General features: G+C 34.9%; 1 protein-coding gene across 6 annotated transcripts; it reads right to left on the bottom strand.

The window, feature by feature from the left end:
* Positions 1-38479: 38479 nt before the first annotated feature.
* LOC126970472 (trypsin 3A1-like) lies at positions 38480-70584 on the bottom strand. Of its 6 annotated transcripts, none has more exons than XM_050816401.1 (6): positions 70463-70584; positions 70194-70383; positions 68972-69026; positions 40484-40687; positions 39351-39482; positions 38480-38698 (listed from the first exon to the last, which is right to left on the bottom strand). In XM_050816401.1, exons 1-6 carry the CDS (start codon positions 70506-70508, stop codon positions 38540-38542), a joined length of 786 nt encoding a protein of 261 aa, XP_050672358.1. In that variant the 5' UTR covers positions 70509-70584; the 3' UTR covers positions 38480-38539. The 6 variants fall into 6 exon arrangements, with proteins under 6 accessions (XP_050672358.1, XP_050672360.1, XP_050672359.1 ...); XM_050816403.1 differs by lacking the exon at positions 68972-69026 and adding an exon at positions 45019-45073; XM_050816402.1 differs by lacking the exons at positions 68972-69026; positions 70194-70383 and adding exons at positions 45019-45073; positions 48827-49016 and having other exon boundaries at positions 70463-70548.
* Between the last annotated feature and the right edge of the window lie 1505 nt (positions 70585-72089).

Raw genomic sequence — 72089 nt, 5'->3', positions numbered from 1 at the left:
ATTTTTTTGTTGAATTATTTGTGGAAGTCGAAAGAAGGTTTAAAAGGTGGATAAATTTTAAAATGCTCGGAATTAAATAAAAACAAAAATTTTATTTTTCCTTTGATGTGTCCCCGTCGTTCAGAAATCAAATTGAAAGAATAGTTTAAAATTATTTACAAATTTATATTTATATTTATTACAAAACACCTGGCGGTGAACACACAAGGAGGTTTAATTCACCCAACATTGCCTGAAGTGGCTGTTGTCAATGTGGGAGTAAATTTACAATCTAAAGGAATAATTCTTATGTCCAATCCGAACAACGTCTGTCGGGTCAGCTAGTCAAGAATATATTGAGATGCAAAAGTTTAAATGTTTCTTTACTTCCTTAAATTTTTGTCTTAATGACTCCTTATGACCTAGACTTTATGACACAAAGTTTGTATTAATATCGGCTGCACTGCCCCATAACAATATACCAGAGGAATTTTTTTAGTCTTTTTAGTGGTAAACGCGCAAGCTTGAGTCTTCTGGGGGTCGATTTGGACAAGTTGTTTCATTTTCTCACATTCCGTGACCATCTGAACAGAGGACTCGATAGAAGACACAAGTTTTTTTCGGCACTGGCTGACGATTTCCCGAGAGAGTCCTGCACTAGTACTTAATTTGAACATAGAGATATATATTATCATGTAGAGATGATGAAAAGTATATTATGAAGATTTTCTGAACATTGCAGAAATTTATGAATGCTTACTTCATTATATTTTATGATAATTTTTCTTAGATTTTTTAAAGGAGCACTTTCTACTATTGGTTATAATATGACAGCAGTTCCCAAAGAGGTTTTACCCCGGGAGAGTACCGGCTCTACCAGAGTCGGAGAATCCCTCCCCGAGCCTTCTCGCTTACGGCTTAAAACTGCGCTTGTTCCAGGACAAACAGGTTATCTACGTCACGGCACCCTATGTAGAGTTGCATCATTAAGGGAATCCACTCCAATTTAAAAGTCATCCACCACCACCTTGTTTTATGGACTCATGGCGTTTAGAGCAAGCCGTACTCTTTAAAACTGACCATAAATCATAATGCAGCGCATTAAGATCGGAAAGAAACGACGGCCAGACTTCAGCTCTGATGAAGTCCGAAACGTTCGTTTCCAACCATGACTGCTTAGACCGAGCTTTTGGACCCGGCACCGAGTTTTGTTAGAAGGACCATTCTTGGTTATTGAACATGGTGTTGTTTTGGGGCTTCACTACCTTCTCAAGAATGGTATCTTGATACACTTGTGCCGATGTTTTGATACCTTTTTCACAAAAGTATGGGTCAGTCACTCCTTCATAGCTACCCCACCAAACCATCACTGAGGTCGAATAGTGCCCACGTTGCACTCTGTCGACTAATTGGGAAGCTTCCTTAGAGTTTTGAGCATAAATACGGTCATTTTGTTTGTTTAAATGTTGCTCAATTGTAAAAAAAATCTCATGCGCAAACAAAATTTTTCTTAGACCATGCGTACCGCTTCAGTAGTTGTTTCGATTTTAGCACACTATTCTTTTTCAAATTACCCGTGAGGAAATGATCAGTACTCTTATAGGCTACAAGTCCTAAGTCATCTTTTAAAATACGCGACATGGTTCTAGGTGCTATCTTCATCTCCCGACATAAAAGCTTTTGCTTTGGGACTGGATTTCTTCGAATTCTTTCCCATACTTCTTTGACCACCGTTTTCGTACGAACTACGTGAACGGCCAGATCTTTTTCTGTCACAAACAGAGGTCTCATTTTACTTATACATAGCCCGGTATATAAACATTTTACTAATACCAAACTAATGGAGAGTTTTAAAAATTGCATTTGGCTCCATACCTACTTTGTGTAGTGCAATCACAGCGATACGGTTCTCTTTTACCACCTTACTCCATTGTCTTACCTTACTCCAAATATTGTACAATGTATTAGCGCCAAAATTCATTGACCAATCACATAAAAAGACAAATTCCAAATTCAATTCACGGACGAGTAAAAGAATAAGGACTTCGTGTCACCTTACATAACACTGAGGCACTAAAACAAGCCGGTAAACGTGTAAATACATAGCCCCACGCACACACTTACACTAATACAAGCCGATCGGCCGCCATTATGAGATTTGCCATCGTCTGTGACAGATCAGTTTACGTCGCACTAATATATTTTAAAAAAACCGTCGTGCGTTGTGAAAAATTGTAAAAACAATAGTATAAAAGTATTTGTGGATATATGATTATTTAAGGGAGAAAAAATTGTGTAACTGGTTTACCCCGTAGCCGCACACACACTTGCATAAATGTGCTTCACTTGCTAATATCACGGCGCGGAGGCCTTCCTTTTTTACTAGTCCGTGATTCAAATGTAATATTTTGTTTATTTTTCATTGTAACAGTATTTATGGCCAGACTAAGTAACTATGCAGTAATTATAATAAACATGTAAGTTTTGGTTTGTGTTTGTAAAATCTATTAGTTTGTGCCTACACGATATTTATACTGAAATGAATTACGCTATCTCATATTTAATTAAATAAACCTTTCAAGTTTTGAAACAGGAAAAACTGTAGGTATATAAATTATGTGTCACGTAGTTTGTCCGCAATGGACTCCTAAACTAATGAACGAATTTTAATGAGGATTACTTCATGGAATACAGTTTAGTCCAATTTGAGAGAAAGGATAGTTTTTATTTAAATTTGGAACCCATGATTATTTTTATTTTCAATATTTATTTTGTATGTACATATTATGTCTAATGAAACAATTTAGTGACGCACGGTTTGACAGTTCAACCGTGAAACAAATTATTTCATTATAACAACAGGCAGCGTTTTTTTATGAAATAATTCTTGATGTTTTGAAATATTATTGGCAAATTCCTATAAAGCAGTATTTTTTTTATTATCTACAGAACAACGTCTGTCGGGTCAGCTAGTCAATAAATATACAATCGAGTGTGGCACAAAGTACTGATTGTCTCGGCAACTCTAGGGGTTAAGAGATGCATTACCGGCCCACTAAGTTAGGAGCTTACTCAAACCTTGAACATCCTTAAGTCGTATTGGCTTAAGGAGACGTTATGCAGATGATTCAGCAACTTTTTGGCTACTTGGACCATCGTCTTGACGCCGAAGATAGCCCCGTAGACGACATCGCTGCCTTCTCCGAAACATCGCCAGGACTGGCGAATCATTGCCGAATACATGGCCGCATATTATTCGCCGTCAAAAGTTAGTGTAGAGAGCCCTGCAGACATCGACCGACTCGCCACGGAGCTCAGCGCAACAGTATCCAATGCGCTTCGAGAGTTCAGACTCGACGCTGCATCTACTCTTAGACAACCCCAGCTCCCTGCCTACATACAAGCGATGATAGAGGACAAGAGGAAGCAGCGAAGGCAGTAGCAAAACTCATCAATTCTAGATACCCCTACTTAAAAGCTCTAAACGCAGGTATCCTGCAAGATTGCCTACTTTATCCATACACTCTTACCTAACCTAATGCCCATTAGAATGCAATGCAGTAATTTTTAGAGCAACGGCGCTATAAAAACTGAAATAAACGTATGATTGCACATGACTTCTTTATGATCATCATCATTTCAACTGGAAGACGTTCACTGATGGACAAAGGCCTCCCCCAAAGATTGCCATGATAATCGGTCCTGCGCTGCCCTCATCCAAACTTTTCCGGCGATTTCGAATAGATCGTTGGTCCATCTTGTCGGGACCTCCCAACACTACGTCTTCCAGGACGTGGTCGCCATTCGAGGATTTTACTGCCCCAACAGCCATCTCTCCTGTCGAGCTCATAGCCCTGCCCACTGCTAGTTTCGCAACCATCTGTGTTATATCGGTAACTTTGGCTTTCCTACGGATGTCCTCATTTCTGATTCGATCTCGCAGGGAAACTCCGAGCATTAATATTTAAATATTGCTACTTGACCGCAAAAAAAGTCATTGCCGCGGTCCGGTATGAAGCCTCCCACTGCTACTGGTAAGAACATCTATCTAGAAGATAGAAATGTACGGGTCGAGATAGAGAATAGCAGGTCGAACTGTAGAGCTGAACTGTCTGGATTCTCACTGTGGTTCACTCACATGACCAGCATAGCTACTACTTACTTGAGAGTTCTGTGACATTTGAAATCTGTGTTATACTATGTAATGGTAAAATACAAGGAAGTAGAAATCTTTCCCTTCAATCTAAATTGAGTTTGAATACAAAAAATGATGTATCAGGTCAATCATCAAAGCTTATATTATGCAATGCTTATATAGTTTAAATAAAAACAATGAAAGCGATACATAAATATATTTGTCCAGTTTCAAATGAAATCAAAAGTCGACATAACACTCTTTTCTCGTACTTGTGTTAATAAGCAATACAATTATATATTTAAACGCATGCTAATAAGCCTTATATATATATTTAAATGCCTGTTATTTTCTTTATAAACTGTCTTATTTCTTTATTTCCTATATTAGCAAATACGACGGGCTTAGTGCTGCATTGTTGAAACGCCCCATACGAGACAATTCCCATTTGTACTTTTGTTGCTGTATTCACAATTGCTCGTAGCGAACAAACGTAGTGATATTATGTATATCTATATTGCGACAGTCATTCCATAATAATTTGGACTTATTATTTCTTATTTAGATTTCAATAGAGTATATCTTCAACTGCCGCTTTTGTTGGAACGTTACACTGTATTCTTAAAAAAGCGGCATTGAGTGATACAACTTAATAAAGAATAAAATGTGAAAAGAGTTTAACCGCAATATAAGTGATTATCGACAAACATTGTAATGATTGAAAAATAATTGCGTCAACTCAAAAAAAAAAATTAAATTTTTGTAAATTAACTCGTAAATAATGCGTAAGCAGTATACCAAAATATAAAATGTTTTTTACATTGCAAGAATTATGTCCTTTTCCAGGCCTCTGAGCACAAAACATTCTTGGCGTGATGTTAAAAGGACACTTAGATGCAGATATTTTTAACACCCAAACCGCATTTAAAGTTTTACTTAGCGGCCCGGTTTCCTGCAAAATAACGATAATAAATTACAAAATAATAATTATTCACCTCAAAATATGATATTTTTACAAACATGTGTCTTATAAATAACATGTTATCTTTGATACTCTATTTTGTAAACAATTTGTTATATTTTTAAAGTGATAACCCTTACGTCTAGGATAGGACAAATAAATCTTGTTATCAAATTTGTATTGTGTAGTTTATTTACTGACATATTATTAACCTGGTATATGGTTAAACTGTTTGTCTATTTATGAGAAATACTAAGCAATATTACCTAATGGTGATTACTAATTACCATTTACATTGATCGAGATGAAGCTTTAGTTTTTTGTGAACGAGGAGAACATTTTACTATTTTACTATTGGGTCATGCTGCTGACATTGTTATAGTGTTTGCACTGCAAAAGAGAGCTGTTCGTGCTATATATCAGCTTGGTTATAGACAGTCTCTCAAAGAAAAATTTAAAGAAATAAATATTATGACTGTTCATTGTCAGTACATTTATGAAAATGTAATATACGTTCACAAAAATCGTCACCTTTTTCCTCTTAATAGTGATTTTCATTATTATAACACTAGAAATAAGGGATTGCTTGTGACTAATTCTAGTAGGCTTCATAAGGTACATAATAGCTTTAAGGGTAAATGTATACACTTCTATAATAAAGTCCCAGCCACTCTTCAGGCATTATCTATAAATAAATTTAAATGTTTTATAAAAAAATGGCTCTTCCGTAAATCCTATTACTCCACTGCTGAATATCTAAATGATCGGACATCCTGGGACTAGATTGTGATTATTTTATAGCGATAGAAATGATTGTACAATATTGTATATTTTTATTGAAAAAAGCGCAAAAAAAGAATGCTGGGAGAGTTTCTTTCGCCGCTTCTTCTCTCTCAGAGTGCCATTTGCTTCCGAAGCGGTAGTAGTATGTAGTATCTAGTAGTTATTAGAAATGACATCAAAAAGAATTCTAAAGGAATCAATTTTGAGAAAATAAATGCCTTTTATGCCTTTTAACAACAAGCACATTATGTCCTTTAAGAAAGGCACTTTATAAATGTGCGCGTCTTGGTAAAGTCGTAGAATGAGGCTCATGCCACAATTTTGTTGCATGAAGCACAACGTTCCTTGAAGAAAGTATAAGAAAGAATGAAAAAAAAGAACTCAAACAAATGGTGGGAATAAAATCCAAGTTTGTGAGGTGTGCATTGTTGATGTTTTGCATACAAAAATAATTATATGAAATAAAGATGCATTCGTCACTTAATTTAATGCCGACTAAAGAATAATTTCAAAAGCAACCACAATTGTTGAAATTATTCAAGTTAATATTCTCCTATTCAGTTCTGAGCGCACTCGGTATTATGACTATGAGTTCCGAAAAACTCATAGCGAATGAATTGTTGGGATTCCTTCAGCACGCAATTGGTAGTATGGACGAGATCAGCATCATCTAGATCTGTGCGTCAAATTTAAAGAGTGAGGAGATCATCAACGCCAAGATGCTCTTATTCCAGGTTTTGATGAAAACAGACCAGCTACCGTCCCGCAGGAGGGATGAAAGGGGAGAGAAAAGTCTTCAGGACATGATAAATCTCTTGAAAGTGACTGATCGTGACGACGTGCAAGGAACGTCTTTCGTGGCAAGGAACTTGAACAAGTTACCGCCTGTCACCTTCGAACATGTCTACGTCACCAGGTTGCTGAAGGACATCACATACCTCAAACCTCGTCTCCTCTCGAAGCTATCGCCTGCTGTCGCTACGTCAACACCTCAACGTGACATCCGCCAGCAACCCAGAAAGCGGACAGTGCTGAGGACAGAAAGTGGAAGCGGGCACGCCCACAATGAACCCGCTTTTAGAACTGTTTCAAAGGGTCAGACCGAGAAGGGTGGTTTCATTAAGGTGGAGCGGAAGAAGAGGAGGCCTCCTAGTCAACGATCAACGATATGACAATACCAGCTCCTACGTCCCGTAATCCCAGCGACGTATATCTACGTCTCTCGCTTTCACCACACCACCAAGGCCTCCGACATTGTTCAGTACTTGGTGGAGAAGACAAGGTTCCGGTTTAGGGTCGAAAAGTTGGTGACGCGTCACGCATTAGACTTTGACCCTTTGGAAGTTCGCGTCCCTACAGAAGATATATTGACCTTTCTGCACAAGAAGCTGTGGTTGAAGGGGGTCTGTTCTGCAAGTATCGCGGACGTCGCGGACCGCCGGAAGTTACCGAACCCGCGCCTCACATCCCCGCGAAGATATGACGTAGATTTAAGTTAAATCAATATGTATGTTAGACTATAAGGTATTTATTTTATGTGCCTTATAGCCTGAAATAAAATGATTTATTATTATTATAACTTATCGAACTGGAATTTAATATAAACACTTACGTGTATTAAACAAATCTAAATATTTCACTTACGGTTGTAATGCCCCATCCAGTTATAGTTAAATTAGTTCCAACAGGTATATCAGCTCCACTTTTCATGAGAGTAACAGCCTTTGTTGTTTTTCCATTAAGAGTTAAGTTTTTCGATAGTTGTAAAATGCAAACGTCATAGTCTAATGTGTTTTTGTTATATTTAGGATGACATTTATAATCTTTTACTGGTATAATAGGTGAAACCTGTAATTATTTGCAGAGAAAAGCAACGATTCAATGCGGCTGTTATTTTGATATGAAAAACTCACAAAACACAAGTATGAATAAGTAAGCAGTAAAAAATAAGTAGTCAATTAAATATAATTTAAAATTTACTTATTTAATTTAAATATACTCTTAACATTTACTGCTTTCTCAGCCATTTTAAACCCGTTGTGTATACGTCTTCTTGAGATTGCTGCATTTCAACCGTTTTTGCGTTACCTGCATCCAATTTGTTGCTGCAGTTTTTTTGACGTCTCTAGGTCTATTTTTGCCCCAAGGTCTCCAGTACCATTTTGCTTCACAAGACATGCTTTCGAACTATGTGTCCAGCATACTGTCACTTCAGCCTTGCCACTTTTTGTTTGATGGCATCGGTGACCTTATTTATAATTTAATGCCCACTGTTTGTCATGCGCTGATAGAGCGCAAGACAAAGTGTGGGCCTATGAATCTTTTTCTGTTTCTCTGGGCAACATGTATTAATTAAGAGAGTATTAAGCTCCTTTATCAGGACCTAGGTTTCCGCTCTATTGTTGAGACCGATAAAATATGTTGGTCTTCCAAACAAACCTTCTATTCAAATGTTTCATTATTTATTTTCATTTCATTATATTTTTTTTGAAAACAAGTTCAATTTTGACTAGGCAGCAAAGTTGAGACGTACGTCTATCTACCTCATTCACTGGATTCTCTTTACTCTTCTGTTTTGATTCCCGAACCTAGTACATTATATCTCTAGCTCATCTATGACGGTTTTATTTACTTTAGTCGTAATCAGTGTGGTATCATTTACGTTTCCTAATTAAGCCAATCAACAAACCAGAAAGATTCAACAAAATGCATCTCTTTTAAATTTTAGCCTGTAAATTGCCATAGATGGATTGAAGCAAAGGAAATTAAAACCTGCCTTAAGCTCGCATAACTTAATTAGCTTATTTAGAGCCTAACACATGCACAAGCGATAGTACAATCCGAAATAAAGTAATGCAATAAATTCTATTTTTAATGGATGTCTGTGCTCCAAAAACGATCTTTTTGGTGATCTGGTTATAAGTGAGCATCGCCGCCCAATTTTTCGTATTTAATAACCACTGCTTCTATTGAGCAGCGTACTAACTTAAGCAAAGATTTGGAATATTTTCCAAAAAATTAAGCAATAAGACAATAGATGACTCCTCTAGCAGTGTAAAAACACAATGTAATATAACAAGTACTAGAATAAGTAATAATTATAAAATTGCAAACCTGATGCACCAAAACATACAAGGATTATAAGGTAAAGAACTTGAACTGGAGTTATTTATGAATCATCAAGATATACATATTTTATGTTTAACAGAGCACTGGCTCAGAAAATATCATCAGGTGGCAAGTGTGTTTAGCAGAGAAAAAGCTACACGTGGCCGCTCTCTTATTCTTGTAAGTAAATTATTTAAATTCAAAGAACGAGAAGATATTGTGGGCCTCTCTGTTGAACGTATAATTGAAATAGCCTGTACAGAGCTCGAGCGCGCCATTGTTGTTAGTATATACAGACCCCCAGATGCAGTATATGAATTATTTGAAAGTGTATTGGAGGAGGTTTTATTAAAATTATCTGAGTCTAAGAAGTATAACATGATATGTGGTGATTTTAATATTAATTTATTAGAAAAATCCACGACCAGTATTAGATTCAGATCTTTATTCAAATCATATGATTTAACCAATATTTTCTTACAGCCTACTAGAGTAACTGGCACCTCCAAAAGCTGTATTGATAACATATTTACCAATTAAAAACCCATTTCTCAGGCAATGATTAACAAACTGAGTTCAGACCACTTTGATCAGTTAGCCTCTTTTAATATTGAGGCAATGTGTTTTATTCAAATATAATATTAATTCCAATGAAATGTATGATATGTTATTTAAAATAATTAAAACAGAGTTTGCTTCTATATTTACTTGTAAGACAGTCAAATCAGGTGGTCTCCTGCCAAAGCAGGCAGACAGCAGACAAAGGCTATATGAACTATATAGTGAGAGATCATTGTACTTTGCCCATTTGCCCTGTACTTTCCCCGGGGCGTAAAAAGAATAGGGGAGTCCCAGGCCCATGGGTGTCATAAGAGGCGACTAAGGGCTTTTTAGTAGTGGGAGATATGTTTCGCACAGGTTAGTGTCGAGGACCGGAGGACATACCCCCCCCACCCCTGCACCGCTCCGCGTAGATTTAGAGGACCGCGTCCGCATCTATGCGTGTGTCTTCAGGTCCCATAGTGGTAACGCAGAAACCGATCATCTCATGGGCTGCGTTCAAGCGGCAATTGACGAAGTGCTTGCACAGATCCCTTCCGCTGAAATCGTAGTCTTGGGTGATTTCAACGGGCACAATGCAGAATGGCTTGGATCACGTACCACAGACTACGCAGGGCGTTCTGTGCATAATTTTGCATTGGCGTATGGTCTGTCCCAATTGGTTGAGTCGCCAATGCGGCTCCCGGATGTGGATAGCCACATGCCGTCCTTATTGGATCTTCTGCTGACTACACATCCCGATGGTTACCAGGTCTTTGTCGACGCCCCTCTCGGGACGTCCGACCATTGCCTGATCAGGAGTGTAGTGCCTATCTGACGCCAACGTCACAGACCACCAGTGACCCGCCGCGTTTGGCACTACAAGTCAGCAGATTGGGATAGGATGAGTTCCTTTTTTTGCATCCTATCCTTGGGGCAGGGTTTGTTTCCCTTCGGATGATCCTAGTGCCTGCGCCGTTGCAGTAGCCGATGTGATACTTCAGGGCATGGATATTTTAATACCAAGCTCTGTAGTACTGATCGGTGGCAGATCACAGCCCTGGTTCGATGCATCAGTTAAAGCAGCATCTGACTGCAAAAAACAGGCGTATCGAACTTGGGTTGCGGCGCTGGGCACAAAGGATCCGAACTGCATAGTTCTTAAGTGGAAATACAATCGTGCCTCCAGATTTTTTAAGCGGCAAATCGCCCGTGCAAAGTCAAAACACGTCGTCAAAATCGGCGAGCAGCTTTCCAGTTACCCGACCGGAACACGCAAGTTCTGGTCGTTGTCGAAAGCTGCTCTTGGTAACTTCAGCCAGCCGTCCATGCCACCATTGCACATGAGGAATGACACCCTGGCCCATACGGCAAAAGAGAAAGCCAATCTCTTGTGCGCTCTTTACGCCTCCAACTCGACTCTTGACCATCCCGCAGTGTCAGAGCTCTATGCCTGAAGTACAGTTCAGACAGAAAACTGTTAGGCAAGCTCTGCTTTCGTTGGACGTCAGGAAGTCGAGCGGGCCGGATGGCATTTCTACAATCGTGCTTAGAACGTGTGCCCCTGAGTTGACGCCGGTGCTAACGCGTTTATTCCGGCACTCTTATTCTAAAGGCGTATTCCCTGACTCGTGGAAGGTAGGCCTTGTCCATCCGATCCAAAAAAAAGGAGACAGTTCGGATCCGGCAAACTACAGGCCTATTGCTATTACCTCCCTGCTCTCCAAAATCATGGAGAGCAGAATCAGCCGCCAGCTCTTGGTATATCTAGAAGATCACCAGTTGATAAACGATCGACAGTACGGCTTTCGCCATGGTCGGTCGGCAGGAGATCTTCTGGTATACCTAACACATAGATGGGCGGCGGCAATTGAAAGCAAGGGGGAAGGCCTGGCAGTTAGCCTGGATATAGCAAAGGCCTTTGATCGTGTATGGCACAAGGCGCTCCTCTCAAAACTTCCATCATTTGGGCTTCACGAGAGCTTGTGCAAGTGGACCTCCAGCTTCCTCACTGGGCGCAGCATACAGGTCGTTGTCGACGGATATTGCTCGAACCCGAAGCCCGTGAATGCTGGAGTGCCCCAAGGCTGTGGGCTATCTCCCACCCTGTTTCTTCTACATATCACTGATATGCTGGACACCTCCAACATTCATTGCTATGCAGACGACAGCACTGGTGATGCCATATACATGGGCCATGCAGGTCTCTCTCGGGAAATCGTCGACCAGTGCTGGGAGAAACTTGTGTCTTCTATCGAGTCCTCTCTTGAGAAGGTCGCGGAATAGGGTAAATTGAACCTTGTCAGATATAAGCTAATAATGCCTACTACTCGGCTAAGTCGAGTTAGCAAGTCTTTTGTGGGGTGATGTATAAGCTTTTACAACAGGATCCCAGAAAATGTTTAAAACAAAAGTATTACGATGTTCAAAAGAATTGTTAAAAAAACGTTTGTGTGGTAAAGGCTACTATAACATAAATTAATTTCTTAATGATACCACAGATTGAGAATGGAGTGACTGTCCTCAGGTTATTTAATAGTTTGTTAAATTGTACAATATTACTTTGTAAACATATTTTTTCGATGAAAAAAAAAGCGCGCTGAGTTTGTTGCGCCCGTTCTTCTCAGGCCTAAGGAATTCATTTTGGAATGGGTGGTAGTTTTTGACTTTCAATAAGTGATGTCACATCCTATTTTGAATAAAATATATGAATTTGAATTTGAACATCAAGATGATAAGAGGAATAGAGTAGATATTATCTACACTGATTTAAGTGAAGCATTCGATCCAGTGCGAATTTCTATCTTACTTTTGAAGTTATCCGTATATTGCATTGCTGGATAAATTTTAAGTTTGTTGAATTCATACCTTAGTGACAGAATTTTTTACGGAGTAGCTGATGGATTTGAATCCGTAAAATACGAAATAACATCAGGAGTACCACAAGGATCACATTTGGGTCCTGGGTCCTTGGACCTTCCAAACTGTCTGAAATATCGCACATCATTTATTTTTGCTGATGATCTAAAAGCGGACCTGAATAGCTTATTGACATGGTCCTAGGTTAATGGTGTGATTCTGAATAAAAATAAATGCTTTAATATAACGTTTACAAAATGCAAAGGCTATATCACAACTAAATACTATTTAGATTAAATACCTCTCGGTTTAGTAGTTACGTTTAAGGATTTGAGGTTTTATATTTCATACATATAGCAAACTTACATTTATACCGTACATACACTCTATTGTTAGCAGAGCCTCTAAAATGATGGGATTTGTAATCCGCACTGGCTCGCAATTCTATTTAGTAACTGTCGTATGAATGTGATGCTATATAAAATTTGGTTTTCAGTATTTTGGAATACGAAAGTAACATCTGAAGACCAAACTACGCTTCCAAATGTCTCAGAATCGAAAAATTCAGAATCGTTTTCTTTGCTAATTAGGAAATCTAGATCACTCGCAATATACACTGAAAGACTTACATATTTTAATATACAAACACTAGAAGACAGAAGGGACATATTGGATTTACTTTTCTTATAAAAAAGTATTAAATGTGCTTACGACAACTCCTTTCTTGAGTCTATGTTTAATTTTAGAGTACTTAGGTGCCCTGTGAACTTAATAATTGAATAACCTTCACTCAGAACTATTTTGGGTATCAATTTCCTGTGTCGCGTTTGTGCAAAATTATAAACAATTAGAAATGTTAATACCTATTTAGAGATTCGTTGCCAAGATTTTGCAAAGATATAAAAAATATTTATTTTATATACATAATTAAAATTATGTATTCTTGATTTGTTTAGTATATCTTGGCTTGTTTGTTAGATAGATTTAATTCATTTCTTAATTTCGTTAGATCAAAGAATGGTTGTTTTATAATTTGTATTAATTTTATATAATTATTTCACATAATACATTCACTATTTCATATTTTCTCACAAGGTATAACCTTGAAATGCATTTAGTAATAAGATATTTATAACTGAACATAATTATAAATGTAATATCTTCCCTGCCGCTATATTGGCACATCGGCTACGCTTCCTAGCATGCGGCCTACCTACGGCCGTTGCCTGTGGGGCGACTGCAAGGTGACGTCGATCAAAACTCTAATTTTAAAATATATAACTTTCTCAGTGTTTTTGACATTGAATTCAAGGTGAATTGGCATAAACTAATATTACGAAGTAGGTATCAGAATTATGCGCGAAAATTGATAAAACTCTTACCGTTATATTTTTGTATGAAATGTATATTTAAATAAATATTGTAACAATAAAATAGTTTATTGAAATACAATTTATTCTGTATTTTATCGAATATAGAACATGTAATGTAACATATTTATTACAAGTCCTAAACGCGGCCATTTTTTGTGCCTCTTGTATTTTTTATCCGTTTGACTAACATTATTAGTTAGCAATAATCAAGCTGAGTCATCTCTCAACCTTTTAAAAAAGATCCGATAACGATCCATTGAGTATTTTTCTCAAAACAAGTATTAACGTAAACTTAAAAACGTAATTTTCAGGTGCCCCGCGGCGCAAAAGATCAGGCGACCGCGGGTGCCTTCAGATCATAGGTTATTGTAATTACCACTGGCGAATCTACATAAATAAGAGGAGTCAAAGGAGCGTTTTTGGCATTTCAGGAAGTGCACATGGTTTTTTAAAGGTATAATCCTGGAAACACCGAGCAAAGGAACTCATTTCATAGTTTGGTTGTCTGTGGCACAAAGTTTTTTCTCTACACTACAGGGGTGCGCCTATAGTTGATAAGGATGAAATGCAAGTTTGTGGTGCGTCGTGTGAAGGTGGAATTCGAAAGTGAGAATAAGGTCGAATAGTTTTTCAGACTACTACCGGTGATAAACGCGGAAGATGAAGTGACGTCACTACGAAATGCCAATTCCGAGCAGGTCTGCTTCGCTCGTGGTCAAATGGTTCGTGCTGATACTGGGGTATACTCGTACCAAACAAGAGACGAGACTCCTAGAGCTTGAATTATATTTCTTGCGTTATTTATGTTACCCCCAGTTTCATCAAAACCAATTTGTCTTTGCTTTCTAGATGACCACCGAATTTGCAATCGCTTGAGACTTCGAGACCCAGCATTCAGACCTTCTCAAGAACACCAACGGGAGGCTCCTGTGCACAGGATGTCGGCTAGATTATGTGAACCCACAACAGCGCTATTTCTGCTGTGAAGCAGTAATGTTTAAATATTTACTGTGTTTCTGTCTGAAGGGCCCCGTAGCTAGTTAAATTACTGGACAAATGAGACTTAACTTTTTATGTCTCAAGGTGATGATCGCAATTGTAGTGCTGCATTGTAGTGCAAATTTTGGGGTTTTTCAAGAATCCTGAACGGCACTGCATTGTAATGGACATGTTGTAACAACTACCATCAGCTGAACATCCTGCTCGTCTCATCCCTTATTTTATATAAAAAAAAAAACTCGAAAGAATACAGGTTTTTTCCGGCACTGGTCGATGATTTCCGAGAGAGACATGCATTAAAGAGGTGTCTACGGCATCTCCAGTACAATGTTTGTTAAAAAAATTCAAAATATTATTGATATACAGAAAAATAATGAAAAAAATAAATTATGATAAGAAACTGTGAATTTGCTTAGTTTTGGTATGAGTCAGAATCGCAGTAAATTAATAAGAATAAAACAATATCGTTTAATTAATTAACTTACTTTCAATGATTCATCTTTACTCGTCATTCCTGCTCGTACCGCACCTTGTTTGAACCTTTGAAATTGAAACAGTGCTATATTATGGTCTGTATTCGACGAAAGGCATAAAAGCTACGTGAGATAGGCAACCGGCTAGCTGAGGATGGAGCCTCATCCGCATTCATAAGCCCAGAACCATTTTGTTTTGCCGGAAAATGCCTTATCTGCTATTTCCTAAGGAATCAAGAAATGCTGAAAACAGCCAGTTACTGATCATCGCTACCAGGCTATCTCCATACTAAATTAATTGCTCCTAGAGAGTTATCCATAAAATGCATAAAAAGCAAACAATGCTTTATTTGAAGCGAAGAACCTTGAGAGCACATGGTTCCTCTCTGGCCATTGTAAGCTGAATGGACACCTAAACAGAATAGGTCTCAGTGAATAAAACCTGTGCATATTCTGCTGTAAAGCCACTGAAAAGCCCAGGCACATCCTATTGGTGTGTCAGGCTATTTAAGAATTAGGTGGGGGTGTCTTAGTGCCTTTACTTAAGAAGAGGACGTGCCCTGCCTAAGCCTTTTGAGGTTCGTACGCCTCTTAAAGTAAAGGTCTTGAGGATGTTATATAAACTTCGGCAGGGAAAGGTCACCTCGATTACCACACATCTCAATTTTTGGTATAGGGAGTTGAGTGGAAGCGCGCTAACGCAAGCAGGGGCCACAAAAGATCCTCCAATTCAAGTATTTTTCAACACCAACTCTTATAAATTACTTGACTACTTTCTTTTAAAATTATTAGTTTTTGTAGCCATTCTTTCGATTGGCATCATAAGAGTAGGGGTGTTTTTTTTTACATTCAAGTCGGTTCGATTCCCAGACGAGGCAAGTAATTTTTAGAAAATCTTTGAATGCAGAATTACTAACTTTTAAAAATAACATAAATTCGTCTTTCAGTAAAATAGCCTATCTTCGATATTTAAGGTATTTTCCCTTCATGTCCCATAACTGTGGGACACCCTGTATACGAGTAGTTATGAAGACGGCGACTACACACCGTTGTTCAAAAATGACGAATTGAGATACTTTCTGAAATATGGACCCAAGTTTGTCTCTTTTATGCGTAGCTTCAAAGCGTACTTCATAGACAGCGATACAAAATACTTGGTCACGGTTACGTATTCAAACACTCCTGGAATACGGGCCTGAGTGCTTTTTGCCTCTTTTATGCATGGCTATGAAACCAGCGACAAAACACATAATGGACATAAGTTTCTTGTGTGGTAATCAAATTACATTTAAAAAATACACAGAACTTATTATAATAGAAATAATAATAAGAAAAGATATACGAAATATATTAATAAAATTTATATAATTACCCAACCACACAATGAGCCGCTGTTAAAATATATCGTTTGCTAAGTATTGATCCTCCGCAATAGTATGAACTCTTGTCTTTCTTGGTTATCAGTAATACCTGATAGGGAAATGCTGTAATATTTGTTTTATATCCGCCTATAATTTTATCATCTTCTAGTCCAGGCTCGACTTCTTCTCCGTAAGTTTCATCTATAAATAAGTAATTATTCAATAAAGTTTTAGTAGAGGTTCTATAAAAAAGGGGGAAAAATAAATGTTTATTATACTTTGGAGAAGAATTAATACAAATAATAATATGAAGTGTGTCTTCATCATCTTTTACTGAACTTTTTTTATTGAGACTGGCGTTTTCGACTTATATAACGAGACATCTCGACTAAACCAAGTTGATTTACATGATAATTACATATGTCTCCATTTTCTAATTAAAACTTTCCAGAAACATCGGTAATTATTTCCTGTGAAGTAAATTAAATACCTTATATAAAGTAAATAATCAATGAAATAATATTTAATTCATTTTGTTTTTGCAGACACCTCATTTATTTATTTAATTCAGAGAGATCTCCATATATATTAGTAAATGTATTAGTAACAATATTTCTTATGTAAGACGTTAGTATTATTAGTGGAATATATTTATAAACCTAGAGCTAACTGTATCCAGTGTTTCTGAAAGGAACAGTCAGCTCTGGCAGCAATCATCTTTAAGATGCTGTTACTGCAAACACGAAGACGCTGCAACATGGAAACCGCTTTTTTCCGCATTATGGCATGGAAACCATCCACAGATTCCTCAGCAAACACTCCAGAAGCGCTACAACGCCATGGTATCCCCAAAGGTCTCCTAAACGCATTATTATATGTGACAGGTAGAACGCTATAAGCCCCGCGCAAATACGACACCCACAATCAGCTCGAGTAAAAAGACTGGCAGAATGCTTTGAATAATAACGCTTTAACATTATTTGTGCTTCGAGCAAACCTGCGGGCGAGCATATTACTCCTCACTGATAGCGCTCTACGCTCCCGCTCTATGTCATAGTCATCTCTTAAGTTATTCGAAATGATGTGACCTAAGTATTTGAACTTATCAACTATCTTTACCTTTTTTGTTTATTTGCTAGAAATAAGCAAGGATAATTTCGTGACTTGAGTTTTGGAGTTCGAAATATCATAACTTCACTCTTTGATGAGTTATATTTTAAGCAGTGAGCCGCTGCATGTGTCTCGCAAATGGAAATAAGCTTCCTAAGTCCTCCGATTGAGGGACTAAACAGTACCATATTATCTGCAAAACTAAGATTATTACAACATGTTTCATCTATGTGGCATCAAACATGTGTGCTGCTCAGTTCCTTAATCAAGTGATTTATATAAAGATTGAAGAGTAACGGAGACGTTAAGCCTCCCTGTCTAACACCACATTCTAATCGATATTCTTCTGACAGAGCATCCATCCACCTAAGCTGATTTTTTTGATTGGTATACCAATACTTGATTAGGGCAGTAAACAGTTCTGGCACTCCTGCACTTCTCATCTTACACCCTCCACAGTACTGGATATGACACCAGGTCAAACGCCATAGACAAGTCAAGAAAGCAGGCAAACACTGAGGTTTTCCTATTGGTATAGTACCCAACAGTATGCTTTAACGTTAATATGGCACTTTCCGTTGACGTACCGGTTCTAAAACCAAATTGCGCATCATGGATTTGAATATAATTACGAAGTTGCTTATTGAGCAAGCTGTCAAGTATCTTAGCCGCGGTTGTAGCAAGGGATATGGGACGGTAGTTGCTCATGTCAGAAGTGTCACCTGTTTTATTCTTCACAACAGGCATGACAATAGTTCGCATTAATGCTTCCGGTAAATATGAATGACTTATACACAAAGTCTAAAACAGAGAGAGAACACGCGGAAGATGAACACCAGCATACTTACCCAGGAGATTTTCCACGTTGCATTTTTGAAATAATATCCAAAATGCACTTGGCCGGTATTTTTATGTTTTCATGCGTATTCAAGATCTCAGCATTGCTCACCTTGTACAGATCTCAATACAGGGGTGACCGTATACAAAAATGGTTTTTAAAATTATTAGCAATTTCATTATGCTCGTTTGCATCACCAATATATTCAGGGAAGGTCGGTTTTACATTCAGGCTCTTTGTATTATTCCAAATTTTTTTTAAATGTTTGGTAGCCTGATTAGAAGCAAGTTGGTCCATTTTAAACTGATCCTGCCTATCCTGACACAATTTTAATTTGAACTTAAAAATTTATTAGCTTCTGTCATTTCATCATATATTTTACCCTTTGGGGGACGTCCTCCAAGAACCCACATTTGATATTTTAATCGCTCCTCTTTGTGAGGCCCCTTAACATGTTTATTCCACCCAATAATGTGGTTAGATTTTTTGAATACTCTATTCTTATATGATATAGCAGCTCCGTATGATAATGTTTTTACTATTCTAGCATACATATTATCAAGAATAGCTTGATGACTTCTAGTATTACAGTACTTATCGCAATAACTAATCAGTTCTGCGGGTATTCCGATAGTTTTGATTCCGCTGATTCAGTGATGATACAATGGTCTAACCACCTGTTGCAACCATGAGCGTTACTATGAAATGGATATGTATTATTGTCACATAAGTTTGTGTCAATACATATCCAATTTTGGTCTTCACAAAAGCTTAACATTTCATTATAAAAATTTTCATTAGGGTGAGAATTGAAGTCTCCTAACATGACATGTAAAAGGCCTCAACCCCGCTATTCTCTTCCAACTCAATTATAGAGTGCAATGCGCTTAAACAATCATTAAAATCAACAAAATTATCATACGAGTTGGTCGGCATATAAATACATAAAATTACTATACTAGTGGCAGCAGCTGCAGCGCCAGCCGCTGACAAAAAGGCAGAAGAGAAGAAACCTGAGAAGGGGAGTCTGAGAGTGAAGACGACATGGGCTTTGGTCTGTTCGACTAGACTTCACTCCACACTCACTGCTATAATCAAACCATTGAGCCTTTGTTTATTAACAATATTTAAATTTAAATATTTAAAAAATACTATACTTTTACTGTCACTTACGGTTAGCTTTAGTCCACATATCCGAACGTTGTTACACTCAATCACTGACACTTTACTAAATGCATTTTTGCGATACAGTAACGCCACACCACCGTACGGATGACCGGAAAGGATACCTGAGGTCTACTGCCGAAGTGCCTGTGTATCCAAAATTGTCACTTATTGTACCTAGTAGGGGCAATTCATAGGGCAATAACCACGTTTCCTGTAATGCAATCACGTCAGCTGTTTCGCTTAGTAATCTTATACCCTCTATGGATCTCTTAAGCGACTTGCAGTTAAAACTGATTATATTGTTATAGTTTTCCATCTCTTTAATAACAGTGTTTTAATATAATATCTAATACAAATATTCCTTTTATGATTTATCAGCACCTAATTATTTTTTGCTATTTTTCCTCTCGTGAAAATTAACAAAACGCCGAAACGCTATGCCTGATGGCCAGAACTTGTCATCTAAGAATGTATCTATTTGACATTTATTGACAAAAAGTTTATGGGAGTTGTAATCTCGTTGCCTGTTCATATTAATTTTTACTAAAGAAATCTTTTCTTGAGTTTTCTCATTCACATAATTAATAATGTCTTCTTCAGACACATTCTTATCTACATTTGCAATAAATAGTGGTACCTTTGTCTCTGCCGCTTTAAACTTTGGAAGTATTTTTTCAGAGTCAAGAATAGCACAGCCCGTTTGACTTATAAAACGATTTCTTAGTCTCCGCTTCTGAACTAGTGTCCATTCTTCAGTGGGTTTAAATTTTTTCCACTCACCATCTCTTTGAGTTACCTCTGCGAATGAGGCGATATTAGTTGTATCCTTTTCTGTACAAGTTATTTTCATACTATTATAACTGTACATCTGTTTACACGAAGGCTCAGCTGTTCCATTCAATAATGGAAACGAGCAACCATCCTTATTATTGTCAAGGCACGAGCGCCTTGCAGAAACTGATGCCGTCTCCTTTGCAACTAACGTCTTATTTGCAAGTACCTGCGATTGTGTAGGTGACGACGGCTGGATCTTTCCACTCACACTGTTAATAGCAGGCGACGGATGACTTGAGAGGAATAATTCATTTTGTTCTCGTAAGGGAGGCAAACAATCTATATTGTCGTTTTATTCAATGAAAGAGCCATTGTTTCGCTATCACAAAATTTCGAACTACCCCCTCTTTTCAAATTAACATTTCGAAACTCATCCGTAACTGTTTCTTTTTCACAATATTTTTTAATGATGATTATGTCAGTCACACAGTTTTAGCCAATTGAACTGATCGGTTATTTTATTGTATTTTATGTGTTTGATTTTTTAGATTGATAAAACATTTTATTTATGAATCGATTAAAATGAAACAGACACTAAAGTGAATCAAACCGCAACGCATCAGTGAAAAATTCTAATCTGTTAAGCCATCACTGAGATTAGCGTGCACAGACGTACCGACAAACCGATAAAAATTCTAAAATATGTACAATGTTTTTGGTTCAATTCGTTCATAAAGTCCCCCAATAATAGTTTTTCTTATATATCTTCCATGTACAGATGGCCACCAGATACGATTTTATTAAATTTTGTTGATTGAATAAGTTTGAAAAAGATTGGTTGTGACGTAGAATCACTACTTTCTTCAAATAATTTTCTTGTGGAACTATCTAACGCTCTCAAGGCTTGATGACAAATTCAAATTCAAATATTTTTATTCAAAATCACTTATTGCACGTCAAAAACTACCACCCATTCAAAATAGACTTCCTCAGACCTGAGAAGAACGGGCGCAAGAAACTGATCGGAATTATTCATCATGATCGCTCATGAAATCAGTGGGCTTTTGTTTTTTTTTATTATTAAAATATGGATTACAACATTTGTCCTGTTAATATACACTGGCCTTCAAAAGTAAGTATCACACTTTTAAAATTGGGATAACGTTTTAAGTTCACAAGATATACTTTCGAAATAAAAAGGACTCCACAGAGAATTTAATTTTGTACATAAAAACTTTATAGTCGGTAACCTTCTTTTAAGAATTGGCTGAAAAAAACTTCAAAAACAAAACCATTCCTTTTTCAAAGTGGACGTTTCCGAATTACAATTTTACAATTCACATTTTTCTTTCTGTTTTAAATTTTTTTCAAGATCGATGGGTCTTGTTTTAAAAATTTATGCTAAAAAGCACATAACATTTATTTATCATGCCTCTTTCAGTTAAAGAATGTGCTAGGATCATGGCTTTTCTGGAACTAGGCATCAGTATGCGTCGCACTGCAAGAATGGTGGGTGTGACGGTACGAACGGTCCAGAAGGTAAAGCGAAGGTACGAAGAGACTTGACACCATCTGAGGCGACCTTGTAATGGCAGACCCAGGTGTACCAGTGCCCGAGAAGATCGTTATATTATTTCCACTGTGTTAAGAAATCGCCACCAAAATGCAGTTGAAGTCCAGCAACAGCTACTTCAGACCCGGAGGGACTACATTAGTGACAGTACAGGGAGAAGAAGACTTGCTGAAGCAAATTTGAAACCCCGAAGACCAGCGAGTGGCCCAAAACTCGAGAGACAGCATCAAGTAGCGAGACAGCGATACGCCCGTGAACACATGCAGTGGGATGAAGAAGAATGGTCAAGAATTTTGTTTGCAGATGAGTCTCGATTCTCCCTTTACACTTCTGATGGAAGGCGAAGTGTTTACAGGCGACCTGGTGAGCGATACCTTCATGCCTGCATCTCAGAAAGAGTCCAATACGGTGGAGGCAGTGTACATGTATGGGCTGGCATATCTTCAGAAGGTCGCACAGAGCTAGTAGCCATAGAAAATGGCACCCTCACTGGGCAAAGATATGCTCAAGAGATTCTCAATGAGTATTTTGGGCCATATTTAGCAAATATGGGTGATGGATCGATGCTGATGCATGATAATGCCCGGCCACACACGGCTCATATCGTACAAGAGTATATTCAGGAGGTCGGTATCAGCGTGATGGCTTGGCCATCAAGAAGTCCTGATCTCAACCCGATTGAACACGCCTGGGATGAGCTTGGGAGGCTAGTCAAAAATCGCAGACCACCACCTACTACCCTCGGGGCACTAAAGCAGGCCCTAGTAGAAGAATGGAGAATATTCCCCAACATCGGCTCCGAAACCTAGTGTTCAGTATGCCAAACCAGCTCGAAGCTGTAATCAGAGCTCGAGGAGGCAATACCAGTTTTAAAAATTAAATAACATGTAATACATTTTAGTTGAATTTTTTTACACTAAACTAAAAATGTCTATTTTCATTGTTTTATCTTTTTTAAGTTAAAAATGTTACTAATGTATAATTTTAGTTTCTAAGAATTAAAGCCTATAAAATTTGCAACAAAACGCTTTTAATCTTAAATCTCTACCTTCTGTAGTTAAGAAAAAAAAATAATTTGAAAAGTGTGATACTTACTTTTGTAGGCCAGTGTAGTTGCTAAGGTATTTATAGTGTTTATATTTAGTATTCTGCACATAGCAACACGCAGTTCATGTCATTCGCGGACCAATAGCTGAGCTTGTGTGTGAAGTGATTGTTAAATGGACCTATAGTGAAAAGTGAATTAATGAGTGATAATAATCAAAATATAAACAATGTTTGTAGTGATCTTATGAAATCTGATCTACACGTTATTTTAGAGGTGCAAGAGCAATGATATTATAGTATTAAAAGAGGTAGATATGTCACTAGCGCGCCGAAAATCAATCGCCTAACTTGAGTCAATTGGTTCCTTTGGTTGTAGTCGCTCTTTCGATACGAAAACGGTACACACGCGTTTGTTGTTGACAGAATTGCTTACAATTTGATATAGGTAAAACATTTAAATGCTGTCTTGTGGTATGGGAAGATGCACTAATTACGAAAGTAAAAAAATCATAGAAATACATTTAAGAAATCATGATTTTTAACATTTTATTTGATTTCATTATTTATCTAACAAAATAAATACGTCGCCATGACAACGCCGATTGCCACCAAGCCGATCATAGATTAACGTACAGAACTGACGAAATATTGATGCTGTCTGTTGCGGGATGATCGAGGTAGAATATTTTAGGAAATGTAAAAAAGTCGTTATTGCAGTGAATGTAATTCGAAATGTATTAATTTTTAATAAACAAGTGCGTATATAGGTAGCTGAACTATCAAACTACTAAAACAAGTTTTAGGGTAGGTAGCGGACGTAGACAGTGAGTGCTATTTATTTACGTAGGAGTTTTTTCAGTAACACTGTCCCTTTCACTATATCCCTTGCTAACTGCAGAAGAATCAATGGATCATTTTCTTCTCCTCCCATTACCTTATTGTAATAAGCCCTCAACAAAAAGACTTCCAAACAAATAAATTCATAAATAATATACGATACAAAAAATGATACTTAATTGTAACTGTAGATACCTTTCGGTTTTATTTTGGTGTCTGTATGTTTCTTATTATTTTATGTATAAATAATTGATATGATCAACGTGGCCATATATTATAATCAATATAAAAATATTTTTTAAAAAATCAATGACATATTATCTACCTAATTTCAATGCAGTTTTACTACTTTATAGCTTTTACTACATGAACTCATGAATGAATCGTAAGTAAGGCATAAATTACGGTGTACGGCAGCTTGATGCAGATGCAGGTTATCTAAACAAAATATATACACGGATCTTTCTATGAAAGTTTTCTTGCTTAATTTGCCGAAGTATTTAGTAAGGTTAGCGCGATTGAAAAATGTTTCAACTTTAGAGCAACAATATTATCAAGAAGTCTACGATCAAAAACATACAAGGTCCACTCAAATTGATCAAAACTTTCAACGGCGAAACATCCACCAATATAATTTTGATCGACAAGTACATGCAATAACTCGCCGAAAATACAACGGTTTATTAATATTTTCACATCTCATCGTAATAATTCACCACAATATGCATTTCAAACAGAAAATGGGAATAGGCCCCGTAATAACTTTCCCCACATAGTTCTTTACAATTAAGAAACAAACGCTTGAGCGAAACGAAAATTTTGAAATAGTTAGTACTCATGCTAGTAGTAAGCATAATGATGTAGTGTCTATACCTTTACCTAGATTAGTTAAAAGTGATGAATGGCACAAATTTTATATTTACTGTGTTGATGATAGGTATGACGGCTTAATTGGTAGCGATTTATTGACTCAACTTCATGCAAATATCGATATGAAAATTTAAAAAATATTTACTAAGGGCACTTGCATACCGATTATGTATAGTCCGCCTGTACGTGAAATTTATATGTTACCTCCACGTAGCGAATTAAGGGTCAAACTTCCAGTAAATTTGTTACACGATGAGGGCATATTAAATTTCACAGAATTAACTGAAGGTATTAGAATGCCAAAGGCTTTAGTAAACTGTATACATAGTTACGCGACAACTGTTATTCAAAAGTCTAGATCCGAGCAGAATAGAATTAACAGGACTTCTCCTTTTAAAGTCGAACAGTACTTAGGAAATAATTCAGAGTTTGATAGGGTAAATGTAAATTTTACTGATAAGTTGAATTATAACATAGATCAACTGTTCACAGATAATCTCTCAAAGTTAAGAGTAGATCATATGAATGAGGAGGACAAGCAGTCAGTAATTAATATTTGCAAAGAATTTAAAGATATATTTTATTGTGAGGACGTACCTCTTTCTTTTACTAATGAGTTAAATCACAAAATTAGGACTAAAAATGAAGATCCAATACATATTAAAGCCCATAGGTTACCGCCTAAACAAGCAACAGAAATTAGAAACCAAGTAGAGAAAATGCTTAAAGATAACATGATTCAAAAGTCTTTTTCACCTTGGAGTGCACCGGTTCAACTGGTACCCAAGAAAGTAGATAATTCGGGCACAAAGAAATGGAGGAGGGTCATAGACTACAGACGTCTCAATGAAATAACTATTGACGATAAATACCCTCATCCGAATATCTATGATCTCTTTAATATTATATTAGGCAAGAGTACATATTTCACAACTTTAGATTTAGCCAGTGGATACCATCAAATATAGCTAGAAAATGAGGATAGAGCTAAATCAGGATTTAGCACACTTTTTGGCCACTATGAATTTAATAAAATGCCATTTGGCCTAAACACCGCTACGGCTACATTCCAGCGAGCAATGGACAACGTTCTAAGGGGATTACAAGGTATCCATTGCCTGGTATACCTTGATGACGTAATAATTTTTGCTAAAAGTATTCAAGAGCATAACGAAAAACTTAGGGCAGTATTAGAAAGATTTCGCGAAACCAACTTAAAAGTGTAACTAGACAAGTCAATTTTTTTACGTAATCCAGTGTTATATTTTGGGCACACGATAATTAGCGAGGGCTTAAAAACTAATAATCTAATAAGATAGAAGCCGTTCTAAAATATCCTATACCGAAGACCACAACGGAAATCAAAAGTTTTCTTAGCCTTACAGGATATTGTAGGAAATTTATTAGAGACTTTGCGAAAATAACTCGGCCGCTAACATTCTGTTTGAAAAAAGGTAAAAGTATCGATTTAAATGCTGATTATATAGAAAGCTTTGAAAGTTGTAAAAAACTTCTAACAAATGCCCCACTATTACAATTCCCAGATTTCAATAAGTCTTTTATTTTGACCATCGATGCATCAAACTATGGGGCAGTACTGTCACAAGGCACTATGGGTACGTATTTATGGGCGCAAATCGCCACCTACCGTCAACTGTTTGCAACTATTGATATTAATGTTTTAGTTTATCGTTAAAATAAATATATTATTATTGATATATCTGAAATATATAAGATTTAAATACAAATAGCTATTTGTAAACATAAAACTGCTATTTATTAAGGTCTAACTAATTTAATAGATACTATTTTGACTGTTTAAATTGTTTGAAGATGTTTCATGTTTCATTTATTGTTAAAATACTTAATTGAATGTGAAAATGTTCAAATTAATTTGTATTAGAATTAATATCGTTATTCTGTATCAAACTTTATTATTTTATGCATTAATTGTCTTTCTTAATTGTATTTCGAAACTTGCTTGCAGCGCCATCTTCTTACTTCGTAACGTTTGTTCAAATTAAACCAACAAACTATTATATAAATCATTTGAAATTATATAAATTCACTAATACATTTATTGAGCTGTATTTAGGAATTATTTTACAATACCTAATTGTATTTGTGTTTTATAAGAAGTTGTATCTACTCTGTTTCATCTATTGTACGGAAGCTATAAAAGCGGTTGTTTTATATAAAGACGGTTCATATCCATACTAGCAGTTGTGCTTCAATAAACTGAGAAATTTTAAGTGTTGTATTTCTTCATGATGGACCCTGATCAAGGAAAACCTGGCGTAACTGCGACATATACTATTTGGTTCGGACGTATACACTTAACGAACCAAATGACAGCGAATTATTATAATGAACTTGTAGGATTAGCCCCACAGATTGAATCTTTTATGCAACTTACAAAAGATAGATTTAAAGAAATTATGCCCAGTAAAAGACTAAAAAGAGACTTAATAAACCCGTGAGGTTCTTTTCTTAAATTAATTTCAGGAAATCTAGACAATGATGATGCTATTAGATATAATTCCGAGATTAATCATATCAAGGACAAAGAACATTGGGTAGAAATAAAACTGTCAGTTATGCAAAAAGCTTGTTAATGTTTCAGATGATTCAATACATAATATAATCAGTCAAATGAATACACTTTATCAAATTTTAAATAACTTTCGTACTATCTATAATGTAATACAAGATATAGAAAAAGCAATAGCTTTTAGTAAAATACATATACTTTACCAATCTATAATCAATTCTACAGAATTATTTAATATATTATTAGAAATAGAAAAATATCATAGATTAGTGTATACTGTAGGTAACGACAACCTAATGAAATTAGAAAGTACTATAGTTCTTAAGTCGTATTCTGATAATAATAACACGTTCCCCTGTTAGACACGATCACAAATAATTATTGCAAAATTATCCCCATACCTATGTAATATAATCCTATTTCTTAAAAAAACATCTGTTATAATTCCCTAGAATCCTTACCTCATAGTGAATGGATTGTAATACAAACCCGTGACATCTCCATGCCAGCAAATAGAGAATGATCGAGTACTTTGTAAGGAAGATAACATCGTACACATCGTCGACACAACGTGCATAGAACAAATAATGCTTCTTAAAAACTATTCTTCATGCCATGTTGTACAAATAGAAGACCTTAGAAATCACCTAGTAGCAAATAGAATACGGTTACTTTTCACAAAGAAAAACATTATTCTTACTGAGACCTGCAAAGAGGAAGCCAGGAAATACAACCTAAAAGGAACATTTTTGGTTATTCCCAATCGAAGCTGTGAAACACAAATCGGCGTCAAGGTTATCAGTAAAGTAGCTGAAACAAGGACACCATAGGTGAAATTGCTGCTAAATCCAGTAACGATGCCAGAGCTGCAACATGTTATCAGAATAGAAGACAGCCAGGTCGACCAGTTCGCGGTGTAAACCTTAACGATATCAAAGATATTCGCAATAGTGCAAAATACAATAGTGAAAGTAGTGATATAAAATGAAATTTCAGTGACCCAGGATATAAGTGTATGGACAATAAGTATCATAGTTTTAATGTTTGTATTTAAGTAGCCTTTCTAATTGTTAAATTTAAGTTGTTAAAGAAAATCCTTCAGATACGTCGAAACATCTGGAACCAAAAGATTCGTCTCCAGCTGATTTCTAGAGAGAAACCTTAACTCCTCCCCCCTTAACAGTAAGGGGGGAGTTAAGGGTGCTCAACCTATATATTTATGCTTTGTCAGCCAAAGTAGAGCATAGCAACAAGTAGTAGGTACATTTACTTTACACGTGTAGAACCTTCTGGAAACAATATTGCTCATGTACCAAATTACTTGCCGTGGGCTGCACCTTTCGACGCCTTGTTTCTAAAATTTGTTGTAGACATGTTTCTCCTTTCCTATCAACTAAATTCATCCCAACTCAGTTGGGTTTTGCCTGAAAAGGTGGTTGCGAAGCTGCAGTCTACGCTGCACGTACTGTTTTGGAGAGTAACTCTAGTGATATCTTTCTAAAATTAAATGCCAAAAATGCTTTTAACTCATCCCCTAAATTCATCCCAACTCAGTTGGGTTTTGGCTGAAAAGGTGATTGCGAAGCTGCTTCTAGAGTTTCTATAAAAAATAGGCGGAAAAATATATGTTTATTATACTTTCGAGAAGAATTAACACTAATAATAATAAAAAGTGTGTCTTAATCATCTTTTACAATAATGTATTGAATTGAGAATGGCGTCTAGGACTTTTATATGGAGACTAGCTGACCCAGCAATCGTTGTATTGCCGATATTAAAATCGCGATACATAAGTAACTGTTGATTGTAGATGGGTGAAAATTTAAAGTTGTGTGTATTTTTTAATGCTGACTCATAATCAAACAAATTTAAAAAAAATGTCAAAAAATTAAAAATTAAAATTTGGCGTGGACCAGCCTTAATAGATATTGTCCGATTTTCAGACCTACCCAATACGCACTCAAAATTTCATGAGAATTGCTCAAGCCGTTTCGAAGGAGTTTAACTACAAACACCGCGACATGAGAATTTTATATGTTAGATATAATGATAAAAAACAAGTTGATTTATATGGTAATTAGATATTTATCTCCATTTTCTAATTAATACTTATCAGTATCATAGGAAATTATTTCCTGTGAAATAAATTAAATACTAATACATCAATGAAATTATATTTAATTGATTTTAGTGTTTTCGCAGACACGTCATTACAAGAAGACTAGTATCGAAAAGGTTAATAATCATACAGATCGTACGTGGGGTATGAGGATATGGTTCTATAAATCATGTGTTGGTTGACTTGTAAGTATGTAATTTTTGTAAATTGTCATAAATAAAGGTAAAAGAGCGGTGCCTCTAATTACAGGCGATTATGAGAGACACCTTCCCCTAGTTGTAAAGTACTTTTTGTTAAATAAATAAACAAATATATATTTTTTTTTTTAAAAAAAGATATTATAAATTTACTAGCTGATCCGGCAAAAATCCATTATACTGTCAAATAAATACAAAAAAAAATAATCACCAAATCAATCATAAAAAATACATTGCGATTGATTCTCAGATCTGGGGAATCTGGGGAAAATCCTGTACTTTATATAGAGATGTACCGGTGTTTGTGCAGAACGGAGCGGTAGTCGAAACTATTCCGCCATCATGTAAAAGACTGATTTAAAACTAAGTAAATGCGATTATGATTGTTTTCAGATTTAAGTATGACTCGTTGAGAGTAATTAAAAGTAAATAATATTCATTTATTTACACAAAGCAAATCTGATAACTATATTTACAATACTATGACTACATAAAATTATAACTATCATTACGTGGAAGCATACCAAGAACACTGGCAGCATTTTCGCGTTGGATAGCTAGGTTAATCCATTGACCGAAACAGGGATGACTTCATTAATGCTGGCGTAACGCCTGCGATTTTAGGCAGGATAACCCATGACGCCCAAGAGCATCTACCTGAACGCCACATCTACATTGATATGGTTCATTCAGTTTTATACCTAGCCGAGTAATAAATTAAATATTTGAAATTTTTTAATACTATAATATTTCCTTCATTTGGGCTCTCACTCTTCAATCTCTTTGCCAATGTTGGGCAAACAGACGAAGTTGTCGATGTCATCGACTCAGCAGAGTCGTTAACTTGACTTTGTTATTTGTAAACATCCTTTGTACGTCTGAATAAAGGCTATTATTATTATTTCCTTTTTTTCTTAATTATAATTTAAATAAAATGTTAAGATTTTTTTGGATATTATTTATTAATCACAATTCTGACGTAGTTTGCTATTCCTAGCCTAAAACTAGCTATAATGTTTAAGTATGACTCGAAATTGTATCTACCAAAAAATTATTTTAACTAATAAAGAGCGACATAGCGAGCCCCAATGTTTCTTTGTGATAGTGTTGAAATCAATGAAATGAAATGAAATTAATTTATTGCGTCGAATACAGTATACATTACACATCTTCAATTTATTGTAGTGTCTTCTATTCGGTTCTATGTTGTTATTTGAATGTTAGGAATAACTACTTCATTTTCTGATCTTATTTATGTTTCAATAAGGGAGGTTATCATTGAGCTGACACACAGATCATAATACTGATCCATATTTTAATTCTGTTTCAGATTATTTTCGCTGCAAATCAGCGCTTGCTGTCCTATACTAGCCTCAAGAAGCTGCATCGGTACAAGTTATGGTGTGTCCGTGTGGCTATCCATCACAATGTTTTAGGATAGTATATTTCCTAAGTATTTTTTCCTGTTAATATAGTTGCTTAGGTATTTATTGTTTTCAAATTTTGCCTTCTGCACATAGCAACGCGCAGTTCATATCATTCGCGGACCAATAGCTGAGCTTGTGTGTGAAGTGATTGTTAAATGGACCAATACTGAAAAGTCAATTAATGAGTGATAATAATCAAACTATGAGCAATGTTTGTAGCCAAGCCAGTGATCTTATGAAATGTGATCTACATGTTATTTGGGAGGTGCATGAAAGGCATAAAAAGGAAAAAAGGTTTAAAAATTCACACCGGTGAAAATCACAGTTCCACGTTAATTTCGGATATACATTATAGCACCTTGCCCTCGATAAATAACGCATATCGTAATGCAACAAATTTTTCGGAATTATTAGGAAAATTAAAGAATTCGGTTCCAGTATTAAAGCGAATTCCAAAAGGGGCTCGCATTACTGTTGCAACTGCACTCTCCAAAGTCATTCGATCTACTGTAAGCCAAAATTAAAAAGATAGTTGGGAGCATTTGTTCATGTTCGCATATTCCATTTAACATGCACGAATAGATGACCACAGTTCACTAACACAGAAAATAAAATCGAATTGTTCTGACCCAAATATCTTTGGCAATACTTTAAATAGTAACCAAAATTCAAAATTCAACCTTTTTCGAAAAGTAGAACAGAAAGTTAATGACAGTGACGTGGAAGGTGCTGCATCTATACTTTTTTCAAATGATATCCTGGCGCCCGACTCAAATCAAACACTTTTGGCTTTACAAAGTATACACCCATCACCAGATTCTATTCCGGATTGTGTTATTCTGGAACCATCTTTTTCTGATAATAATCTACGGGCAAACGTTTCTAAAATTTGTTGTTGACATATTTCTCCTTTCCTATCGACTAAATTCATCCCAACTCAATTGGATTTTGGCTGAAAAAGTGGTTGCGAAGCTGCAGTCCACGCTGCGCGTACTTTTTTGGAGAGCAACTCTAGTGATGTCTTTCTAAAATTAGATGTCAAAAATAATTTTAACTCTGTTGATAGGAGAGCTCTGATGAGAGAAGTTAAAAATTCAATTACTTCAATCTATCATTTGGCAATGTTATAGTAAACCATCCAAATTATTATTAAAAAATCATAATATTAAGTCTTTCGTTGGCTGTCAGCAAGGCGACCCTCTTGGTCCAGCAATATTTAACCATTCATTCCGCCATAACAAAATTAAAATCAAAATTTAATTTTTGGCACTTTGGGTTGTGAAGTGGACGCTGTTTTAGATGATTTGAAATTTGTAATAGAAAGTAGTTGCTCAATCGGCCTTGAGTTAAATTTTACGAAATGCGAACTTTTTATAGGCGAAAATTTTCAAATTTCAGACTGGGTTGATATTACCAATAAATTTAATGTTCTGGCCCCCAATATTAAATTTTGGATAAGAATTCACTTCATCTTTTTGGAGATCCATTATTTCCTGTTTCAATTCCAACGATCTCAGATGATCACATTAAAAATTTAATAACGTTTCGGACAGATTATTTAAAAATAATTAATTATTATTCGGTCTTGTTTATATTTTTCAAAATTTACGTACCTCTCAAGGTCTACCACGTTATTGAAATTTCAAAATTTAGATCTAATTAAATGTAGAATTGTAAATCGTGTACCAGGTAACTCAGAGATTGCGTATTTGAACGAAGCTAACAATGCTTGGCTAAATATTGCAAATTTTCAAAATTTTCCAGACGATTTAAAGTGTCAAAAAGTATGGGACGCACTTCTTTGTAAGTCAGCCTATGATGATCTTTTGATCTCATCTACTGACAGAAGAGAGCGAGCTCGTCTTTTGGTCGTGACACAAAATGAATCGGGCTTTTGGTTACATGCCTTGCCTTCTGCGCCGATTGATATCTGCGTTTCCTTACGGGGACGCAGATATCTCGACCTAGCGATACGTCATATTTAACGTACCCCGGGTACAATATTGAGCACAATTTTTTGCCTCATGCCGGGGTTTGTGTGTACGTTAGGGAGGATATCTGCAGTCGCCGTCTCGGCAATTTTGAGGGTAGGGACCTGTCTACTCTCTGGCTCCGCGTAGATTTAGAGTACCGCGTCCGCATCTATGCGTGTGTTTACAGGTCCCATAGTGGTAACGCAGAAACCAATCATCTCATGGGCTGCCTTCAAGCGGCAATTGACGACGTGTTTGCACAGATCTCCTCCGCTGAAATCGTAGTCTTGGGTGATTTCAACAGGCACACGGCTTGGATCACGTACCACAGACTACGCAGGGCGATCTGTGCACAATTTGCATTGACGTATGTTCTGTCCCAAGTGGTTGAGTCACCTACGCGGCTTCGGATGAAGGGATGTTTTGATAAATTGTAATTAAAAGAAGTTTATACAGACTTTTAAAAATACATGATTTTGATACAACGAGATAAGCTTATTATTATTACATTAAAGTTTTTTTTTTGAACTATGAAATTTTGCAAGTATACTATTATACAAGTATAGGGAAAAGTTTGAAAACTGTAACTTTGTATTAAGAACACTTGTCCAGTATTGTTATTGTATTTCATAAAAATAAATTATGTGAAGCTAAATGTTGCTAAGTATTTTAAAAAATCGAGACTCAACTTTACAAAAATTTCGTGATTACTCTTAGAATAGAAATCTAACTCAGTGCTAAATCCGTCAATATCGTCTTCAATATATTGTCCACTTGTCAAATTATCATAAAATATTGAGCATCCTCAAATTTTAGATGTCTTATTGATTGATTGTACACGTAGCCAGAATTCTCCTTCTAGATTAGCAGAATCATTACATACGTCCAAACAGTTCTTGATCTGAAATCAGATTTCATACATGTGAAATGGGTCAACGAAAACTTGAGTCTTCTGGGGCTTCAATTGCAAAAGGTTCATTGTACCCCATTCCGCGACCTTCTCAACAGAGGACTCGATAGAAGACACTAGTCTCTCATGTTGGGTATTTCTCTTAGGGAGTTAATCTTCCATCGCTTCTTCCTGCATTTATTATATCGATTCGAAATGTATCGAAGATATTGCACGTATCTTTCTTTAGTATTTTAGAATTTCTGATTGATGGAAAACAGCTATCATAGACTGGCTGTTTCTTATGTAAGTTCGAAACTACATATTCTAACATTTTGAAATTTGTTAAAAACAGCCATACAGGTTGGCTGACATCTGCAATATAAGTATTTTAGTTAATGTCAAAATTGGCTGCATTTTTCACCAAGCTGACTGTTTTTTACAATATTCAATTGTTGAAGTGGCTGGATTTGACAGATTTATCTGCGAGATTAATAAAGATATCACATGAGTGTTTTTTTATAAGTCATTTAAAAAAAAATGTGATATGTCTGTTTTCGACATAACTAGGTCCAAATGTCTTTTGATTTAGGTAATTGTCGTTATATTACTAGGTAGAAAAGGCGTTTTCGTTCTTGCTAAGATGAAGAGGCGTATCTAGCCAGAAGAATCTATTCAATTTAATACAATGTCTTTATCAATATTTTTTTACTTCAAAGAAAATTTAAATTGGATTTATTAAATTAAATGTACTAATTTGAACTAAATATCTTTAGTAGCTGGTAAGCCGGCCACAATACCCACCTTTTCACACAATAATAATAAATAATATTTTATACAAATAAAACTGAAAACATAATTTCGTCGGTTTACTGCAAGAACTCACTAAATACAAGAAAAGTGCTATTAATAACTGCGCTAACATCGTCTTGACGAGCTCTATAGAATGCAAAAACTCACGTATTTCTAGCTGTTCGGAATTTGGAAGTTATTACGTATGCATGAAGTTGATAATTACAATTTTGGGACTATTGGTTCTATTAGAATCATTAAATCACTTTGTAAGCTTTTAGAAAATTAAAGTAGTGAAACAATGAACAATTACTTTATGACAAAGTTCATTTATGTTATTTAGTGATTTTTTTAAATATGACATACGAAAATTACTTTAGAAAGAAACTTGGTTAATAGTCATTAACTGGGCCAAATCTATCTATCTATATATAATAATGAATTGCCGTTCGTTAGTCTCGCTAAAACTCGAGAACGGCTGGACCGATTTGGCAAATTTAGGTCTTGAATTATTTGTGGAAGTCCAGAGAAGGTTTAAGAGGTGAATAAATAGGAAAATGCTGCTAAATTAAATAAAAACAACAAATTTGTTTTTCCTTTGATGTGTCCATATATAACTTCTATGAGAGAATTTATTGACGCACGGTTTGATAGTTCTGCTGTGAAACAATTTCATTACGATAGCAGGGTGAATATTTTACGAAGTAATTTTCGATGTTGTGATATATTTATAATTGACAAATTCATATAAAAACATTATTTTATTTATTATATACAAAACAGCGTCTGTCGGGTCAGCTAGTTACTTATAAACAATAATGTTGTATTATGACATATTAAACAACTTTAATTGATTCTATCAAATCAAGTGATGACAATTATATAAACTTTGTTTATCAAAAAATAATAATTGTTTTTTTTTTATGATTTATCCTTGCTCTTATAATGTAGTTGTAAATTCATTTTTATATCGATTAAATCAGTTAGTACCCTATGAAGGAATTCATTATCCCTCTGTAATAGCTCAAGAATGAAACGCGGCGTGGGATAAGTGCAACGGAGGATAATGTGCGGGGTGGGCTGCTTCGACCGGCCGATTCACTCGGTAGTCGTTCACTTAATTTAACTAACCTATATTAATAAATAACCTTTTCAAACAAAACAAATCTTGTAACTATATTTACAGTAACTTGAATTTTGTATAATCATTTTCACATGCAGAAGTAGATGCCAAAAATGCTGACATAACGCTGGATATGTAGCGTCGAGCACAACTTCGCAGAATTTTTTGGACATCTGTGGCGATAACCTGATAATATTTTAATCGTATTGTCAGAGTAAATGAAACATGGATTCGACAACATAATCCGGATGGAATGGTAAAACCGCCACTGTTGTTCAAAGTCGAAAAATTCGTATCCAAGCTCATTGCCACTGTTTTTTGGTATTGTGAAGGGATTTTGCTTATCGATTACCTTCCTAAAAAAACGTCGATGAATGGGGATTTTATGCCGCATTACTGACAAAAGTGCGTGAAGTGGTATCCTGTTTTGATGCCTTATTTAACTCAGCGCGAGTTGCAATGCGTGCCCTAGATTAAACAGGGTTTGAAGAAATTAACCACCCATCTAGCCCCCAGTAATTATTATTTTATATTTTCTAATGAAAAGAAAGACCTCCGAAGGTGATGATTTCTGTGTGAAGAAGAGATGAAGATAGCAGTTTACGAGCAAATGCTCGTAAACTGAAACTCGCCGTCTTTGCCTTGAAAATTTAAAGCGAACATTTTTTAACTGGGCTAAGAGCACTTTATGGACAAAGTACGAAATGTATATAAGGAGACGAGGCCTTCATAGAAATATATTTTTTATATATTTTAACACCATTGTACCTTAGGCTTAAAATATTTCAGCCACCCCTAGTTATGTTGTAAGATTAGCTATATCAAACAGAAAAGTAGAAAAAAGGCGGAACTATAGACGGCGACTATCGGTAGGAAGGGAGAAGGTCTGGCAGTTAGCCTGGATATAGCGAAGGTCTTTGATCGTGTATGGCACTAGGCGCATCTCTCAAAACTTCGATCATTTGGGCTTCCCTAGAATTTATGCAAGTGGACCTCCATCTTACTCACTGGGTGCAGCATTCAGATCGTTGTCGATGGTTATTGCACAAACCCGAACCCGAAGCACAAACCCGAAGAAGTTTGTTCTTCCTGTTATTGACACCTCTAACAAATGAACCTTGTCCAATTTGACCCCAGGAAGAATCAAGGTTGCGCTTTTAGTACTAAAAAAAACCAATGTGTCGTATCACCGCCCTTGGATAACACCTCCCTTAAAGCCTCGCCCAGTATCGGAATACTAGATCTCGAAATCTCGAACGAATGCCAATTCCGCGGTAATCTGGAAGGCAAAGCCAAATTGGATTCGAAGAGGCTGGGTGTCATTAATAGAACATGGTTATACTTTAACCCAGTCCACATTCTAGCGCTCTTCAAAGTGCAGGTCCGGCCACAATAAAGTATTGCTGTCATCTCTGGTCTGGCGCACCTCCGTATCAGCTCGAACTATTTGACAACCCGTGCAACACCATGCTTGAATTGGCGGAGACCCAGTGCTCTGTGAACGGTTCGATCAACTGGTGTTGCGTAAAAACGTATCTTCATTGTTTCAAGAGAGCTCGGATGATTTGTATTTTGAAATTTCAATGCGAAAAATTGGCGTCAACTGGCAGCTATGTTATCGCAAATCGATTGGTTAGTGAGAGACCCGGAGGTCCACTTCCTTTACCTCCACCACTGTCTCGTAGGTCTACCCCCTTTTCCTCCCTCAGAGCCCTGTAGGTCCACTCTGCTTCCCTTTCCACACCTTTTCCTGAAAGGCAATTAACGCATCTGCAAGCCCTTCGATGGTGCAGTTTTCCATGGGCGGCAGTGATCACGAGTGAGTGAGTTTCCACAAAAAAATCATTATTTCTATTCAAATAGTACGTATTTCAAAAATAGATTACCTTTTCAAGAAACACTTAATTCAAACCTTGAACAAAGGCCCAATGGCGAGAAATCTTTAACCTTACATTTTTTTTTAAATTATGGCTTGTAAATATTTAAAAACTCGCTTGATTTTAATAATAAATATATTCAGCGATATAATAGTATTTTACTTTTCTTTTTACGTATATATATATATTTAAGATTATAGGGAAAACAATATTACTAAAACTAAAAGCAGCTTAACTCATAGTGCTGTTTTTGTTAGTTAACGAGTTTTTGCAGTACACCGAAGATTTTATGAACGATGCGGGAGTCGAACCCGTGACCTCTCGCGTTCCGTGCGAGCGCTCTTTCCAACTGAGCCAACCGTTCGAGTGACGTATCTATATATAACCTGCTCAATACCAATATTAATTGCAAATTAGGATATTGACTTGAGATGTCGCTCTTGCAAATCTAAGCAATTTATTATGTTTTTTAAGTGATATCCGTCAATTCTGGGATTAATTACACAAATAAGACTGAAGAGTAATGTGAGAATTGAAATCTGTGAGATACTATGTTTTGGGGATGGTTAAATGAGAGAAAGTCGATTTGTTTTTAACTGAGTGTGAATACATACATTATTTTGATTCGCCTTTAAAAACGATGTACCAGGTCAATCATGTGAGTGTGATTGCATATATCATTCACTGCTTATGTAGTTAAAATAAAAACAATTAAAGCGATATTAAAATATATTTGTTTATAATCAAAAGTCAACGTAACACTTCATTCCCGTACTAGTGTTAACAAGGCTTACAATTATATATTTAAATGCCTGTATGATCATTTATAAACTGCCTAATTTCTTTATTCGCTATATTAGTATATACGGTGGGGTAAGTGGTGCAATAATCATACCGACCATACGACACAATTCCCAATTGTTCATGTGTTGCTGAATTCACAAGTGCTCCGCCGGAATCGCCCTTTCCAAAAATAAAAATAATAAATCAGTAAAATTCAAGTTTAACCAAGATACAGTCACACAGAATTAAGGCATTATACCTAGTCAATTAAAAACTACTTCAAACGGAGCGAGGGCTATTTCTTTTTCAACCTTACTTGGGTATATAGTAGAAATCTAAATATGTATGAAGATTTGACAACAAGAATTGACACAATAGCTATAAATTTGTAACATACAGATCACCAGCGTGTAAGTAGTGATTTTGTGTTCATCAGAACCATGGACGTGGAACAGCACGTAAATGTGATGTATTCCAGTATATCTAACTGTAAGAACATTTCTACAAGCTGCAACTTAACAATCCACATAACGTAGCGATATTATGTATGTGTGTAATATGTATATAAGCGACAGTCGTTCCGTTAGAGTATATTATTTTTAACTGCCGCTTTTGTCGGAACGTTCCAAAGTATTCTTAGAAGGCAGCATGGAATGATACAATATAATAAATGATAAATTTCGAAAATAGTTTAACCGCAATATAAGTTATTTAACGACAAAAATATCGTAATGATTTATAAATTATTACATCAAGTCAAAAAAAATTGAAATTTTCTCAATTTACTTGTAAAAAATGCGATCTTTATACTAAAATAAAAAATGTTTCTTACATTGCAAGCATTATGTCCTTTTTCAGGCCTCAGAGCACAAATATTTCTTGGCGTGACTTTAAATATACACTTATCTGAAGATATTATTTGTAACCAAGTCGCATGTAAAGTATTGCTTAGTGGCCCGTCATCCTGCAAAATAACGAAAATAAATTACAAAATAATAATTATTTATTTGACAATTTTCAATGTTCGAATAGTTCAAACCAATGTGAAAGCCTTTGCCAAACTATGTGTTATAATTTCTATACTATTTTATATAGGATGTTCTCTTTGATATATTTTTAACTTAGTAAAGTAATGTATTTTAGCTGTCATCTACTTACTTTACTTAAATATTTACAAACATCAATAATTGTCATGATTACTTTATACTAAGTTGGCTTACTACGGTCTGTAACCAACTACTGTCTACTGGTACAGAAGTACAGTGCACAGAACGCAATCAATAATAATCTCTTAAAATCATACCCTTTAAATATTTGTACACTTACAACAAAAGACTTCTAGGACTTAAACCGGGAACTTTTTTTAGTTTATTTAGAGTAGATATAATATATATAAATAGTAAATAAATATAAGTATTCATTTCATTTTCTGCAATTTCTTAATGATCTCCTAGTCGAATAATGAGAAATAGTAAGCAATATTATCTAATGGTAATTTTGATTGGATTGATGATGCTTGTGACCCGTGATTAAAATATTTAGTGTTTTATAAAAGAGGAGAACATAAGCACATTGGTATCTTTTTAGAAAGGCATATTTTAAAAGTTCACGTCTTGGAAAAATCGTACAACGAGGCTCTTGCCACAGTTTTGTTGTATGAAGGAGATCGTTCCTTGACGAAAGCACTAAGAAAGAACGTCACTCGACCAAATGGTGGGAATGAAATCCGAGTTTGTGACGTGTGTATAGGCGATATATTGTATACCAAAATAATTATATGAAATAAAGATGCATTCCTCACCTAATTTAAAGCTGACTTAAGAATAATTTCAGAGTATTCAAGTCAATGTCAAGTCAGCCAAAATTGTTTCAATTATTCAAGTCAATATTATTACAATAACTTATGGAACTGGAATTTACTATAAATATTTATGTGATTTAATTAAATCTGAATATTTCACTTACGCTTGTAAATCCCCATCCAGCTACGGTAACATTAGTTCCAGCAGGTATATCAGCTCCACTGTCAGCGAGAGTAACGGCCTTTGTTGTTTTTCCATTAAGAGTTAATGGTTTCTCTAGTTCTATAACGCAAGCGTCATAGTCTAAATTATTTTTGTCATATTTAGGATGACAATTAAAACTTTTTAGTGGTATCTTTGGTGAAACCTGTAATTATTTGTAGAGAAAGGCCACGATTCAATGTGGCTGTTATTTATTTTGGTAAGAACAACTTACAAAACACAAGCAATAATAGGTAAGCAGTAAAAATTTAGTAGTCAATGAAATATAATTTCGTCATGACATAATATTAACCCGTATTATATACCCTCCACATTTAACGCTTTCTCAGCCATTTTAAACTCGTTTTGTGTACGTCTCCTTTAGATTTCCGCGTTTAACCCGCTTTTGCATTAGCTGTATCTAATTCATTCTTGCAGTTTTTTTTAAGTCACCCTACAATCGCTTCTGTAGTTTGCCTCTAGATCTCCTTTTGCCCCAAGGCCTCCAGGATTATTTTGCTTCACAAGACATGTTTTTATTTATTTATTTATTCAATCCACCAATGATAATTACATTGATTCAAGAAACAAAATTAAATCTTGTTTAATCTAAAGTTGCATTGCAAAAATGCATTATCTTTTAAGGCAGCTTAAGCTTACAAATATTTATATGGCATTATCAAATGAAGTACCTAATCATTATTTAAAAAACGTATTAACTTATTACCAAAATAAAATCACAATGAAATAGTTCTAGGTCACAGGTAGTTCGCTATACTGAAATCAGTTAAATATATTTTGATAAAATTACAAACTAGCTGACCCGGCAAACGTTGTTTTGCCATATAAAGTATAATTCACACGATAGTTTTATAAATAATATCTTATATTATATAGTTTTATACATAGCCTATGTGTTATTCAGGTGCGTAAGCTATATTATTGTAAAAATTCATCAAAATCCAATCAGTAGTTTTTGCGTTAAAGAAATTCAAACATACATCCAGACACACAAACTTTCACATTTATAATATTAATAGGATTATTTAATTTATCACTTAATAAAATTTTACTGCGGAATGTTTTGAGTGAGACCCAATAGTTATACTTTAAATAATTGGAGTTTGATTCTTATAATTTTGCCGTATTATTTTCAACCTATGTGTCAAGCATACTGTCACTTCAGCCTAGCCTCTTTTTGTTTGGTGGCATCGGTGACCTTATTAATGATTTCTAACCGCAGTATTTGTCTTGCGGTCCCTCAGCGAAAGTCTAATGAATTTTGTTCTGTTTCTCTGGGCAACATGTATTATGAGAGTATAAGTTCCTTTATTTATTTTACGAATAGTAACTATTTCAATAATCATTTTCATTTTTTTTTAATATTAACACACTTTTACACAAGTAATCATATCCCAAATTAGGCATACATAGCCTGTGTTATGGGTTGCAAAACAACGATACATTTAATACAGTATACTTACTTAAACATACACAAATACATATATACAATATTTCATCGTATTCATTATGTAAACAAGTTCAATTTGTAGTAGGGACCCAGTACGTCTATATACCTCATTAACTTGATTTCCATTACCCTTCTGTTTTTATTACCGAAACTATTACACTATATCCCTAGCTTATCAATGACAATTTGGTTTATTTTAGTCGTAATCGGTTTGGTATCATTTACTTTATCCTAATTAACCTTTAGCGCTCCACAGGTCTATATGTACCAATTCGAGGAACGTGTGAGGGCACCACCGTTATATATGGATCAACGATGAAATCCACATGACCTCATTCGATTTCTCTCCTTATTTTAGTATTAGGAATTGCTATTTTTCTTTAAACTTATGATAGAATAAGAGTTAAAAGTTAACGGAAAAATGGTGCAGGGACTTCAGTCTTTATCGGCCTTTATGTATAACATAAAAAAACAGACGAATTGAGAACCTCTTCATATTTTGAAGTCAGTTAATAATATAAAACACAGTACGAATAATTTATGTATGGCTTTATAGCTTGTTTCGATAGATTTCAGAGACATTCACTAAAATTATCCTAACTATAATCATTCTTTTGCTATAGGTAAAATAAAAAGTGTAGATACACTTTCGTGCGCCTAAAATTCACGCGGAAAAATTGCTCAGTAATCAACTGAATTGAAGCTGAGAGGTTTCGGATCGCGAAGGGTTAAGGCCAATTAACAAACCCGAAAGATTCGATAAAATATATATCTTGTAAATTTCAGTCTGTACATTGCCATAGATGGATTGAAACAATGGAATTAAAAACCTGCCTTAAGCTAAAACAACTCATACACAATTGATATTACAATACGAAATAAAGTAATGCACTAAATTCATATTTTAATGGATGTTTGTGCTCCATAAACGATATTTTGGCGACCTTTTTACTTGCAGATGATTTTACGTAGAAGGTAGGTAATGGATTTGAATCAGTAAAATACGAAATTACATCAGGTGTACCACAAGTATCGCATTTGTGTCCCCTCCTATTAAATTTATTTATCGACGACTTTCCAAATTGCCTGAAATATTGCACACCATTTATGTTTGCTGATGATCTAAAAATTCTTAAGATCATCAATACACCCGATGATGTCAATGCCTTACAGGCAGACCTGAATAGCTATTTTACAAGGGACGAGCTTAATTGTATGATACTGAATAAAAAAAGCGTTCAATGTAACTTCTACAAAATGCAAAGATAATATCACAACTATATACCACTTAGATAATATGCCTCTCAGTGAAGTAGTTTCTCTTAAGAGTTTGGGTGTTATATTTTATAGCAGCAAACTTACATTTTTACCGCAAACGCATATATACTCTTTTGTTAGTAGAGCCTCGAAAATTTAAAGTTTTTAAGAAATGTCGTAGGAAGGTTATCCTATACAAAAGTCCGGTTGACAGTATTTTGGAATACGGCAGTATCATCTGTAGACCACACTAGTCTTGCCACCGTCTCAGAATCAAAATAATCCAGAAGCGTTTCTTTACCACTTGACTTACTCAATTGAGTAATCGAGATCACTCACAACATACACTGAAAGACTTACTTATTTTAATATACAAACTCTGAAAGACTGAAGGGATATGATGGATTTACTTTTCTTATACAAAAGTATTAACAGCACTTATGACTCCTTTCTTGTGTCTATGTTTAATTTTAGAGTGCCTAGATGCCCACTTAAACCCATTAAGTTAACATTTGAAAAACCTTCTCGCAAAACTATTTTGGGTATCAATTCACCTGTGTCGCGTTTATGCAAAATTATAAATGTTTGGAACTGTTCAGAGATTCGTTGCCAAGGTTTCGCAGAAATGTAAAAAAATATTATGAATAAATAATAAATATGTATTCTTGATTTTTTCATTATATTTTGACTTGTTTGGTAGATGTTATTCATTTCTTAATTTTGTTAGATCAAAGAATGGTTTCTTATAATTATACATAACTATTTCACATATATTCACTTTTTCATATTTTCGCATACCTTAAAATGCATTTATTTGTAAGATATATTGTATAAGTATAAGTAATATTGTAATTACCACTGGTGAATCTAATTTAATCAATAAATTAGAGGAATCATAGGAACGCATACAGCGTTTGAGGAAGTGCACATGCTTTTTTGAAGGTATAATCCTGGAAACACCGAGCAAAGAAGTCATTCCATAGTTTGGTTGTTTGTAGCACAAAGTTTCTTCTCTTGTTCTCTTCAGTTGATGAGGATGATATGCAAGTTTGTGGTGAGTCGTGTCAAGGTGAAATTCGAAGGCAGGAATAACGTCAAACAGTTATACAGAATAATACCCGTGATAAATGCGGAAGATGAAGTGAAGTCACTACAAAATGCCATGTTCGAGCAGGTCTGCTTTGCTGGTGGTCAATTGGTTCGTGCTCAAATGGTGCAATAAGAGAGACCAGACTCCATTTTATATTAAAAGACGTCTGCTATGTATAGAACAGTAAAATCTGGGCCAGCTTGAATTATTTTTCTTGCTATATTTATGACCCCTAGTTTAATCAAAACCAATTTGTCTTTGCTTTCTAGAAGACCAAGGATATGGCAATCGCTTGGGTCTTCGAGAACCAGCATGATGTTCTCAAGAGGACTCGATACAAGACGGGTTTCGTCCAGCACTGGTCAATTTTTTCCGACAGGCACGTGATTTAGAGGGGTATACGCTACGTTATCTCAAGTATAATGCATGTTGAAAACATTTAAAATGTTATTGAAATACAGAAAAACAGTGTAAAAGCAAATTAAGATAAGAATAGTGTGAATTTACTAAAAAAAAACATAAGAATCGAGATTCCAAATTTACAATTTTATTTACATACATTTATATATATAGAAAACATTGTTTTCTGTAATACGGTAATATTAAATCCTGCATGTATGGGTCAGAATCGTAGTAATGTAATAATAAGAAAACAAAATCATATAATTGATTAACTTACTGTCTCTGATTCATCTTTATTCGTAAATCCTGCTCGCACCGTAATATTTGAGAACCTTTGAAATTTAAATAGTGCTATATTAAGGTCCGTATTAAATGAAAGTCATAAAATGTAGGTAACGAGATAGGCAACCGGCTAACTAAGAATGGAGCTTCACCACCATTCATAGGCCCAGAACTATTTTATGGTGCTGGAAAATCACTTATCAAAGCAGCCACTTTCAGGCTAGCCAAGCTAAGCTGCTTCTAGGTAATGCAGGACAGGAGATAACTGAGAGCCCTCACATGGTCCGAGCTCAACCCAATGACGTCCAATAAAAATCGACTAATCTCCAGACGGTGTCTCAATATGTTACCCTTGATTAAAGTGTACGCCGTGAGCTGACCAACAGCATACAAGTCCCTGCCTCTCTCCGGCCACCCTGCTGTCATAGTAAATGTTGGGTAAGGGTGTTAAGAAAGCCCGGGATATGGAATATAGTATGACCGCGCGGAGACCTACTTTCGGCCTAGAAATGAAATTATACATTATAATAGACTCTATATTAGGGCTTCCAATCCCGCGGTCTGTATTCAATCTCGGCATTTGCGGGACTACGAATTTTCAATCCCGCGGGATCTCGGTACTTGAGGGATCCCGCATATTTAAAATATGCTTATTTTAAAACAATGAATTTATCAACTCCACAGTTATTTACGTACATATTGCAATTGAAATGAGATCGATCAAATTAAATTGTTATTTTCACAAAAAAAAAATACAATAAATATTATAATAAAAAGCAAAACAAAACAAATCGTTTTCAAAAAATACACAACGCAAAATTACAAAATCAAAAAATACACATTTTAAACTGATAAATTATTACTTAATTATTAAGTTTTTCCGCTTTTAATATTAACTGAAAATGTTTGCGAAGGAAATACAACATTTCCAAACTGTCGTCTGCCAAACTACTATTACCGTATTTTACTCTATTGCCTGGGCAGAAAATGCCCTTTCTGCTTCCACACTTGTGGGCGGTATTAATTTTAAGGGCTTGTACGTGAATGAATCTTTCATTCACGTACACACCCTTAAATTTTTATTCTGTTTGAAAAGGATGTATCAATAAACATCACGAAAATACGAAACAGTTAATAACTTGAGTTATTAAGAAAAATAATTCACGCAGATTATCCTATTTTGCATCGCATGCACGCTTTTTTCGTAATCCGTAATCCCGCATCTCGCGGGATTGGCAAATGGTGCGGGATCCCGCAATACCGAGATACCGAAATATTGGAAGCCCTACTCTATATTCTACACTACGGGAGACATTATTTTATACTTATTTTGAAATTTTAGTGATGATTAAATTAATTAATTAACACGTTTCTTGTTACTTAACTTGTTTACTAGCTTCTATAAATATATTCTATAATTATTACAAACGTGCCAACCTTTGTAAAGTTGAAAGATCCTACAATACCTGCATATTGTGGATTCTTTCATCTAAAGAAATTTATCTACTTAAAATAAAGCAATGTATAGAATTAGGTGAAGCTGTGGTAATTCTGACACAGGTCAGGAAAAAATAAAAATGGCAAACATCTTGAGTCAGCTACAGGGAAACATCTTTTGGAGTTGTATAACATCAATGGATTGAGCGTTGCAATCCAAAAGTGCACATAACATTTTACCAAGATTAGGGTAAGGTGATCTGTTGAGATTATTAAGCACAAGAATTTTGAAAGAGAAAGTCTTCTTGGTAAAATCTTCGTTTTACCCGGAAACCGGTTGAGAGAATGTTTGAGAACGGGAAATACTCCAGTACTCGTTCTGCCATTATTTTTTTTTTTTTTTTTTTTTTTTTTTATTTATTTATGATTCCTTACAGCTAACAAAATGAAAAGAGTATATTAAAAATTATACAGAATAGATACGCCAATTAAAAGGAATACTATTAACAGTACAATAAGTATGTGACAAAGTAGTTTAAGACAAAAACGAAAAATACTAGAAAAACTTACAAGAAAAAATTACATAGAAAGAAAAGAAGAAATCGTATCCATATTGAGTAACTGAAACGGTGAGTAGGTTGTGTGGTGTGAGTAGTGTGAGTGAATGTGAGTAGTGTGAGTGAATGTGATTGGTGTGAGTGAATGTGATTGGTGTGAGTGAATGTGAGTGGTGTGAGTGAATGTGAGTGTTCGAATATAATGTTTAAATTACGATGTGAGACTAATAATTTATCCTGAATATACTGATGATTAACTCCTGCAATTTAAACAGTTTAATATCAGTTTTTTGAACCTCAGACGTGATAAGTTGAAAATGTCGACGGAAGAAAATTTCTTATTATATATGTCAGGAATTCGAAATAGAGGTGAATATTTAAGATACTTAGTAGAGGCAAAGGGAATGTTAAATAAATTAGTATGCCTAGTACGTAATGTTGGTACCTGGAATGATATTTTATTTAAGATATCTGGACAGTCAAATTTATTATGTAATATATCATAAAGGAGTAACATATCAATTACATCTCTTCTATCTTCCAAGGTATCGATTTTATGATAATTACAGGCTTCTTTGTAGTCTATAGGAATGAATTGAGATTTAAAATTCAATTTTTTTATAAATATCTTTTGTATTTTTTCAAGGCGGTCAATATAACATTGATATGTAGGCCTCCAGATAGGACTTGCGAATTCAAGGATGCTTCGCACGTAAGCATAATATAGCACTTTTAGGCACAAGATGTCATTGAAAGGTTCGCAAGTGCGAAGAATAAACCCTAGATTTTTATAAGCCTTCTGTGTTATTATTTCGATGTGGTTATTATGGGTTAGTTTGCTATCATGGATCACACCTAAATCCCTTATTTGAGTAATTTTTGGAATAATTTCGTTATTTAAAGTATAATCAAATTTTATGTTATTATGCTTTCGTGAAAATGTAATAATTTGACATTTAGCAATATTAACTGTTATTTTATTTATTTTATAATATTGTGACAGTCTATTTAAGTCATCTTGTAACATAAAGCAATCGTCTATTTGTGAAATCTTTTTATAAATCTTTTTGTCGTCAGCATACAGCAAGAAGTTTGAACTAGCAAAACAATTACTGATGTCATATAAATATATATTGTATAACAAAGGACCCAGGTGCGATCCCTGAGGTACACCAGAAGTCACCTCAACAAAGTCTGATCTAAAACCACCGAGGACGACGGCCTGACAGCGATTTCTTATATACGATTCTGTCCATCTAAGAAGGTTCCCTCTGATTCCAACTGCGTAAAGCTTCTTTAATAGTATACTGTGGTTGACTCTATCAAAAGCCTTTTCAAAATCTGTGTATATTACATCTATTTGTGATCTATCATATTATTAGGCAGGTATTTCAAAAGACTCATGTCGTATCTCTTGTATGCATATATTTATAGCCGGTGACTAAACACATTTGGTCAAAAATTACGTATTGAGATACCTTCTGAAATACGGACCCAAGTTTACTTAATCTCTTTTATACATAGCTATGAAGGTAGCAAATCGGTGACCAAGTGTTTTACTTGGTCACTGAATACGTATTGCAACCCTTCTGGAAAACGGGCCTGAGTGTTTTTGGTCTCTTTCATGAACGACTATGGAAACAGCGACAAAGCACAATATCACAAATTGACACAATTCACACTTCTGGAATAATGGATATACGTGTCTTGTGTGGTAATCAAATTATATTAGAAAAATACACGGTTTTTATTATTATAGAAATTAGAATAAGAAACGAAAAATAATATTAATCACATTTAAATAATTACCCAATCACACAATGCGCCGCTGTTAAAATATATTTTTCGCTAAGTATTGATCCTCCACAATAGAATAAATTCCTGTACTTAATGGCTATCAGTAATACCTGATAGGGAAATTCTTTAATATTTGTTTTATATCCGCCTACAATTTTATCATCTTCTGGTCCAGGCTCGACTTCTTCTCCGTAAGATTCATCTATAAATAAGTAATTATTAAATAAAGTTTTTTATAGAGTTTCTATAAAAAATAGGCGGAAAAATATATTTTTCTTATACTTTCGAGAAGAATTAACACAAATAATAATAAAAAGTGTGTCTTATTCATCTTTAACAATAATGTATTTTATTGAGACTGGCATCTACGACTTTTAAATGGAGATATAATGATAAAAACAACTTCATTTATATGGTAATTACAAATTTATCTCCATTTTCTAATTAACACTTCTCAGTATCACAGGAAATTATTTCCTGTCAACTAAATAGAATACCTAAATAAACTTATACATCAATGAATTTATATTTTAAAACACTTTAATTTATTATTATGTCCACTTGCTCGGGGTCTCTCAATCTACTCGACAACACTGACTCTGATTAGTGTAAATTGCGGGTTGTTACGGACCCGTTGTAACACCGTCGTGTCAGTCTTATTCGAATCGAACACTGTAACGATCGGGACTCTCATTTCCTCCTCATTGTCATAAACTGTTCGGAACACGTATTTCTACACGTGTCCTCAAAGTTAAAAGTCGAGCGGCGTGAGGTTGAGAGACCACGGCGACCAACCGACAAGACCATTTCGCCCGATCCATCGAGTGACTTACTCTTCTTGGAGCTACTCTATTAAAACTCTGGGTGCCGTAGTTAGTGAAATTACTGGGCAAATGAGACTTAACCTCTCGAGGTTATGAGCGCAATTGTAGTGCTACTCAGAATTTTTTCTTATCTTTTTATATTAACTATTTTAACAAAATATATTTTAACAAAAAACAACCCACTTCAAAAGCACTATTCCTGCAGCCGCAGCCCCGCTCTCGCCTCTCGGCTCCTCACGTCGTGCGTCCGACTCAACCACATCTCACCTACAACTATGTATGTAGTTACAAACCTACCTTGGCTGACACCAACTCCAAAATAACAATAAATAATAAATCATAACTAGAATTAGCTTAATTAATAAGATTGTATAAATATACGCAATTATTTTTATACTTTTTGATGCATATTACCTATTATTTTTGAAATGTGTTTATTTTTTATTTTTACATAAGTACACTAACTAATAATTTGTCTAAATATGTGCAGATGTACTAAATTTTGCAATGCACAAATGAACGTAAACGTATTGCAATTTGAATAACGACAGCTAGAAATTCTGCCAAAGATCGGACCCTTACTGTAAGTCGTTAAGGAGTTCCATTGATCATCATATTCAATAACGACAATTACTTGACCATAACGACGTTACGGTAGTTGACTCAAATATGCGGATTGCATAAAAAAGTTTCGGCCGAGTATCTTTAAGAATTGAAGAGTTCCGTTACTTTGTCATGGATCACATTATCAGAAATTAACCAAACTTTTTTTGAAGTATTTGATTTGCAATTAAAAAAGAATAATTGAAATTGTTTGGCGCGATATTGAGTTTTTCGTAAATTTGTCGCGCACATAGTCTTAAGACTTGTATGGTTTTCTCATGGATGCTACTTTCATATCTGGAACAAATTGCAACGGGACCGCACGGGAAGCACCAGCTTTAAAATAAATAAAGAATTATCAAAGTCGGCTTACCCATTTGAAAGTTCTGAGGTAACAAGCAAAAAAAAGAACATACCGATGAATTGAGAACCACTGCCTTTTTTGAAGTCGGTTAAAAATAATTGTTTACCGTACTATAATGTCACCAAAAAGCACGGTTTTTTTGATGCCACATACTACTAAATCTAGGTTAGGTACTATGGTAAGTTAAGAGAAATATTAGGTAATAAGTACTGCGGTCATAAGAAAAAAAAGGCGCATCTTGCATTTTTTTCAAAATTGAGTTACATAATATATATTCGGAATCATTAAAAAAAGCGCATCTATTGGTACTCACTGTGAAACAGGGCACAACTGTAGTATCATGGGAGTTATCTCTAAAATGAAATACCGTTTCCGGTCTTTACGACGTTGAAAAAACGCATTTATTTAGAAAGTCTTAGTCTCTTACGAAATATGAAATGTATCCTACAATGAAAAAACGTTTCTCGATTAAACTAAGAAAAAAAGACACTTCTGCGTAGATACCTCTTTTCATCTAAGTATAAAGAAAAATGGTGAAGCGCAAGTGGCAGATGCGTTTTTTTTTACTAAATACCGGTGTTTGTGCAGAACGGAGCGGGAGTCGAATCTATTCCGCCATCATGAAGAAGACTGATTTAAAACTAAGAAAGGCAAATACGATTGTTTTCAGATTTAAGTATGACTCGTTGAGAGTAATTTAAAGTAAATAATATTCATTTGTTTACACAAAGCAAATCTGATAACTATATTTTCAATACACTACATGAAATTATAACCATCATTACGTGGAAGCATACCAAGAACACTGGCAGCATTGTCGCGTTGGATAGCTAGGTTAATCCGTTGACCGAAACAGGGATGACTTCATTAATGCTGGCGAAACGCCTGCGATTTTAGGCAGGATAACCCGTGATGCCCAAGAGCATCTACCTGAACGCCACATCTACATTGATATGGTTCATTCAGTTTTATATCTAGCCGAGTAATAAATTAAATATTTGAATTTTTTTAATACTATAATATTTCCTTAATTTGGGCTCTCTCTTCAATCTCTTTGCCAATGTTGGGCAAACAGACGAAGTTGTCGATGTCATCGACTCAGCAGAGTCGTTAACTTGACTTTGTTATTTGTAAACATCCTTCGTACGTCTGAATAAAGGCTATTATTGTTATTTCCTTTTTTTCTTAATTATAATTTAAATAAAATGTTAAGATTTTTTTAGATATTATTTATTAATCACAATTCTGACGTAGTTTGCTATTCCTAGCCTAAAACTAGCTATAATGTTTAAGTATGACTCGAAATTGTATCTACCATAAAATTATTTTAACTAATAAAGAGCAACATAGCGAGCCCCAATGTTTCTTTGTGATAGTGTTGAAATGAAATGAAATGAAATTAATTTATTGCGTCGAATACAGTATACATTATACATCTTCAATTTATTGTAGTGTCTTCTATTCGGTTCTTTGAATGTTAGGAATAACTACTTCATTTTCTGATCTTATTTATGTTTCAATAAGGGAGGTTATCATTGAGCTGACACACAGATCATAATACTGATCCATATTTTAATTCTGTTTCAGATTATTTTCGCTGCAAATTAGCGCTTGCTGTCCTATCCTAGCCTCAAGAAGCTGCATCGGTACAAGTTATGGTGTGTCCGTGTGGCTATCCATCACAATGTTTTAGGATAGTATATTTCCTAAGTATTTTTTCCTGTTAATATAGTTGCTTAGGTATTTATTGTTTTCAAATTTTGTCTTCTGCACATAGCAACGCGCAGTTCATGTCATTCGCGGACCAATAGCTGAGCTCATTGCTCAGGTCCAGCAATATTTAACCATTCATTCCGCCATAACAAAATTAAAATCAAAATTTAATTTTTGACACTTTGGGTTGTGAAGTGGACACTGTTTTAGATGATTTGAAATTTGTAATAGAAAGATTGTTAAATGGACCAATACTGAAAAGTCAATTAATGAGTGATAATATCAAAATATGAGCTATGTTTGTAGCCAAGCCAGTGATCTTATGAAATGTGATCTACATGTTATTTGAGAGGTGCAAGAGGCTTAAAAATTCACACCGGTGAAAATCACAGTTCCACGTTAGTTTCGGATATACATTATAGCACCTTGCCCTCGATAAATAACGCATATCGTAATGCAACAAATTTTTCGGAATTATTAGGAAAATTAAAGAATTCGGTTCCAGTATTAAAGCGAATTCCAAAAGGGGCTCGCATTACTGTTGCAACTGCACTCTCCAAAGTCATTCGATCTACTGTAAGCCAAAATTAAAAAGATAGTTGGGAGCATTTGTTCATGTTCGCATATTCCATTTAACATGCACGAATAGATGACCACAGTTCACTAACACAGAAAATAAAATCGAATTGTTCTGACCCAAATATCTTTGGCAATACTTTAAATAGTAACCAAAATTCAAAATTTAACCTTTTTCGAAAAGTAGAACAGAAAGTTAATGACAATGACGTGGAAGGTGCTGCATCTATACTTTTTTCAAATGATATCCTGGCGCCCGACTCAAATCAAACACTTTTGGCTTTACAAAGTATACACCCATCACCAGATTCTATTCCGGATTGTGTTATTCTGGAACCATCTTTTTCTGATAATCATCTACGGGCAAACGTTTCTAAAATTTGTTGTTGACATATTTCTCCTTTCCTATCGACTAAATTCATCCCAACTCAATTGGATTTTGGCTGAAAAAGTGGTTGCGAAGCTGCAGTCCACGCTGCGCGTACTTTTTTGGAGAGTAACTCTAGTGATGTCTTTCTAAAATTAGATGTCAAAAATAATTTTAACTCTGTTGATAGGAGAGCTCTGCTGAGAGAAGTTAAAAATTCAATTACTTCAATCTATCATTTGGCAATGTTATAGTAAACCATCCAAATTATTATTAAAAAATCATAATATTAAGTCTTTCGTTGGCTGTCAGTAAGGCGACCGCCATTGGTCCAGCAATATTTAACCATTCATTCCGCCATAACAAAATTAAAATCAAAATTTAATTTTTGACACTTTGGGTTGTGAAGTGGACACTGTTTTAGATGATTTGAAATTTGTAATAGAAAGTAGTTGCTCAATCGGCCTTGAGTTAAATTTTTCGAAATGCGAACTTTTTATCGGCGAAAATTTTCAAATTTCAGACTGGGTTGATATTACCAATAAATTTAATGTTCTGGCCCCCAATATTAAAGTTTTGAATAAGAATTCACTTCACCTTCTTGGAGCTCCATTATTTCCTGTTTCAATTCCAACGATCTTAGATGATCACATTAAAAAAATTAATAACGTTTCGGACAGATTATTTAAAAATAATTAACTATTATTCGGTCTTGTTTATTTTTTTCAAAATTTACGTACCTCGCAAGGTCTACCACGTTATTGAAATTTCAAAATGTAGAATTGTAAATCGTGTACCAGGTAACTCAGAGATTGCGTATTGCGTATGCTTGGCTAAATATTGCAAATATTCAAAATTTTCCAGACGATTTAAAGTGTCAAAATGTATGGGACGCACTTCTTTGTAAGTCAGCCTATGATGATCTTTTGATCTCATCTATTGACAGAAGACAGCGAGCTCGTCTTTTGGTCGTGACACAAAATGAGTCGGGCTTTTGGTTACATGCCTTGCCTTCTGCGCCGATTGATATCTGCGTTTCCTAACGGGGACGCAGATATCTCGACCTAGCGATACGTCATATTTAACGTACCCCGGGTACAATATTGAGCACAATTTTTTGCCTCTTGCCGGGGTTTGTGTGTACGTTAGGGAGGATATCTGCAGTCGCCGTCTCGGCAATTTTGAGGGTAGGGACCTGTCTACTCTCTGGCTCCGCGTAGATTTAGAGTACCGCGTCCGCATCTATGCGTGTGTTTACAGGTCCCATAGTGGTAACGCAGAAACCAATCATCTCATGGGCTGCGTTCAAGCGGCAATTGACGACGTGTTTGCACAGATCTCCTCCGCTGAAATCGTAGTCTTGGGTGATTTCAACAGGCACACGGCTTGGATCACGTACCACAGACTACGCAGGGCGATCTGTGCACAATTTTGCATTGGCGTATGGGCAAGTATAGGGAAAAGTTTGAAAACTATAACTTTGTATTAAGAACACTTGTCTAGTATTGTTATTGTATTTCATAAAAATAAATTATGTGAAGCTAAATGTTGCTAAGTATTTTAAAAAATCGAGATTCAACTTTACAAAAATTTCGTGATTACTCTTAGAATAGAAATCTAACTCAGTGCTAAATCCGTCAATATCGTCTTCAATATATTGTCCACTTGTCAAATTATCATAAAATATTGAGCATCCTCTAATTTTAGATGTCTTATTGATTGATGTCACGTAGCCAGAGCTAACTCGGCGATAGGTTTTCTATTCGGCGATAATTTACTTAGAGTTAGAAAGACATATTCTTCTTCTAGATTAGCAGAATCATTACATACGTCCAAACGGTTCTTGATCTGAAATCAGATTTCACACATGTGCAATGCGTCAACGAAAACTTGAGTCTTCTGGGGTTTCAATTGCAAAAGGTTCATTGTACCCCATTCCGCGACGTTCTCAACAAAGGACTCGATAGAAGACACTAGTCTCTCATGTTGGGTATTTCTCTTAGGGAGTTAATCTTCCATCGCTTCTTCCTGCACTTATTATTTCGATTCGAAATGTATCGCAGATATTGCACGCATCTTTCTTTAGTATTTTAGAATTTCTGTTTGATGGAAAACAGCTATCATAGACTGGCTGTTTCTTATGTAAGTTCGAAACTACATATTCTAACATTTTGAAATTTTTTAAAAACAGCCATACAGGTTGGCTGACATCTGCAATATAAGTATTTTAGTTAATGTCAAAATTGGCTGCATTTTTCACCAAGCTGACTGTTTATTACAATATTCAATTGTTGAAGTGGCTGGATTTGACAGATTTATTTGCGACATTAATAAACATATCACATGAGTGTTTTTGTAAAAATTTCGTTATGTCTAAATAAGCATGGCTGCTTATATAAGTCATTTTTAAAAAAAATGTGATATGGATGTTTTCGACATAACTAGGTCCAAATGTCTTTTGATTTAGGTAATTGTCGTAATATTACTAGGTAGAAAAGGTGTTTTCGTTCTTGCTAAAATGAAAAGGCGTATCTAACCAGAAGAATCTATTCAATTTAATACAATGTCTTTATCAATCTTTTTTTAATTCGAAGAAAATTAAAATTGGATTTATTAAATTAAATGTACTAATTTGAACTAAATATCTTTAGTAGCTGGTAAGCCGGCCACAATACTCACCTTTTCACACAATAATAATAAATAATATTTTATACAAATAAAACTGAAAACATAATTTCGTCGGTTTACTGCAAGAACTCACTAAATACAAGAAATCATTAAGTGCTATTAATAACTGCGCTAACATCGTCTTGACGAGCTCTATAGAATGCAAAAACTAAATTATTTCTAGCTGTTCGGAATTTGGAAGTTATTACTTATGCATGAAGTTGATAATTACAATTTTGGGACTATTGGTTCTATTAGAATCGTTAAATCACTTTGTAAGCTTTTAGAAAATTAAAGTAGTGAAACAATGAACAATTACTTTATTACAAAGTTCATTTATGTTATTTAGTGATTTTTTAAATATGACATACGAAAATTACTTTAGAAAGAAACTTGGTTAATAGTCATTAACTGCGCCTAATCTATCTATCTATCTATATATATAAAAATGAATTGCCGTTCGTTAGTCTCGCTAAAACTCGAGAACGGCTGGACCGATTTGGCAAATTTAGGTCTTGAATTATTTGTGGAAGTCCAGAGAAGGTTTAAAAGGTGAATAAATAGGAAAATGATGCTAAATTAAATAAAAACAACAAATTTGTTTTTCCTTTGATGTGTCCATATATAACTTCTATGAGAGAATTTATTGACGCACGGTTTGATAGTTCTGCTGTGAAACAATTTCATTACGATAGGAGGGTGAATATTTTACGAAGTAATTTTTGATGTTATGATATATTTATAATTGACAAATTCATATAAAAACATTATTTTATTTATTATATACAGAACACCGTCTGTCGGGTCAGCTAGTTACTTATAAACAATAATGTTGTATTATGACATATTAAACAACTTTAATTGATTCTATCAAATCAAGTGATGACAATCATATAAACTTTGTTTATCAAAAAATAATAATTGTTTTTTTTTATGATTTATCCTTGCTCTTATAATGTAGTTGTAAATTCATTTTTATATCGATTAAATCAGTTAGTACCCTATGAAGGAATTCATTATCCCTCTGTAATAGCTCAAGAATGAAACGCGGCGTGGGATAAGTGCAACGGTGGATAACGCGCGTGGTGGGATAAGTGCAACGGTGGATAACGCGCGGGGTGGGATAAGTGCAACGGAGGATAATGTGCGGGGTGGGCTGCTTCGACCGGCCGATTCGCTCGGTAGTCGTTCACTTAATTTAACTAACCTATATTAATAAATAACTTTTTCAAACAAAACAAATCTTGTAACTATATTTACAATAACTTGAATTTTGTATAATCATTTTCACATGCAGAAGGTGTGCGCGCGCTAGATGGCAAAAATGCTGACAAAACGCTGGATATGTAGCGTCGAGCACAACTTCGCAGAAGTTTTTGGACATCTGTGGCGATAATCCTGATAATATTTTAATCGTATTGTCAGAGTTAATGAAACATGGATTCGACAACATAATCCGGATGGAATGGTAAAACCGCCACTGTTGTTCAAAGTCGAAAAATTGGTATCCAATCTCATTGCCATTGTTTTTTGGTATAGTGAAGGGATTTTGCTTATCGATTACCTTCCTAAAAAAACTTCGATGAATGGGGATTTTATGCCGCATTACTGACAAAAGTGCGTGAAGTGGTATCCTGTTTTGATGCCTTATTTAACTCAGCGTGAGTTGCAATGCGTGCCCTAGATTAAACAGGGTTTGAAGAAATTAACCACCCATCTAGCCCCCAGTAATTGTTATTTTATATTTTCTAATGAAAAGAAAGACCTCCGAAGGTGATGATTTCTATGTGAAGAAGAGATGAAGATAGCAACTCGCCGTCTTTGCCTTTAAAATTCAAGGCAAAGACGGCGAATATTTTTTAACTGGGCTAAGAGCACTTTATGGAAAATGTACGAAATGTATATTAGGAGACGAGGCCTTCATAGAAATATATTTTTTATGTATTTTAACACCATTGTACCTTAGGCTTAAAATATTTCAGCCGCCCCTAGTTATGTTGTAAGATTAGCTATATCAAACAGAAAAGTAGAAAAAAGGCGGAACTATATACGGCGACTATCGGTAGGAAGGGAGAAGGTCTGGCAGTTAGCCTGGATATAGCGAAGGTCTTTGATCGCGTATGGCACTAGGCACATCTCTCAAAACTTCGATCATTTGGGCTTCCCTAGAATTTATGCAAGTGGACCTCCATCTTACTCACTGGGTGCAGCATTCAGATCGTTGTCGATGGTTATTGTACAAACCCGAAGCCCGTGAACGCCTGAGTGCCCCAAGGCTGTGTCTCACCTATACTGTTTGTTCTTCCTGTTATTGACACCTCTAACAAATGAACCTTGTCCAATTTGACCCCAAGAAGACTCAAGGTTGCGCTTTTAGTACTAAAAAAAACCAATGTGTCGTATCACCGCCCTTGGACAACACCTCCCTTAAAGCCTCGCCCAGTATCGGAATACTAGATCTCGAAATCTCGAACGAATGCCAATTCCGCGGTTATCTGGAAGGCAAAGCCAAATTTGATTCGAATAGGCTGGGTGTCATTAATAGAACATGGTTATACTTGAACCTAGCCCACATTCTAGCGCTCTTCAAAGTGCAGGTCCGGCCACATATAAAGTATTGCTGTCATCTCTGGTCTGGCGCACCCCAGTATCAGCTCGAACTATTTGACAACCCGTGCAACACGCTGCTTGAATTGACGGGGACCCAGTGCTGTGTTCACCGTTCACGGTTCGATCAACTGGCGTTGCGTAGAAACGTATCTTCATTGTTTCAAGAGAGCTCGGATGATTTGTAGATAAATCTCAATGCGACAAATTGGCGTCAAGTGGCAGCTGTGCTGTCGCAAATCGATTGGTCAGTCAAAGTCCCGGAGGTCCACTTCCTTTACCTCCACCACAGTCCCGTAGGTCTACCTCCATTTCCTACCCCAGAGTACTACTACTACCCCGTTGGTCCACTCTGCTTCCCTTTCCACACCTTTACCTGAAAAGCCAGCCTCCGGTGGTGCAGTTTTCCATAGGCGGCAGTGATCACTTTCCGTCAAGTAATGATCATGCCCACCTGCCCTCTTTTTCACAAAAAAATTATTAGTTCTATTCAAATAGTACGTATTTCCTAAAATAGATTACTATTTCAAGACATACTTAATTCAAAACTCGAACAAAGGCCCAATGGCGAGAAATCTTTAACTTTACATTTTTTTAAATTATGGCTTGTAAATATTAAAAAAACTCGCTTGATTTTAATAATAATTATATTCAGCAATATAATAGTCTTTTACTTTTCTTTAACAAAATCATATTTAAGATTATAGGGAAAACAATATGACTAAAACTAAAAGTGGCTTAACTCATAGTTCTGTTTTTGTTAGTTAATGAGTTCTTGCAGTACACCGAAGATTTTATGAACGAAGCGGGATTCGAACCCGTGACCTCTCGCGTTCCGTGCGAGCGCTCTTTCCAACTGAGCCAACCGTTCGAGTGACGTATCGTTTATAAAATCTTGTATGCTTTGTTCAACTCTCAGGTGGTGGCTTCATCTACAGGATCTAGTTTACAGTTGATAACCAGCTCAATCCTAATATTCAAAATTGACTTGAGATGTCGCTCTTGCAAATCTTAGCAATTTAATATGTTTTTTAAGTGATAACCGTCAATTCTGGGATTAATTACACAAATAAAACTATGTTCTGGGTATGGTATGAGAGAGATGGTAATGAGAGAAAGTAGAAATTTTTCCCTACCATCCTTACTGCTTATGTAGTTAAAATAAAAACCATAAAAGCGATATTAAAATATATTTGTTTGAAATCAAAAGTCAACGTAACACTTCATTCCCGTACTTGTGTTAACAAGGTTTACAATTATATATTTAAATGCCTGTATGATCTTTTATAAACTGCCTTATTTCTTTATTCGCTATATTAGTATATACGACGGGGTAATCAGTGCAAAATTCATGCGCCCCCCACGACACAATTCCCAATTGTTCTTTTGATGCTGAATTCACAAGTGCTCCGCCGGAATCGCCCTTTTCAAAAATAAAAATAATAAATCAGTAAAATTCAAGTTTAACCAAGATACAGTCACACAGAATTAAGGCATTATCCCTTTTCAATTAAAAACTACTTCAAACGGAGCGAGGACGATTTCTTTCAATTTTACTTGAGTTTATTATAGAGATCTTAATGTGAAGGTACTCGAATTGACACAATAGCGATAAATATGTAACATATAGATCACCAGCGCGTAAGTAATCACCGCTCTTCGAGAACACTTCCCTTAAAGCCTCGCCTAGTATCGGAATACTGGGTCTCGAAAACTCGAGCAATTGCCAATTCCGTGGCCCTCTGGAGGGCAAAGCCAAACTGGCTTCAAAGAAACTGGGCCTCATAAATAGAGCACGACAATACTTCTAGCCGGCCCACATTCTAGCGCTCTACAAAGCGCAGGTCCGGCCTCACATGGAGTATTGCTGTCATCTCTGGTCTGGCGCACCCCAGTATCAGCTCGATCCATTTGACCGCGTGCAACGCAGAGCAGCTCGAATTGTCGAGGACCCAGTACTCTGTGAACGGCTGGATCACTTGGCGTTGCGTAGAAACGTCGCTTTATTGTGTGTCTTCTACCGCATTTATCACGGGGAGTATTCCGAAGAGCTGTTCAACCTGATTCCTGCCGCCGAATTTCCACCTTCGCACGACACGCCACAAGTTACGATATCATCCCCACCATCTGGATGTGTGGCGGTCCTCCACAGTGCGGTTTTCAAGGAGCTTTCTTCCTCGTACTACGAAGCTGTGGAATGAGCTTCCTGGTGCGGTGTTTCCGGGACAATACGGCATGGGTACCTTCAAGAAAAGCGCGTACACCTTCCTTAAAGGCCGGCAACGCTCTTGTGATTCCTCTGGTGTTGCAGGAGAGTGTGGGCGGCGGTGATCACTCAACACCAGGTGACCCGTACGCTCGTTTGTCCTCCTATTCCATAAAAAAAAAACGTAGTAATTAAGTATTGATCAGTACGGTGGACGTAGACCAGCACGTAAATGTGATGTATTCCAGTATATCTAACTGTAAGAACATTTCTACAACTGCAACTTCACAATCAATATAATATTACATTCCATCGCTACGTCTGTTTTAATTAAGCTACAGTAAATCTTCATTAAAATGTGTGAATTTTTTGCTTTGAGATTCCTGATTCTGTATTATTCCTATTCCTGCCTTATACACATCAGTTCCTTAAAATATCCGGCGCATTGCAAACAAACGTAGCGATATTCCACAATAATTTGCACATAATCATTCTTATTTAGCTTCCCATTGATTATATTATCTTTATCTGCCACATGGAATGATATAATCTAATAAATAATAAAATGTGAAAAGAGTTAAACCGAAATATAAGGGATTAACAACAATATAATAATAATATTGTAATGATTTATAAATAATTACGTCAAGTCAAAAAAATTGAAATGTTCTCCATTTAGTTGTAACAAAAGCGCTCTTTAAGCTAAAATATAAAATGTTTCTTACATTGCAAGCATTTCGTCCTCTTTTAGGCCTCAGTGCACAAATCATTCTTGGCGTGACTTTAAAATAACACTTAGCGGAAGAGATTATTTCTAACCAAGTCGCATATAAAGTATTGCTTAGTGGCCCGTAATCCTGCAAAATAACGAAAATAACGAAAATAATAATTATTTATTTCACAATTTTCAATGTTCGAATAGTTCAAGCCAAAAATATGACAATTTTCTAAACGTATGTGTCATGATTTCTTCATACTAGGTTGGCTTGCTACGGTCTGTAACCAAAGACTGTCTACTGGTACAGAAGTACAGTACTCCAAAAAGCAATCAAGAATAATAATAATCTCTTAAAATTATGCCAATTAAATATTTTTTGTTGCAAACTTTCAACGAATTCCAATTCATTTAAAATAGATATCATCTGAAGTTAATAAATAGAAGTATTCATTTCATTTTCTGCAATTTTTTAATGATCTCTTAGTCGAATAATAATTATTGTATACTATCGTATGTTGATCGCATAGAGATTATTAAAACGTTTAGACTAATTAGCGTTAAGAAAACTAAAGATCTCTGGGGAATCTCTGTTAACGTAGTGAAATCTGTAATAGAAATTGTAGCCACAGACCTAGCTTTTATTTTCAATAAGTGTGTAGATTGCGGTATATTTCCAAACCTAATGAAACAGAGCAAGATCACTCCTCTATTTTAATCGGGAGATAAAGCTAACCCCTCCAATTTTAGACCCATATCAGTACTACCAACCTTTACGAAGATTTTCGAAAAAATTATGTTAACGGAATTAATTAACCATTTTTACAATAATAACCTCATGCATAATAAACAATATGGTTTTATTCAAGGTCTTTCAACCACAGATGCTAGTATCGCGTTAATAAGAAATATTTTGGATGCTTGGGAGGATTCATGTGATGCGTTAGGAGTGTTTTGTGATCAATCCAAGGCATTCGACTGCGTCCATCATGAAACCTTACTTCAAAAATTTCACCACTATGGGGTTAGAGATATTTCACTAGATTGAATAAAATTGTACTTGCGTAATAGGATTCAAAGAGTAGACATTAATGGAAAAAGATCAACTGGCTCTATCATATCGATGGGTACCGCAGGGCTCAACCTTGGGTCCTTTTTTGTTCCTGGTTTACGTCAATGATTTACCATACCTTATTCAAAATAAACATGATATTATATTGTTTGCGGACAATACATCTTTGTAATTTAAAATAAAACGCCAGCAAAAAAATTTCTGTCAGGTTGATGACGGCATTGCTGAAGTAGTAAATTGGTTTAAGGTTAATAACTTACTTTTAAACGAAAGGAAAACAAAATGTGTAAGGTTTACACTTCCAAATATAAAGCATCAACCAATACCTATCAAAATTAATAATGACAAACTTGATGTAGTAGAAACGACAACATTCCTAGGCATTACATTAGACTTTAAGCTACAATGGGGTGCTCATATAAAAAACTTATGTAATCGACTTAGCTCTGCAGTATTTGCGATAAAAAAAAATAGGCAGCTGACAGAGGTTGAAACGGCTAGACTTGTATATTTCAGCTACTTTCATAGAATAGGGCTGCAGATATTGAAAACATATTTGTGCTACAGAAAAGAGCAATTTAAGCAGTCTATAAAATGCGTTCAAGGGATTCATTGAGAGAAAAGTTTAGTGAAATAAATATTATGACAGTAAATGCCACGTACATATACGAGAACCTCCTATACGCTCATAAAAATATTAGCCAATTGAAAAAGAATAGTGACGTACACAGTGTCAATACTCAAAACAAACATAAACTCGCAATTCCATCTACTAGGCTCCGTAAAATTGCTAAATCTTTTAAACTGGATTGTGTTATATTTTATAATAAACTCCCAAATTAAATTAAAATATTATTTATTAAAAAGTTTAAATGTGTCGTAAAAAATAAATTTAACATCTAAGGCCTATTATAATGTGAAAGATTATTTGAATAATAAAGATAGTTGGAATTAATGTTCCAAATTTTGTTAATGAATATTGTTATACTCATTTGAATGCTATTGTAACTTTTGTACTTCATCCTGACTTGCACTAAATAACTTATAAAGTTTTACAGTGAATAAAGATTTTTTTGACTTTGACTTTGACTTTATGAGAAATAAGAATAAGCAATATTATGGTGATTATTAAAATACATTAACATTGATTGGGTTGTTGATGATTGTGACCCGTGATTTAAATATTTAATGTTTTGTAAAAGAGGAGAATACAAGCATATTGATGTCTTTTTAGAAAGGCATTTTTTGAAAGTGCACGTCTTGGAAAAATCGTACAACGAGGCTCTTGTCACAGTTTTGGTGTATGAAGCAGATCGTTCCTTGACGAAAGCACTAAGAAAGAACGCCACTCGACGTGTGTATAGGCGATATAGTATTTACCAAAATAATTATGTGTAAAAAAGATGCATTCCTCACGTCTTAATTTAAGGCCGACTTAACGAATAATTTCAAAGTATTCAAAGTCAAAGCCAAGACAGCCAAAACTGTTTCAATTATTCAAGTCAAAATTATTGTAATAACTTATGGCACTGGAATTTATTATAAATATTTATGTGTTTTAATTAAATCTGAATATTTCACTTACGCTTGTAAAGCCCCATCCAGCTACGGTAACATTAGTTCCAGCAGGTATATCTTTTCCACTGTCAATGAGAGTAACGGCCTTTGTTGTTTTTCCATTAAGAGTTAAAGTTTTCTCTAGTTCAAGAACGCAAGCGTCGTAGTCAAAATTTTTTGAGTTATATTTAGGATGACATTTAGAACTTTTTAGTGGTATCTTTGGTGAAACCTGTAATTATTAATAGAGAAAGGCAACGATTCAATGTGGCTGTTATTTACTTTGGTAAGAACAATTTACAAAATACAAGTTATAATAAGAAAGCAGTACAAAATTAGTGATAATTACATTGATTCAAGCAACAATACAATATTTAAAATAAAGTTAATTTATTATGAAGTTTACAAATATGTATATGGTAAAATTAAATGAAGTACTTATTCATAATTTAAAAAACGTAATAACTTATTACCGAAAAAAAATCACAATGAAATAGTTCTAGGTCACAGGTAGTTAGCTGTACTGAAATCAGTTAAATTATTTAATTTACCACTTAATAAAATTTTACTACGGAATGTTTTAGTGTGTCCCCAAAATTATCCAAATGTTTGCAACTATCGTTAAGTATTTTAGACATCCTGGAAATTTGTGAGTTATTGCCGAGAACAATTTTTCGAAAAGGTATAAATCTGGATTATTATATATTATAGATGTTGTAAGACTCTTACATAGAAACATCAAATCCAACATCAAATTTCTTCTTTGGCTCAAATTATGTATATTAAATATGTTAGCTTTTCTTTGTACGAAGAAAGTCCTTTAACTTTATTTGAGAGAAAGCTAGATGGTAGAGAAATCGCCTTTGTATATCTCTATTCTAAGGCAGTGTGTTGTATAATGTAGCCTCCATATGACACTACCATACTAAAGAACACTTCTTACTAAGCTGTTATATAAAATCATTTTGGTGTGTGCATTTCGGATTACTTTGCTGTTCCTCAGGACGAAACCCAACACCTTTGAGGCTTAAGTGACTATATTATATGGATAATATTAATATTACCACCACCTATGTGTGGAATAAATGCTAGCTTCTCATCAAATACCACACCATGATCCCTGATTATATTTAAGCGTTTTAAAGGAATATTAGCAATGACGTAAGAGTAATAATTGGAATTAACTTCAGGATTATTCCAAGTGAAGAACATTTTTCTGTGTTTAGTACCATTCCAATAACCTTACCGCAATGATACAATCGATTCAGATCTTCCTGTAAGGAGTTTAAGGTCATCAGCAAACATGAATTGTGTTGAGTGATGAACACTATTTAGCAGGTCATTAATAAAGGTATTAAAAAGTAAAGGACCTAAGAACGAGCATTAAGGAACTCCAGATGTTATGTTAAATTTTTATAGGATCATAACCATTTGCAACAACATAGAAACACCTTTTATTGACGTATGATTTTAACCAGTCCAATATAGATCCAGTAATACCATATTCTAATAATTTTGTAAGGAGAATTGAAATGAGAATCAGGTCAAATGCCTTGCCTAAGTATGTATAGACTACACCAACTCTTTTTCTTTTGTCAACAGAGTCGATTAAAATTTCAGTATAGGTAACTAAATTCGTGTTGGTAGATCTCCCTGTTCTAAAACCGTGTTAATGCCGTGTTAAACCGTTTTAATTATACAACCCTTAAATTGAGCGTATATGCATGGATAAAGTAATGACTTAAATATTTTTACGAACACAGAAAGAATAGATATTGGCCTGTAGTTCTCTCCTTTTTTGTTATTACCACTTTTGAAAATGGGAACAACTTTTATGATCTTCCACTTAATTGGAAATACCCCCCTACTTAGTGATGCATTATAAGCAGAAAGAGATGATGCACAGTTAATTAAACAAACTGGTGGCATATCGTCCGGTCCTGCTCCTTTATGCGGATCTAAGTTCTGCAATTTCTTTAAAATTTAGTGTTTATCTACACTGGCCTTCAAAAGTAAGTATCACACTTTTAAAATTGGGATAACGTTTTAAGTTCACAAGATATACTTTCGAAATAAAAAGGACTCCAAAGAGAATTTAATTTTGTACATAAAAACTTTATAGTCGGTAACCTTCTTTTAAGAATTGGCTGAAAAAAACTTCAAAAACAAAACCATTCCTTTTTCAAAGTGGACGTTTCCGAATTACAATTTTACAATTCACATTTTTCTTTCTGTTTTAAATTTTTTTCAAGATCGATGGGTCTTGTTTTAAAAATTTATGCTAAAAAGCACATAACATTTATTTATCATGCCTCTTTCAGTTAAAGAATGTGCTAGGATCATGGCTTTTCTGGAACTAGGCATCAGTATGCGTCGCACTGCAAGAATGGTGGGTGTTTATGTTTGCTGATGATCTAAAAATTCTTAAGATCATCAATAGTCCCGATGATGTTAATGCCTAACAGGCAGACCTGAATAGCTTTTATACTAAAAAAATTCAATGTAACGTCTACAAAATGCAAAGATAATATCACAACTAAATACCACTTTGATAATATGCCTCTCAGTGACTTTAGTTCCTTTAAAGAGTTTGGGTATTATATTTGATAGCAGCAAACTTACATTTTTACATCAAACGCACATAGACTCTTTTGTTGTCAGTATTTTGGAATATGGCAGTATCATCTCGAGACCAGACTAGGCCTGCCTCTGTCTCAGAATCAAAATAATCCAGAAGCGTTTTCTTTACCACTTGGCTTTTTCAATTGAGAAATCGAGATACATACAAACATACAGTGTATGTTGCGAGTGATCTTGAAATACTTACTTAGTTTAATATACAAACTCTGAAACACTGAAGGGACATGTTGGATTTACTTTTCTTATACAAAAGTATTAACAGCGCTTATGAGTCCTTTCTTGTGTCTATGATTAATTTTAGAGTGCCTAGATGCCCACTTAAACTCATTAAGTTAATATTTGAAAAACCTTCTAGCAGAACTATTTTGGGTATCAATTCACCTGTGTCGCGTTTATGCAAAATTATAAATTCTTCGAAGTGTTCAGAGATTCGCTGCCAAGGTTTAGCAGAAATGTAAAAAAATATTAAAAATAATTAATAAATATGTATTCTTGATTTGTTCAGTATATCTTGACTTGTTTGGTAAATTTTATTCATTTCTTAATTAAGTTACATTAAATAATGGTTTCTTATGATTTATACTAATTTTACATAACTATCTCACAGATATTCACTATTTCATATTTTCGCATAAGGTATACCTTAAAATGCATTTAGTTGTAAGATATATTGTATAAGTATAAGTAATATTGTAATTACCACTGGTGAATAATAAATAATAAATAACCATAATTAATCAATAAATCAGAGGAATCACAGGAACGCATACGGCGTTTGAGGAAGTGCACATGCTCTTTTGAAGGTATAATCCTGGAAACACCGAGCAAAGAAATCATTCCATAGTTTGGTTGTTTGTAGCACAAAGTTTCTTCTTTTGTTCTCTTCAGTTGATGAGGATGATATGCAAGTTTGTGGTGAGGTGAAATTTGAAGGCAGGAATAACGTCAAGCAGTTAAGAGATAACTACACGTGATAAATGCAGAAGATGAAGTGAAGTCACTACGAAACGCCATGGTCGAGGTGTGCTTTGCTCGTGGTCTATTGGTTATATATATATATGGTCAATATGAGAGAGCAGACTCCATATTATATTAAAGACGTCTGCTATGTATAGAACTGTAAAATATGGGCCAGCTTGAATTATTTCTCTTGCTATATTTATGACCCCTAGTTTAATCAAAACCAATTTGTCTTTGCTTTCTAGAATACAAAGGATATCATGTATATATATATGTATATATATATATATAAAGGATATCATAGGACTCAAGTATAATGCATGTTGAAAACATTTAAAATGTTATTGAAATACAAAAAAACAGTGTAAAAATAAATTAATAAAAGAAATAGTGTAAAGTTACTAAATTAATTTAAGAAGTGGCGTGCGTACAAAGTACACATGTCAGAAGTGAAACTTCTTTGGAAAACAAATTTTTAAATCTCATTTATATCAATTTATTATCCTAATCTGTTCTCTAAACCAAATGTTTTTTGTCAATATTAAAAATTATTACATGTTCTACTTACTCGCGGCCACGTGCTAAGCCTGCACGATACAAAGCTAATTGGGAAGATGTTCTACGTTTTCGCGACCGCGTACTGAACCAGTACGCTAACTCTAGTAGGGAAGTTGTTCTACTTACTAGCGGTGCCATGTGCTTCATGCTACGTTCGCCCTTTCTCACTCTATCTCAATCGGTCTCCTTCTTCTTGGATAAAAACGCTCCACATTTTCGTGACACTTTATTGGCACATATAGACACTGTATTTAAAAAATTATCCCAAATTTGTTCTCTGCAGCCCCTTGAATCTCGGATTCGATATCCATATTGTTGAAATCATAAAATTTGCGCGGCGACCATCTTTGATTTTAAAAATGATCCCAAATTCGTTCTCTGCACCCTCGAGAACTTCGGATACGATATCCATAATGTTGAAATCATAATTTTGCGCGGTGACCATCTTGGATTTAAAAAAAAACCTGCACGATACAAGTCTCTATGGACTTATTTTTTCGTTTCATCGAGTTTGAAACAACAACGATTCTAAAGAAAATTCACTTCAAAAAACATAAGAACCGAGATTCCAAATTTACCATTTTATTTACATACATTATACATATATATTATATATATGGAAAATATTAATATTAATGTAATACGGTAATATAAAATCCTACATGTATGAGTCAGAATCGTAGTACAGTAATAATAATAAAACAATATCATATAATTGATTAACTTACTTTCTCTGATTCATCTTTATTCGTCATTCCTGCTCGCACCGTAATATTTGAGAACCTTTGAAATTTAAATAGTGCTTTATTAAGGTCTGTATTAGACGAAAGGCATAAAATGTAGGTAATGAGATAGGCAACCGGCTAGCTAAGGATGGAGCCTCACCTGCATTCATAGGCCCAGAACTATTTTCTGGTGCTTGAAAATCCGCAATTTCATAAGGAATCAAGAAATACTGAAAGCAGCCACTTTCAGGCTAGCCAAGCTAAGCTGCTCCTAGGTAACACAGGAGGAGATAACTGAGAGCCCTCACATGGTCCGAGCTCAACCCTATGACATCCAATAAAAAAGGACTGATCTCCAGACGGTGTCTCAATTCCTCCCTTTATTAAAGTGTACGCTGTGAGCTGACCAACAGCATACGAGTACAAGTCCCTGCCTCTATTGTAAAGATACATAATATGCAGGTATCGTGGGATCTTTCATGTAAAGAAACTTATCTACTTAAAATCAAGTAATGTATATAATTAGCTGAAGATGTGGTAATTCTGACACAGTTCAGGAAAAATACAAAAATGGCAAACATCTTGAGTCAGCTACAGGGAAACATCTTTTGGAGTTGTATAACAATTAATGGTTTGAGCGTTGCAATCCAAAAGTGCACATAACATTTTACCAAGCTTAGGGTAAGGTAATCTGTTGAGATTATTAAGCACAAGAATTTTGAAAGAGAAAGCCTTCTTGGTAAAGTCTTCGTTTTACCCGGAAACTGGTTGAGAGAATGTTTTACAACGGGAAATACTCCAGTACTCGTTCTGCCATTATTAGGCAGGTATTTCAAAAGACTCATGTTGTATCTCTTGTATGCATATATTTATAGCCGGCGACTAAACACACTTGGTCAAAAATTACGTATTGAGATACCTTCTGAAATACGGACCCAAGTTTACTTTATCTCTTTTAAGCATAGCTATGAAGGCAGCAAATCGGTGACCAAGTGTTTTACTTGGTCACTGAATACGTATTGCAACCCTTCTGGAAAACGGTTCTGAGTGTTTTTGGTCTCTTTCATGTACGACTATGGAAAGCACAATATCACAAATTGACACAATTCACACTTCTGGAAAATGGATATGTCTTGTTTGGTAATCAAATTAAATTAGAAAAATACACGGTTTAGAAATTAGAATAAGAAACGAAAAAGAATATTAATAACATTTAAATAATTACCCAAACACACAATGCGCCGCTGTTAAAATATATTTTTCGCTAAGTATTGATCCTCCACAAACGTGTCTTTCCTGGCCCTTTTTCATATTAAGTAATACCTGATGGGGAAATTCTTTAATATTTGTTTTATATCCGCCTACAATTTTATCATCTTCTGGTCCAGGCTCGACTTCTTCTCCGTAAGATTCATCTATAAATAAGTAATTATTAAATAAAGTTTTTCTAGAGTTTTTTATATAAATAGGCGGAAAAATATTTGTTTATTATACTTTGGAGAAGAATTAGCACAAATGATAGTAAAATGTGTGTCTTCATCGTCTTTTACAATATAGTATTGTATTGAGACTGGCGTTTTCGACTTTTATAAGGAGATGCAGCAACAAAAAAACAAGTTGATTTATATGGTAATTAAATATATCTCCATTTTCTAATTAACACTTCTCAGTTTCACAGGTAATTATTTCCTGCGAAGTAAATTAAATACACAAAATTATAAATCAATGAATTTACATTTAATTGATTTTGTTGTATTTGCAGACAAGTCGATACGACTAGTATCAAAAAGATAAATTATCATGTCTGTTTGTGTTATTTGATAATTATTATAATATTACATATATTATTATAAGAGAGCATAATCCCTGGCATATTATGATCCTAATATTCTGCAAAAAAGAAGATACGACATTGTAGCTTTAGTTCCTTCCAAACACAACTTTTGCTCATAGTCAATTTATTAAGCGCTCCGCCAAAATATTTAATATACCTACAGAATATACAATAATATGTAAAATTTCATACAAATCGATCAAGCCGTTTTGGATTAGTAACATGAGAATTATATATACCTAGTCTTGCCATAAATACTAAAACAAAGAAAAAAAATTCTATTGCAAATAATATTTATTACTTTTAATTATATTATTAATATTTATTACTTATTCGAAGTGGTCTCCATTGGCAGCAATACAGTCCTTTAAACATTGAGGCCAGTTATCAATTGAAGCACACACTCTTTCCATGGGAAAATTCTTCACTGCGAATTGTACGGATTGTTTTAGGGACTGCAAATTTTATACTGGTTGAGACCAGTAAACTGAGTTATACTCGTAATATTCTCCTCTTTTGTTTCCATGGGGATTATTGTTTTCGTTGTCATCCATCCTGTTGAAAACTATTATAAACTAAAAACTAATATTTTTAGACCCTTACATTAGACCGGTCTAATTGAAGAGATCAAAGGTAATCTTAAGGATCAAATGTAACTGGGTGCGAAGTAAATCCAATACATTTTACAAATTATACATTATATCTAGATATTAAAATTAATATTTGAAACAACCGCTAATGAATATAATGTTAGAAAGTACCAAAACCATAGCGATAAATAAATAAATATCATATAATAATAATAAAACCTATTTATTTCCAATCTACTATTAAATTACATTCTTACAGTTAAATCTGTGATTACAACAATTATAAAAATATTACTTATTGTTACAATCATTTACATTGATAAAAAAATATAATTTTTATTTGTTATTAATAAATGTCTTCATCAGTATTGATTGGAACCCTTCTTGGGTATAGGCCTCCTCTTGTTTGTTCTATGCCTCTCTGTCCATTATTATCTTTTTCCATTAGTGTACTGCTTGTCGCTTGAATGTCTTCTATTCACCTTTTCCTAGGACGTCCTATTCTCCTTATCCCTATTGGCTCTTCCCACATAGTTGCCTCTGAGGTCCATCTATTGTCTCTACATGTTCCAACCCACTTCCACTTCTGTTTCGTAGCGTAATGTTAGGCATCTACAACCTTTGTTTTTCATCGTATCCCTTCACTATGTACTTTATGTATTATTTTTATTTTTTGTACGCTCCTTTCCATTGCTGT

Source organism: Leptidea sinapis, chromosome 21 (assembly GCF_905404315.1).
Source record: "Leptidea sinapis chromosome 21, ilLepSina1.1, whole genome shotgun sequence".
Lineage (NCBI taxonomy): Eukaryota > Metazoa > Arthropoda > Insecta > Lepidoptera > Pieridae > Leptidea > Leptidea sinapis.
The sequence above is the reverse complement of the archived record's forward strand: the minus strand, read 5'-3'. Positions and strand labels throughout refer to the sequence as shown.

What these genes read in the sequence shown, in the direction of transcription:
- LOC126970472 (XM_050816398.1), bottom strand. Translation starts at nt 49,145, where the DNA reads ATGAATAAGACACACTTTTTATTATTATTTGTGTTAATTCTTCTCGAA. An exon ending in GCGGCGCATTGTGTGATTGG is followed by an intron (nt 45,074 to 48,826) that starts GTAATTATTTAA and finishes TAAATTTCAAAG; the next exon opens with GTTCTCAAATATTACGGTGC. An exon ending in ATAAAGATGAATCAGAGACA is followed by an intron (nt 40,688 to 45,018) that starts GTAAGTTAATCA and finishes AAATAATTACAG; the next exon opens with GTTTCACCAAAGATACCACT.